This window comes from Epinephelus lanceolatus, chromosome 8 (assembly GCF_041903045.1).
Source record: "Epinephelus lanceolatus isolate andai-2023 chromosome 8, ASM4190304v1, whole genome shotgun sequence".
Classification (NCBI taxonomy): Eukaryota; Metazoa; Chordata; class Actinopteri; order Perciformes; family Serranidae; genus Epinephelus; species Epinephelus lanceolatus.
Window position 1 is genome coordinate 16,203,884 of NC_135741.1, and position 72,089 is coordinate 16,275,972.

Sequence of the window (72,089 nt, forward strand, 5' to 3'; positions counted from 1 at the left end):
GTTAACAATGGTTATTTGTGCTCCAGAGCCATTCATGCAAATTTATTAAATCCACAAGTCCAAATGATTTCATTTCATGTCTCAGGCTGGACTACACTGCCTTCAGTTCTTTTATGCTTGCATCTAACCAGGTTATGTGAAATGTTTTGAAGTTGCACAAGCACACACATTATGCTCGTGAATCCTGCTTAACATAATAATAGTTATCTGACTGACTTGTTATTTGAAAATCTCCATCATCAACCAAAATCTTGTGCAGAAAACATTATAGATTCCAAGTGCTCTCTAAGTCAAAATGCCCCAGGCAGAACATCTCATGCCGGCAGTACTGAATCAGCTGGACTACATTTGTGAAGATCTACTACTATACACAGCATACATCATGTAAATTTAAATACTCGTGTGATATAATGATTGGGTTGACGTGCAGCTGAGCTTGAAGCATAGGTCCTACGCTCTCTCCTCCTCCTCCCCTCTGTGTCCTCACCTCCTTGATTGCCGAGGGGAGGAGGGGAGCCGAGCCTGTCAGCCTTTCTTTCCTTCTATTCTTTCCTCCCTTCCTCTCTCTATCCATTTCCCTCTCTCTGCCTCCTTTCATTGATGACCAACCTGTCAGCAGCTCCTGTTGTGGCAGGCTATGAATGCTCTGCATGTGACTGAATGATACACAGTGTTTTGCACCATGAAAGCATCTCTGCCCGTCCACTGAGTGCTTTATCAGGGAAGTCCAATCTCTGATCAGTGACAACGTCTAACCCAAATTGAGGGATTTATCTTTAGAGATGAGGTAGAGGGTAGTCTTTACTTTGCTTCACTGCATTCAGTGGTTTCTTTTCTCAAACTCTTTGCACTGAGGCACTTGGAGTTACGCAGTGTTCCTTACATCAGAGCTCTAATGAGCCAGTGGCCACATTAGCTCCAGCGCCGATAGAGCCACGCACTAACTCTCTGCCAGGGGGCAGCGTTTTCCAGTCCACTGGACCACCAAGTCGCCTACCACCCTTTCTACCCGAACCCACCTCCCCCCACTTCCCCCCGCCCCTCCAACCTCCATAATAGTGTATGAGACACCCAGAAAAGATTTCCTCTAAGATGTATGGCAGGAGAAGTTCCCTTCAAGCAAGAGATCAAATGTGTTTCTTCTATGTGGCAACAAAAAGAGCAGTCGAGACTCTGTCCTGAGATTTATCAAATCTCAGGACAGAGATTTTTCTCTAAAGTTTTTCTCTATTTTAGTTCAGTTACGAAAACGATTGTTACTGCTAATGTTTAATGTAGACATGTCTACCATTATTTTTTATATTAAATATCATCACTGTGTACACTAGAGGTCACATTTTCTGTGCCAAAACCTGAATGTGCATGTAAGTCTCTCTGCATATTAACAGGGGTAATATGTGTAACCAAGTCAAACATTTGTAATATTAAGTATTCCAATTACGCAAAATTTGTTTCAGTTGTTGTTACCTGACACACTTAGGCCTCCATAGCTAATATGTGGAACGTTTGATACTCAGTTTCTGTACCCTTACGTTCACCTGGGGGTACCCTACTTATAAAGGGGCGTCTCCCGCCTTACCTCTCCCCTTCTGCTGGTGTACTCCATGGAAGAGGTAAGAGACATTGCTCTCGTAGTAATTTCCATGTTTATAAGTTAGTTTTTCAGCTTAAACTCATTGTATAACATGCTAACATACTGCTGTGTCACTTAATTTGTGTAGGGGCACGAGTTATACGGACATTATTGACGGAGGATTTTGTTTTTACCTCTTGCTGTCAGAGTTGTCAGGAATAAACGGAGATGGCATCCACGGTCTGGGCCTCTTAATATCAACACAACACAGACAACACTAGAGTCCACCGGTTACATATATACATATAGTTACATCATCCTGGGGGATATAAGCATATTTGAATATACTTAAAATGTCCTAACCAAGATATTGATTAAAATATATATATATATATATATATATATATATATATATACATATATATTTTTTCTTTTTTTTTTTTTTTAAAAAATGCTATGATACAACAGGCAACAATGCAGCACCATCTAAATTAATCACTAGCAAATCATCATCAATCATAAATAAACTTGCAAATTGTTATTATTATTATTACTACCACTTCTAGTATTATGATATACTGCAGTCATTATATATTATAAATATGAAGAAGTTTTCAAATTTTGAAAACATATTCCTATTTATAATGTTGACTCCGGCTACGGCCTTGTGCTGCACCTTTCAGTTTGTAAATTACTTTTTGGCCCACAAAATAGATGCACACCCTAAAAAAGAATCCACTGGTTCAACTTAAAAAGTTAAGGTAACAATGTGCAGGTAGTAGTTCTAACTCTGGCATTATTGAGTCAGTCTTGTAAGTTCTTCCACAGTCAGTCAGTACAACCAACATGATTTGCTTTGACCTTGAAAAGCTTAATTAAGTTGAACCAACTTAATATTAATCTAAAAGTTATGGTGATATTTGGTGGTCAAATTATTATTATTATTATTATTATTATTATTATTATTATTATTATTATTATTATTATCATAATAGAGAGAGGGAGTGACATGCAGCAAAGGGCCACAGGCTGGACTCAAACCCGGGCCACTGCGGCAACAGCCTTGTATATGGGGCGCCTGCTCTATCCACTAAGGCACTGACACCCTGTCAGATTATTATTTTTTTATAATATTCTACCTTTATATTTTAATTCAGTCCTTATCCTAAACGTAATTTTTTCTGCCGAAAAAACGTCTTTATTTGAATCATTATCCACTGACCCCATCAATTATTTTTTAGAGTGTATATTTGTTGATGAATAGTCTATCGATATAACATATAAAATATTAAATATTTCCTTATTTGGTGTACTAACGATGCTTTATGTTCATTCTGCATTATGTCACCTACATCAAATTTACAAGCCCAGTTCCCAAAACAGGAGAGTTGGCACTTTAGTTGGGCACTTCTACATATTGAGCTTTAAGGAGATTAGAAGAAAGAAAATGTATATATACGTATTTGATGGGAAAAATTGATTTAAAAAAAAATATTTTTACACACATACGGCAGTGGCATCTGAGGCCAAGAGGCAAGGCCAACATCAACAAAGGGACTGAATACAATAACTTAGATCTTTAGGCTCTGATAAATGAGCATGTAACAAGAGTTGCCTGTCTTGGTGAAAAAAATTCTGCTGCACACATACACACACACACACACACACACACACACACACACACACACACACACACACACACATTTTGGATTTGTCAGTGTCTCTGCCTTCTCCTCTTCCCTTCAAATAGCAGCTCTCTGAAATGGAATCTGCAGGCCCTCAGGGTTTCTGACAATGTTTCAGACATTCCTAAGTAAAACGAACAGCGGTATAACTTCAGCATTACTACATCTTAAAAGTTAGCTCTGTTGAGTGAGTGTATTGGAAGAAAGCGGGTCACAATTTTCACTCTTCCAACTATTGTCACCCAACTTTCAGATTGCTGGCTGCCTTTCTGTGCAAAATCAAAGCAGAGGTACCACAATCCTGCGCTGAGATTCTGGAGCATGGTGATGATGAAAAACCATGTGAGAACATGTGAAAATACTCATTCTAACATATGAAAATCATAATCATCCACAGGTATGAAGGTGCCTGTTGGAAAATGCATGGCAGTAGACCCCTTACAAAGTAACTACTTTGCTTTTGTAATCTCAAAAAGTGTGATGCGTGTTAGCAAAGTTTATGATGGATTTTTACCCCCAACACCAAACTATGGTGCTTATCTGACTTTGTCTCTGGTACCACAATGAGGCCAACATTTTAGACTTTTAGACATCTGGACAATCATTGGATGGATTGCGATGAAATGTGGCACACATATTCATGTCTTCCTATTGAGATCGAGGACTCCATGACTTTTCCTCTGGTGTCACCAGCAGGTCAAAGTTTCCATGGAGAGCATGTTCGCACGTTGTCTCTAGCATTTAGCTCAAAGCATCGCTGTGCCTAAGTGCAGCCTCACAGGGCAGAAAGCGTGACTGTAGCCTCATGAAAGGGGGAAGGTAACTGTATTTCTGTCCTGGTACAGTATTTGCTATTGGCTGGTGCTGATCTGTGTTCTGTGTGTTGTGTCCAAGAGAAAATGGTTTGAAATGGCTCTGTAACTGGGAAACGTTCTGAGCCCTGAACAGACTGTCAGGTAAAAAAAAACTCAATGACACAATACACCACCAGCCTGCACCGTGAATTCAATGCAAAAGAGGAAAGTGTGTCATCCCAATCAAATTATGAATTATTCCTTAGTTTCTGCTTTTTGTTCAGAAAAGGAAATTTGCTGGAAAAGGAAATCATAATAAAGCTACTCTGTTTATTCTTCTCAATACTGCCAGTTAGGGTGACCAACCTGCAATCACAGGGCTGACACATACAGACAGACAACCATTCACACTCACATTCACACCTACGGGCAATTTAGAGTCACCAATTAACCTGCATGTCTTTGGATTGTGGGAGGAAGCTGGAGTACCTGGAGAAAACCCACGCTGACACAGGGAGAACATGGGAAATTCGCAAAGAAGGTCTAGAGTTAGCATTGTCGCCTCAGCATTGTTCAGCCTTGGTAGCAGGTAGAGTCAAACTGTGATATCTGCTACAACAGAGGATCTAAACATCTGTCTATACAAAGACTTACAGTGATGAAGAGTAGTGGACTCCAGCAGAGCCTTTATACGTATGTGTCTAATTTTATTGGGACTCCCTACAACTTGGTATTTCACCTGGGCGCCGTGTCTTACGTCCTGCGTGACACAGTGTTGTGTGCCTGATGCATGTTCTCGTCAGCTTGCTTTGGGTTGTCTCCATACTTTTTGAATAAAGTAGCAAAACTGTAACCTTAAAAGTTGTTTCTTTGCCTTAATCCAAAGACTAAACCTACAGGAGACCTCAAGCCTAACCATTACTTCAAACAGAGACGAATATACACTTGGATTTATACTGCTGGCACTGCTGGCATTGATGCAACCATGACTACACTTCCCTGCAGATTTCTTCAAATGGCTTTTACCTGGCTGCTCATAAATTCTCAAACTGACCACTACTGAAAAATATGCACAACCAAACAGTGCTAAAATACATTGACAATTAGATGGAGTACCTGATGTCCAGCAACAGAAATCTACTCTAATATCAATAGAGGCCCAAACAGGTTTACAAGGCAGACTAACAGAATCCATGTACACACATGTGAGACCATACTAGACATGCAACAAATAAACTGATCTCATATTGTATGCATGTATAATTCAGTCCAGTTTGCCTAATTTTACAAGCTTAAGAAATAAAGCTAGCCCAGATTTTGCCAAACCAAAAATAATTCAGCATTTTTGTTCTGGTGCATGCAGGTTATGATATAAAATATGAACGTGCAGTCGAAGCTGTCGGGCAGAGACGGTCATGGAGCTCACCAAATTGTGTTCTGCTGCATTCCACAAGGCAGCACACATCCCGGTAAAAAAAACAAGTTTTTTGGGAATCCCAATTTTATCATTGCATGCAATGCGTGTTAAATCTCACGAGTCAAACAGCTGGAGAAAAAAATACCCTCTGAAGGGTCTTTGGACGATTCCATCTTTGCCCTCTGTGCCATGTGGGTCCAGAAGTACAGTTTTATTTGTTATACAATTCATGGAACTGTCTGGGGATGAATGCCCTCCAGAGGCTCATTCATAAGATAAATTGGCCTGAAATTCATTGGTCCTGCAGACAGTCTGTGTCTCCCTTTGTATGTCTCACTCTCTCCGCTGCTTTTATGTTCAAACACACTCACACAAACTGACACAAACACACATCAACATACACGCACGTCCCCTAATGCCCTCGTGTTCTTCTGTGTTATTCGGGGTTGCAGTACGTTTGGGCTAAAACAGGGGAGGAAAAAAAAAACACCTTTGCATCTGTCTGCGTAGCTGAAGTCCAGCCTAGGGCCTACTAGGCTTCAGTGAAGTGTGCTGTGATTTGACAAGGCCAGTGACAGGAGGCACTGTAAATATCCGGCTGTCATGTGACTCACTTATTGGCCTCAAGAAACCAACGAAAGGTCAATGTTTCCTGATGCCATTGCCAACAACTAAATTAAGTGACTTCATCTCTTGCTCATGCATCTGTCCCATTTTAGGAGATGGATACATTAGAGGTGTTGCATCACACTGCTCATGCACGGCAACGATCATTTACGTTTCTACACACACACACACACACACACACACACACACATATATATACATTGGGGATGTTATACAAGCTCATCTGCCAACCCTAGATGTGGATATACATACACCAACACACACACCATCAGGCATGTGGCACGCAATCACAACCTCTGGGTTTGTCTTCATGCATGTCATGTCCGACAGTGACAGCAGTGTATTAACACGTCTCCTCGGCTTCTCTCATAAAGCAAATTGCAATGCATGTTCTTTATCCCGACACAGTGCAAAAGGTTAAATAGCATCATTTCGCTCTGTCACTAGTTCCATACAAGACAGAAAATATACTTGAAATCAAAAGGTCAGTTTTTGGTGCAAATGCAGCTCCAGCGTGAATGTGTGTGTCAGTCCTAAAATGGCTCAGGGGTCTTGCATTTATCCTGCATACTTAATTTTTTCCACCTCTCAGTGCTAATGCATTTGTACTTATGTGCCTAGGCACCAAACCTTTTCTGCTCTAATGGAAACCGGAAAAATGTTATGCACAAGGAGATGGAAAGAGAGCTAACAATCCTGTTAAACAAAATGTGTTGCTATTTACGTGTAAAGACGCACACAACCTGAAGGGTGTTCAAAAATAGAGTGAAATATAAGGTAAGCTGTTGGAAGAAAAAGCAAAACTGGGGAAGGGAGCTATAAGCAGTGGGCGTTTTAAAGCAAGGAGAAAATAGATTCTGACAAAGGTCCAAAAACCCTGGAACTCTGTGATGCCCCCAGTGGAAAAGCCCCTACTGGAATATCTGCCCATGTGCTAAAACACTCATCACACTGATTAATTGGGCAACTTTAAATCAATTTTCCAGCCTGCCACTGGTCTATACCCATGGTAAATCCAGTGCTCTCTAAATAAAATGCGGTTTACTTTGTAGAGTTTACTGTGCCATGGGGAGTCATGGGAGATCATGGAGGAAGTGAGACAGGAACTTGCAGCCAAAGCACATAAACAAAACTGGTAAGTCATGGGTTTCTCCTAATGGAGGCTGACGGGCGATTAATCTAACAAGTTCAGGATTTTTATTCAAAGCTTTCAGCACTATATAATATTGAATTGATAAATAAGCAGCCAGTGTCTGTGGTGAGGGACAGGCAGTGCACCAGTGTGGGCCAGAAGTGCAATAATGCACCATATAACAGAGTGAAAGCAAAAGAAACAGGATAGCTTTCTTTATATTATGTAATCAATTCGCTTGCAGGCAATCTAGAAGGGCTGACCCCTGATAGTTGACCAAACTTTAGTCGACCAGGGAGGTCATTAGTTGGCAAGATTTCATTGGTTGCTTAATCAGAAAAGAAACAAAAAGCAAAATGTAAAACTCTGTTAGGAGCTGTGCATTGTCAAAATAACTCAAAACCTGTATGACTGGACCATGTGGGAATTTAATTTGAAAGGACACACACAGGAAGAGGCCACTCAGCAGTCAGACAGGAGTCAGGTTACAAACCAATCACAGCCGACAGATATCTTTCCCTTCTTCTGTAAATATTCAGTCTGATAAATATGGAAAAGTTGATCATGTTAGTGCAGGGCTACCCAGAGCTTTACATCTGTCCCGTGGACAATAGGCCTACACACTTAAAAACAGCTCCTGGAAGAGGATCCGCTCCGCACTCAGGATTTCAGGTAAATAGGCTATACAGTGATTGTTAAGGTTGCTTAGCAACCTCAGGCGCAAATTGCCACCACACTCTTGAAAGCTGGAACAAAAAAGACACAAGAGTAACACTCATCGCCCGATCTCAGGTTTTAAGGCTGTTAAAGACCCAGCATGTGTACGGCCCCTAATTTCCATGGCTGGTACCTGCGGTTATTCCACAGGCTAGTTAATAACATGTTGAGCAGGAAATCCAAAGTGTGGGATCATTTTGAGAAGGTGAAGGATGAACCCAAGGTGATATGTAAACTCATCTTTATTGGTCGACTACAAACATGACGTATCATCTGAAACATGGAAGTAGCTACATGCCCATTAGCCACTTAGCACAATCATTACTGCTTTGCCAACAGCGTCATTAACAGGTGGCTCGCTCAGTGTGTGACGTGCACTTGTAGATAAAATATAGGCCTATATTAATGAAGGTTCATTAGTACGGTTTTGTATTTCTCTGTAATGTAGCACAGTGTTAACAATGTTACTGATACTATTCTTTCTCACACCTTCAACTCAAACCATTGTGTTGCCCCGCCCAAAATATATCATTTAATAATTAAATTAATATCGTAAACATGCGGGCGACTAGTCGACTAATGGCCCTAAATGACGACTATTGGTCAACACACCCCTTATATATTCAGTTACCACCAACTCTCTGAAGATGCTAATAATTTCACTGTAATTGTGTGTGACTATTAGCACCAATCTTTGTGAACTGGACTATTTTTGCACCTTTCATTTCCATAGAAAGGGGCCATTATGCAGCAAATACCTCATTTATATACATGTAAATAGCACAGGAGCTGCTATTTGCTTGGCAGCGCAGTTAGGGTTGCATTTCACTCTTTGAGAGTACTTTTGTCTTGTTTGTGCAGGTTTAGTGTCAGCAGAAGCTGTACAATTCTTTTGTGAATTTGCCCCTTTGTGTAGTTTCTGAACTACTCAGCTGTTTCAAACTTTTCAGTCATCTGTCTCCCATATCCTGCTGATTGTTGCTGCAGTGTCGTGTCAACCACATCATATATTTAACATGACTTGCAGTGTGACAATAACAATTCTTTTCTAATTTTATCTGAGTGTAAATCCAAACACAGGAGGTTTTAATAGCCATAAATGAACTTATTCCCTGCGAAAGACCACCCACTGCCCTCACTGTCTCACTGCAAAAAAAAGCTAATTTGCTCACAAGCACTGAAAATGTCTTCAGATTTTTATCAGTTTGTTTTGCTCAGATTTTACTCTATCAGCTTCAAACTGCACCAACAAACAACCCACTGTGTAATGAGTCAACTTGATTCTCCATTTTATTTATGGTGTGATTACAGCAGCCTCATGGTCATGCATGGGTACTGAACAGGCCTCTTGAACACAGACACAGGGCTCAAGGGGTCAGGCGGCCCCTGAGGCAGAGCCACATATACTGTATGAACTGACTGTTATTAACAGTCAAAGAACTCATTGAAAACCAGGGATGTGGGATTGCTTCATACTCCTAGACTGACTGGAAAATCAATTTGGCCTTGCCATTGTGTGGTTAAAGTCTTACTGAAAGAGCACAGTGTGCTTCCTAGAGTAATACCAGATCTGCACTTTCTAATGTGAGACAAGGAGTACCTCAGGGCTCTTGTCCTTTCCCTCTTTATGTTTCAGCTGTTAGCCAAATTGTAAACAATCCTGGAATTACTTTCCACCACTACGCTGATGATACTCAGCTGTATGTGTGTATGTTTTGTACTGCATCACAGGTTTCCTTTGAGTGTTTCCTTTATTCTGTTTTTTTTTTATATTCTATAATGTGTCATGTAATTAGTAGAATATATGTGGAGAAGAATGTCATAGTGGGCCTGCTGTGACAAAAAGTTTTGCATATTATTTCAACAGGCTCTTTGCATCTCTACAACATGTAAACAGATATACTGAATTTCAGTATTCAGGAATATGAATTCAGTCAGTCCACCACTTTGGTCCAAAATTGAAAACTCTCAACTAGCTTCCCAATCTGCAGCACCCACAAACAAGCTATGGAAAGACTATCATCAGGCAGGCCAGGCGCCAGAAGAAAATGCTGGCATTGCATGCTTCTGCAAACCACAAATATGTTACATTTATATGTTTCATGTGTACTGTATAAATGTTTCTAAAGTGATGTTGTATGAGCTGACTTTGTCATCTGGATGTGGAGGAGATGGTGGATGGTGTGACATCTAGGTAAGTTGCCTGCCAAGCTGCCGGCCACTGTTCGAGACCAACGCACGACAAAACTGATTGTGATTCAGTGAGTCATCACTGTGTCTTCCTGTGGCTTTTTAGGCACTAACAGCAATTGTTTTGTGCCACGACATCGCCATTTTTCCTGATAGGACTGTGCCCCTCAAACCAACCCGCCCTCACTACAAAGTCATTGAAATCCGGCACTTGGATAGTGATGTCCGGCTTCAGACAGTGACGAAAAAAGGCATCCTTTAACATCTCCATGATACGTGGCCAGTCGATGTTATATATATATATATATATATATGTATTTAATGGCGCTTGGCAGAGTCAGGGGAAATGCTGCGGGACAAGAACAAAAGTTAAGGCGGCAAAAGTTTGAGTACAGCGGGTGGGACGGGTGGTGGATGGGTCCAACAAACACCAACTTTCAAGTGGTGTTAATGTCCCGTAAGATTATAAAGCCAAACCCTGTTCTTTTTTCCTAAACCTAACCACATGCGTTGTTGGAGGAAAAAAAACATCAATTTGCGGAGTTGTACTGACATAGTGCTTTTATTTTGACTTTCACTTTCGACTTTCAGCTGGGGTAGCGGTGTTCATGTCTCTAAAATTATAAAGTCAAACCCTGTTCTTTCTTCCTAAACCTAACCACCTGCTTTTGTTGCCTAAACACAACTACGTGCGTTAGTTGTTGGAGGAAAAAAAAAACAAAACAATTTCAGCTGCTTTGTTGTACTGACATAGTGCTGTTTCCTGTGAAAACAGAAGTGTATTTTGAAAGAAGACAATGCATGTAACAGACAGAATGGCGTCCCAGAACATCAACAACCAACACACCCAGGGTACCTTTCACGTTGTATCTGGACATGGAAAGTCCATGACCAAACGTCGATATGTGACGAGGTCAAAGTGAGAATGTGTTGCCCAAACAAGGTATTTTAAGCACAAACACGATCTGTTCCTAACCATATCCAAGTGGTTTTGTCATCTAAACCTACAGAAAGTTTAGACCTGATGCAGCCTTATTGCCATATTGTGGTTACTGTAGGTTTAGATGACAAAACCACGATCTGTTCCTAACCATATCCAAGTGGTTTTGTCATCTAAACCAACAGTAACCACAATATGGCAATAAGGCTGCATCAGGTCGAAACTTTCTGTTCATGCTCATGGTTGATATCTTTTACTTAGTATTCAGGGTTTTTTAAAGGAGCGCCGCATGTTTGATTCTGTATCCTGATTATATATTCTCCTGTGAAGTTTTAGTGTAGAGGACTCAATGCTAGATCAAATGTCATTAAATATTGATACAGTCTTTAATTGTTCTCACAGTGAGCAGCCACCTTGGCCTCATGGCAAATGACACACACACTGAGTACTGTTCCGAATACTACAGAATCTAGCATCAGTGATCATTGTATTAATTAATTCATGTGTCCATCACAAACAGTTACCTTTGGAATTACCTTAAACTTAACAGGATATATTTTTACACTGTAGACATAATGCAGGATTGGTTTTCATAAATGTGTGTGGAACCTCATCCTTCCTAACATTATTAAAAGCTGAATAAATAAAATAAAAAATGCACATTACATTGTGGGTTTCTGTCAGGGGAGACTTTGTCCTTGCATTTAAGTTTTCTTGCAGCTGCATAAAAAATACAGGTGCACAAAATCTGTATTTTTGAAAAATGTTTCCATCGGCCCAACAGGTTAGTCCAGATGTGCTTTTTTTTCTGTCTCCGCTGAGACATAATCAACACGTCCCAACAACAAATGAGTTTGTCCTGAGACACCCTCATAAATGTTAAAACAGTGCTGACTGTTGCACTGCTAGATGTGAATTTGTAAGAACAAATGGCTTATGAATCATTAATGAATGGCATAATTTATTTATTTCATAGTTCACTATTTGCTGATGTGTTACACAAATGACTATTAATTCTCAGGAAGTGATACACAGACAAAATATCACTTTGTTATTTAATCTCTCAACCAACCCTTCTCATACTCTTATGATTACTTTCTCTTGATAAGAGATGCGTGGATGAGTCCGAGGAAAAACACCCTTGACAGTGTTTGGAAACATGTCTACCAAGTTCAGTAATGCCAATGACGAGTTAATACAATTATTTAAAATTCTTCTGAGTGTATTGTTTGCTCTGAAATTATATTATTATCATAGATACAAGATTAAAACATACAGTAATCAGTTATCCCATAAAAATCCCAAACACATGGGAGAAGCTGCACTCCAATACAAGGATGTCCTCCTTTTCTCTGTTTCACATCAACGTCAATGAAATCCCTGACAAAATAAGCCGCTTGAAGACTCCACTTGAGGCTGCAGCAACTTGTAATAACTAGGTTTCTACTAAGGTATTTATAACTGTGACTATTTAAGCGCAGAGGAACATGTAATTAAACACATGATGGCAGAAACATGCAACATGCAGCGCTGAGCAGTGCCATCAAGCTGTGGGACAAAAACTCACCCAGGCAGGTAATTCAAGTCCCACGCATGCTTTTGATATTTTTATGAACAGATGTAAGATGACAGCAACAAGCTAAATAAATGCGAGTGTGATTAGGTTGCTCTCCTGGTTTATTTCCAAAGGCTTGAAGTATCTCAAGATGCATGCATGGGCTTCATTTTCACCTGCCTGTGTTTAGATTGTGTTCACCTGTGGGCTCTGTTCTCCAGCTGATTCCAGCTTATCTCAGGCTAACAGTGTTAGCGCTGACCACGCTGATGGTGTGAGTGATTACAACCATTTTTTTTCCCTCCTGCAATTAGCAATTACTGGAGCTCTCCTCCAAGATGTTGAGGGGGTTGAAGAAGTGGTTTGGGATGGATTAAAGCTGACGTCAATGGCAAATGCAAATTTGCTTCTCCAAGCTTTATGTTAAAGCTCTGAATTGGGAGCTTAGCTGGGGAATTTTGTCCACATGCTCTAACCCATTCTTGTCAGTGCTGGAAGGATTGCGTGGTCTCACTGATGGGTTGGACGACCAGCTCCCTCAGCTTTGAAGCTGATAAACCTTTTAAAACCATGACAAATATTCTCCTGCAATTTTGCCAGAGGAAAGGCAAAGAAATGAAATAGGTAGCAGGCGCAGGAATATGAAAATTTGCTCCATGCACCTCAAACTCCTCGCCACACAGCTAAGTTTTTCTTTAAAAGGCTGAGGCGCTTACCCGTGCACAGCTTTGAGCTTATTGTCTCTCCTGGAGCCGTCTCCCAGATTTTAAAGCGCATTAACCTAACGGTCTTGCATCAATATGGCAGCCGCTAATAGCCAATAATGTCACAGCACGGAGACATGTGGCATGTTGTGGAACGGTGATCAGGCGGCATTTAACTGCACAACCTCCATGTCAATGGCGGACATGGCTGCATGGCACAAGTTAGGCGGCAAGGGTGACACATCCAGTCAGTTTCCATAGTGATGTGGTTGAATGGAGAGGATTAGCAGGGGCAGTGTGGTGAGAAAGGATTGCAGGCTTCTGTCAAAGCTTGCATTTAAAGAGCTCCATGTCTTGGCTCCCTCCTATTTGGTGATGCTGATGATGGACCCTCCGTCTCCCTTCACTCCCCACACTTTTCCCTGACGCAGACATGTTTTATGTGCACTGAAACGGCTGCTTCCTTTTCAGTGGTAGTTTCTCAGGTGTGCAGTATTTGATGAGCCAGTTGTTCGGGGTAACATGTGACTTCAGAGCAAACCTGGCTACCGAATCTAAAGCAGAAACCTTCTGAATTAACACATTGGTTCTGATTTATAGTCAAATAAAGTGTGAAATATATTCCATAGAAGTGTTGCATGATACACAACTTTCCTGCAGTCCAACTTTCCACCATAACACACAGTTTTCTCAGTGCACACTTAAAGCATCTACATTTATCGCATGGATCAGTTTACTTTTAAAGCTGCAGAATGTGAAGTGGAACATGAAATTATTGCCGGTTCATAGACAGTAATTTAAAAAAATGTAATCCTCATCACTGTGGCTGCCCATTAACACATGTAATATTATAATAAATCAAGTAGCAAAGTTGCAAAGAGGACAAGTTTTTACCAAGCAGAGAATTATGGGAGCTGAAAATGCAATTCTTAATTACAGAAAGAGCAGTATAACAAGAAGGCAATTAAATTCTGGAGTGTACTTCTAGTTATTATCCATCGCTGTACCTTTGATACACCTTTGCTAAAGCATTTTATTAGCACACACTGAGGTGGAGATTCAAAAATGATGCAGCTCATCTCAAATATCTGTGATCTCAAGTAGACAGACATATGGAACAATTTATTTTTTGTCATTTGAGAGACGCCAGTCAGTATTCCTTTGGAAATACCAGACACCAGCAACCAATCACATCTAAGGACAAGCTCTGAATCCACACTTATCTAGTGTCATCACTCAAAGCACCTCAGCTGGGTTTTTTAATATGATTTCTATAAAAAATAAAAAAGTAATTTATTCTAGATAAGAAAATATAAAAAGAAAGTACACCAGACAAAAGGGTTGCAGTAGCAGTGCTCAGGTTCAGTGTCAGTGCCGAGGTTGACCGCGGTGAAAATGGGCTTTCTGCGTAGGAATTCAAAGGCTTTCAACATACGATTGAAGTGATGTTCAGTTTATTGAAAAGTATAAAAATGTTGTCCATTTTTCTTTATCATTGGACTCATAGTTATCTACTTGTGTCCAAACCCAACTGAACATATCATAGTGCCACCAGACTGTGTGTCGTTACTTCTTTTACACCGAGTGATTTGGGGAGGGAAGGCATCTGGCTGGATGTATACAGTAAATATGCAGTATACATGTGGATACAGCATAAAAACTGATGTGAGATAAAACTCTAGAAAGATCTATGTACTGCTTGGACTTTACTGTTTGAGGTAAATTTGTAAAAATGGGAGAATCTAAACAAATCTCAAGCAACAACAAAATCATAAATTTGTATCCAAGTATGACCTCAGCTGAGAGGTTAGGCAACAAGATAAATAGCCACTTATTTCCAAAAGTGATGGCATACTTTTTAAAATTTAAATGGCAGACACAATAAGATTCACCTCACTGTACATGACATGAATTTCTAACAAATCAACCATTTCAAATGTGTATTAAATGGTCACTGGCAAAACGTGACGTTAATTTACATTTCAGCAATTCTGTTATTAATGTATGGTTATGTTTAGTCACAAAAAACACTTATGGCTATGGTTTAGGAAAGGATAATGTTTTGGCCTAAAACACCTATATTTGGTGGCACAATATCAGCTGGAAACACAGTGATTGGTACTAAAAAACACTTGCGTTTTGGGGGCACAGACACCATTACACCACTTAGATATAATGCTAAAAACACCCATGTCTGGTTGCACAAGTGCCACTGGAAACTAAGAAACAACTTGCTAAAAAAGCACCCACGTCTGGGGGCAGAAATACCGCTGGAAACACCTCTAAGTGTCATTAAAAAAACATGCATGTTTGGCCGCACAAATGCTGCTGGAAACACCTCTATTTGTCGCCAAAAGCACCCATGTTTGGGAGCCCAACTGCCATTGGAAATGCATTGACAACTTTTGGAGGCACAAACGCTGCTGGAAACGCTTTGATGTCACCAAAAATCACCCACGCTTGGGGCCACAAATGCCACTGAAAATGCAACAATGACTTACTAAAACACAACCACATTCGGATGCAGCAAAGATGCTGGAAATGGCTCAATGTGTTGCCAAAAAACACCAATTTTTGGGGGCACAAACGTCACTAGAAACACCTTAATGTGTCACAAAAAACACGTTTGGATGTGTTGCATTTTATGTGTTGCTAAAAATATACCCACATTTGGGGGCACACATGCTGCTGAAAATACATTAAGGACTTAGGAAAAAACACCCATGGTGGGGGAACAAATGCTGCTGGAAACACCTCCATGTGTTGCTAAAAAATACACCCAGATTTAGGAGCACAAATGCTGCTGGAAACACCTAAATGTGTCACCTAAAAGCACCCACATTTGGAGGCAGCATTGCCGCTGGAAACGCCTCAATGTGTTGCTAAAAATACACCCATATTTCCCACATTTTGGGGGCACAAACACTGCTGGGTGTGTCGCCAAAAAAAAAAAAAGAAAAAAAAATTCTGTGTTGCAATTGCTATATATTGATTATTGATGTTGTCTTAAATTAACAATTATTTTAATCAAATAGTTATTATGAACATATTATGAGATATATTATATGGGTGAATTTACCTGTAAATGATGAAAACTTTGGTGCACTTTTCCATATTCTATACATTTTGTGTGGTACCATATCTACTACGTCTCTATACATACTGCATTCATTTCTAATATATATGATTTCTTTTTATTTGAAGGTTGTTTTAGACAGTAAATACTGAATAAAAGGTCTGTATCAGTCATATTTCAACTTAATATCTGTGTTCAGTAAAAAAAAAAAAAAGACATTTTTGTGTGTGTGTTGTGTTTGCACACATACAAACATAATAAATCTAGAGTATTAGTGTGTGACAATGCTGAGTCTGAACACACATTATTTTCTAACAGGACAGCGTTGCAGAATGTAATTGTATTAAATTGTTTGCTCATTTTGAGAATCAATCACAGCAGATTATCTCAGTAAATGAGTTTGTCGGCGATGGAGCCAGTGTGTCCAATCTGCCACTTAAACTTTTTTTTTATATTGATAATATTGTTTATAACAGTCGTTTCAGCTGCTGTTGCTCGAATACAAGCAGATGCATGGTTCCAGGATAATTCATTTCAAAGGCTCTCCTAATCTCTGACTTGGGTTTGTATGTCGGCATGTATTTCTGTGCCTGTGCCTAGATGTGCTTTTTAACCCTCAGAAGCCTAATCTGCACCATTAATGGACTTTTTGTAGAAGTTAATTAACCATTTTCAATGATAGCAGCACAGCAGTCCCAGTAGAGAGCCATATAAGGAGGGAGAGACGGAGACCGATTATGCTGTTGCCTAGCAACACATGTACAAAATTTGAAGCGATTTAGTGCCCCCATACTGGTTATCATGGAGGTCATATGTTTACTAAATCCACACCGTGTGCTGGCTGTCACACAGGGCTGTCAACAGATCGGCACAAGTACCTGTCCCCGTCCTGACGTGTCGACGCCAAACATGTAAAACCTGCAACTAGGCTGAATGTCTCTTGAATCATGGCTGTCTAATGCCATGGATTTGTGGAAACGGCATTTTCTTTTGAATGACTGGCAAATGCTACATCAGAATCCCAACGGAGGAGAAAAAAAGGAAAAACAGCTAGTCTTTTGCAGCCGTGGGATTTAACTTCTTTGCATAGTTGATCCCTTCAGGAAGGTAAAATCAGAAAGAAAGAAAGACAGAAAGAAAGAAAGAAAGAAAGAAAGAAAGAAAGAAAGAATGGAAAAAACCCCAAGGAGAGAGACAGAGCATGCTCCACAAATTTGGTAGATGATTCACTCACTATTCCTGAAATATCATTGGCCAGCCCACCTCACTGATTCCTGCATCCCACAATACTTCACTACGCATGTAAATAATATCTGGCAAAAGCTGTTTGTTATCAAAAAAAAAAAAAGAAAAAAAAAAGAAAGAAAACTGTCCTCTCAGCTTGTTTTGCTTGTTTGTAAATTGTGTGTGTGTGTGTGTGTGTGTGTGTGTGTGTGTGTATGTGAGGGAGAGAGAGTGAAAGAGAAAAGGAGGCATACAAAGAGACAGAGAGAGAGACGTAGGGAGGGAGGAAGAGAGAGGCGAGACAGAGCTGCTGAGGCACTCACTTCACAGCAATTTAGGTCATGCTAAACAAATACTATACTAAAGAAGCCCAGACAAATAGGAGCCGCTAGCCTTGAAGTGATTCCAGAATCTATGGAGGCTATCAAAAGAAGCTGTACACATGCAGGGACCATCTCAGGTGTCTCTGCACAGCACGTGCAGGTGTGAGGTAAATTTCATCAATCATCCCCGGGAGGGCAGGCCAAATTACATTTAGAAATACTGAGTGAGCGGTTATTCAGTTATGCATTACTTCCCCTGGTGAAAAAAGGCAATACATGTATGCCAATCCCTCTATCATCAACACACAAGTGGTACAGCACAGCGGTATTGTACTCCACACTCACAAATCAGGGAAAATGTACAGCAGCAATCACGGTTAGAGGCTGATGAAAACAAAGAGCAGACAGCAACAGAGGAGAGGCTGCACATCCAGGCTCCTGACAGTGTAACTCTTTGTGGGATTACCTAATAAAACATATTTATATTTTAAATACCCTGTTGAAGGCTGCCTCGCTGTCAAAACAAGAGGTCTGTAAATATTTAGTGTTGATTCTTTGTGAATTTTATTGTGCAGTTTTTATGTTGCAGCTTTTCAGCAAAAGGAGAAGAGGCAATATTTACCTCTGCTATCACACATGTATTATATAATTTACCTTATCTGTATGCTCTGTATGCACAAATGGTGACTGTATGGCGAGATGTAAGAATCATCATCCTCACTGTAGATTGTCAGCACTCACTCATCAGATTGCATGTTTACAATAAAAAAAATAAAATGGGATGTGTACACAAATCCAGCAGAAGGAGAAAAACAAGTCTGCGACAATATGAATAAAATATGTGAATTGCTTATGATTAGCATACTAATGACTAATCATCATGCTAATCAGTTCATTTTGTGGCCTCAAATTGCAGACTGGTGGTGTTGAGAAATATGAGTCCATGAAAATGCATTCTGGAAAGTGAAGTGGGAGATGCTCAGAGGATCACACAGAGATTATACCGGGCAGTTAAAGTGACAATTTCAAGGTGGGTTATTAAAAGAAAAGAAAAAAAAGTGGAGACATCATGGGAGAAAATGGAGGGCAGATTCGTGGAGTGGCCTGTCACACTGCTGGAGGAGGGCTTTTTTAAATTTTTTATTTGACATAAAATTACTATCCTTGTGTGTTTCTGATTTTTTTCTTGAGCTTATATCTAAAACCAAATTAAAAAACACTTAACTGGAGTCATATAATATTTTTCATAATATTTTTATCTTTGATTTAATTTTATTTTGATGATTTTTATTAAATGAACCAATGAACTGGGCATTAAATTCTATATTTAGGTCAGTTATTTTTGATTTAATTTAATTTCTCAATTGATAATAATACATTATTTGAATACATAGGTGCACATTGGGGGGGGGGGGATGCAGGGGACATGGCCCTTTTAATATTTAGAACATGTGCATTTGCCCCCCCCCCAAAAAAAAAATACATAAAGGTAGCAACTTTGATTTTGACAGAATTAAAGACATCTGCACCATAAATTGGTGCAGAAAAGGCACAAATTGGTGCATAAAAATTGCTGGAATACAGGAAAGTAAGTGCTTAATTTTAATTTATTTTCCTTTGTTTAACCTTCATTTAACCAGGTAGCCCCATTGAGATTGAATTTCTCTTTTACAAGAGAGACTTGGCCAAGGTAGCAGCCATTTAAAGCACATTAAAATGCAACAAATGCAACATATAATACAAAAATCCACAATAAAACAACACCTAAGAAACACAAGCGCATGTCTCTGTCACCAAATTCTCTATGATGCCCTTAAATTCATCAATGGATGTGATTGTTTCTAATTTTAGATGCTCAAAATTCCCCCTTGATTTCATGTGTGTCCTCCCCAATGTTGAAAAGACAACTACGCCCCTGCTTGAAGAAAAATTTGGTGTATATAGTCACATTTTTAATACAATGATGGCAACAATTGTGCATAAAAGCCTAAATAAATGACAAAAGACCAGCATGGATTTTACAGTGTTAAGTGCTGCACCTTGGCTGCCTCCTTCTGCAAAACCTTCCCCAACATTAAGATAATTTTACAGCCAATGGGCCAGTAAAGAGTGGCAGCACCACGACTCAATCTCAGTCACATACTCTAAAAGCCATTACAAGAAAGGACAAGTAATCCCAGCCTAATGGAGCACATACAGCAGCATTCACAAGGAGCCAAATACAAGCTTCCGACTGAAATTAAAAGGGAGGGGGGGGGGGGGGGGGGGGGGGTGCTGCTGCTGCTGCTGGTGAAAAGGGCAGTGAGCTGCATCAAACCAAAGCTGCGGGGTTAGGAGGTCAGTTGGCTGCGGCGCACATGTCACCAGCCTATTTGGACATGCCTGCGTGCTCCATCAGCAGGTGTATAAATATGTGTCATGTTTCACACCCCGTGTCCGCAGGGACGGCAAACCCAGATGGGATTTTAAATGCTGCATTTCATGTGGTATCGTTTAGTAGGTTAGTTCACCCCTCATTGGTTTGCCATCTGGTGCCCTCTCAGCCTGTGATGGGAACATTCGCACTGGAGTCTGAATGCTCCTGATCTCGCTGCCAGAGCGTTTCCAGAAGTTTGCACCACAGTCAGTGTGCACTCCCTCGACCTCGGCTCAGTCTGGGACTTCAATTAAAAAAAAAAAAAAGAAGAAGCTGTGCGTGTACGTGTTGAGATTTTAAGCAGGAGACTAAGTGACGGCGCACGTGGAGTTTGAAAACAAAAGCCTTCAAATGTAGAAAAGCAGTGACATCACAGCTCACGCGAGAAAAACAGCTGATCTGATGGAAAAAAACTTAAAAGCAAATCAAACAAGTGGGCCTATCTATGTGTGCATGCTGTGGATGACTTACCGGTGCGCGTCAAATCCACGAACTGCTCCTTAAAGACATGTTTACTTCTTGTATTTCACTTTCCGGATGGTTTCTGTAGACAAAAAAAGAAGAGGGGAATAAAAATCCGCGGCTGGATCCACTCCTCTGTGGCCATTTCCCTCCTTTCTTTAACCATTTCTTTCTTTACCTTTGTTCATTTGTCTTTGTTTTAAATAATGATCTCACAGTCCTCATATCATCCCCTCATTTGTGGCAGACGTCGGGCTTTGGACGATTACAGGCTGAGTTAGACAACCAGCCAATGTTCCCTCCCTTTATTGACGGGCTCCCTTTATCACAATTTGCCAGATTTGCAGACAGCCGCTGACTGGCCTCACCTTCCACACAGACGCGGTTGGGACCTGATCATGCTGCTTATATTACCCTCCATATGTTTCCATTTTGCACCTCGACCATACATTTCATTACTGGAGGGGAGGGGGTGCTCTTTTTGGTTGGAGGGGGGGCATGGGTGTAGAGATAATTGCATTTTAAACAGCTGAATCCTAAAAGTGTTTAGGGAGAAACCACCTGGGATAAAGTGTTTGTAAAAAGCCCCAAAAGTGGCCAATATTTATTTGAAATTATCTTTATTGTCAGCCAATTTGTATGCTCTGCAAAACTTGCCAATTTATAGAAGATAATAAGAATAAAAAATAAGAATATTTCATTGTTTGTGTTTATTAAAATGAGAGGAAAGAGTGGACGGATTTGATATATATGTATATAAAAATAAACACGCTGCAAGTGCGCTGTCAGTGCAGCCTATAGATGAGGATGAGGAGGAGGAGGAAGGAGGGGGGGCGACTTTGAGATGACATTGAGGCTGTGTAGATGGGAGTTGAGTCTCTGGTTGTTGATGTTAGACAGTCGCACAAGGCGAAGCGGCTGCTGCCCGTGTTGATTCAGCCTCCTCCTCCACCACCACCACCACCACCACCTCCTCCTCCTCCTCCTCCTCTTCCTCCTCCTGGTCTTCAGCACTGCTCCCCGCTGGACAGCTCCTGCTTGGACACCTCTAACGCTGCATGGTCCCTTTAAGTCTTTTAATGGAAGTAAAATCTATTTATGTTGCAAGAAATATTGGGAGTTTACAACTTCACCCACAGGAGGAATCTACGGATACCTCGTTTCGAGATCTGTGGCAGCAGGCAGCGTATCTTCGGCGGCACAGAGCACAGATTCATTGTGAGTAAACTGGCTGCTGAATTCTCGCGTCTGTCTGCGTGTGTTTGAGCCCCCGTGCAAACTGGTTAGTGCATGATTCTTTGTTTTTCTTTGCCTTTGCAGCGATAGTGAGTGCGATTAAATTGTGAATGAGACTGTCAGTGTGTGTTGCTGGGGTCAATGTAACGACTGCATGAGGAGCTCTGCACCTACACGCCACAGCCAATTAAATGCAGAATTGATTGCTGTTTGCTCGTCTATTGGATGGTGCAGAAATGTGGAGACGCATTCTCGTGCGTTTAATAACATGTTTGGTTCTCAATTAATCGGGTAGAATGGGGTGGCTATTCGTGCAGCCGGATGCGTAAAGCTTTTACGCATTGGACATCCCTTTGTCTCCACTATGCGTTTTGTGTTCCAGTTTGTTTGAGACCTCTCTGTATCCCCGCTGCTTGCAAATCCGTATGTGGAGAACTGTTTGGAGAATCTGCAGGTGGTAATTGGTGGACTCCACTTCATTATGCTTAATTATCATAGGCTATTTGCTATTGCCACGGTGCGTCTTGCCGCTTCGAGTGCATGTTTTGGATCTTGTAATTTGTCTTAAAGTTTTCTGTTTTTCCACCCGTTGATGTCAGTGATGGCAATTTCCGTTTTCTTTTTTTGGCTGATTTAATTGCAGACTTTGTTTAGGCTATCATGTGTGTGCTGATCTGGTTTTGGCTGCTGGTAATTTACGCGCAATCTGTCGTCTGTGTTTTTAGTTATGGGAGCAAGTCCAGCATGACTTTGCCATCGATGGGTTTTTTTTTTTTTTTTTTGGTGTTTGCTGAGTCTGATATGAATGAAATTTTTGTCAGGGAGCCAAATGTTCACGAGATGCTTTAGAGTGCGTTTTTAGCTGCATTAAGAGTGTATATTTAGATTGTATTCATGTTGTTGTATTGTGCCGAGGAGTAAATGTGTGCAAAAAAAAAAGATGTGTTTGCTTTACAAGGAATCAGCGCCTCCTGAAAAACCGACCAAAATCCTCTATTCACGATTCCAGGTTAACGGCGACTGACGAGCCGTGTGTGCACAGGCTTCATCTCCAGACATTTGGTCCAAAGGTTAGGTCTAAAAACCGCGAAGCTGCTGTCTACGTGGACTGGTGCTGAAGCCTCCCGTCCGACTGCCAGGACCTCTGCCAAATCCAGAGACATGGCGACGAACGGCACCAAAACGGATGGACAAGTCACAGAACTGAACGAGGTGGCCACTAATAATGACAAGCCCAAGTCACTGGACGTGAAACCCGAAAAGCAGAAAAAGGAATTGCCTGATAGAGAGACATGGGGGGGCAAATTTGATTTTCTTCTGTCGTGTGTGGGTTATGCAATTGGACTGGGAAACGTATGGAGATTTCCCTATCTCTGTGGGAAAAACGGTGGAGGTAAACATGATTTTTTTTCCTCTCAGCTAATTTTAAGCAAACTGCACGGCCCCATTCAGCTCCATGATGCACACATAGTCGAGCCTACCTAATTGGCCGTGTCGATTACATGCAAAAAATGAATATCATAAACACTTACAACCCTAATTAAATCACATTTGTGCTGTGGTGGTTTAACTAATGCGTCAGTGCTGTGCTTTTTTTGTTAAATGCATAACTTAATCTACTTTTGTTTATCCAGGAGCCTTCTTGATTCCCTATTTTTTGACCCTCATATTTGCTGGGGTCCCCTTGTTTCTACTGGAATGCTCCCTTGGTCAATACACCTCAATTGGAGGGCTTGGTGTGTGGAAACTGGCTCCTATGTTTAAAGGTATACTTCACTCAAACTAAATATATCTGGACGTTATTTTCTTGGTACCAGGCCTGTTAAATACAAAAAAATATATGATATTTGGTGCTTTATACTGAGGATTTATGGAGGCCACATGCACATACCCAATGATAGTTTTACTACACTGCTTAATTCATTTCTTTATGATAGGTGTGGGCCTTGCAGCAGCTGTCCTGTCCTTCTGGCTTAACATTTACTACATTGTAATAATTTCTTGGGCCATTTACTACCTGTACAACTCCTTCACCACTGTAAGTATCACGCAGCGTGCTCATGTGATTCATAAAAAGCCAACGTAGGGTCAAGGTTGTTGTATTAGGAGCTGTGATGCCTGCAAGAAATTTTCAAATCCATAAATGTGTCAAAGCAGCTGGGAAAAAAATTGTAATTTTTGTTTTACAGGAACTTCCATGGAGCTCATGTAACAATCCATGGAACACAGACAAATGTTATACAAACCACTCCATTCTGGATACCACTAATCTCACCAGTGCAGTGGTGGAGTTTTGGGAGTAAGATATTGACTGCTTTTCTCTTGCTTTTCTCAACAGCAGAGCTTTATCCTGCATGCATCCCCGAGATACATAAAAGACAGCCTCCTCTGCTGCATGCTTATTTCACTGTGTGTATAATAGTCTCATTGTTGCTCGCTCTGACTTATAGGCGCAACATGCATGAAATGACCGATGGCTTGGAAAAACCAGGCCAGCTTCGAGTGCCACTGGCAATAACACTGGCCATCGCCTGGGTCCTTGTGTACTTCTGTATCTGGAAAGGGGTTAGCTGGACAGGGAAGGTAAGACCAGATTTGGGTGTCCCAAGACCCTCTTGTGCTCTGCTGGTTCCCAATAAGCAGTATGTGACAGCCATGCAATATTAATCAGTCTAATATCACCTTATCAATCATTTAGGCTGCAGTCAGCATTGTCCAGATTGATTTTAAAGTAAGAGACATCAAACAGTCATGTTCACTAATCCTGCTCTGCCTCATCATGGCTCCTCTAAGTCCAATTCTCCTGACACGGTGTCTATACTGAGTGTGGATTCATGATAGGAGGAGCAACAAACAGCCATTCGCTACAATCTGGTTTTGTCCTCTCCCTTCACTTGGAGCAGTTTCCCTCCCTTGTGGTGCCACATTTCGAAAGTCTAGTGCATCACGTGACCATGGCAAATAAAATTTGTTTTGGTCACAAAATACCCCCATCCCCCTGCACACTTTGCTCACAAATTGCTTGCACAGTAGTGTCATAAAATGCACAAGTGAAAGGTGCAGTGTGTTTTCTTTGCTGAATATTTGGTCTCTTTATGTTTTGCTTCTTTGTGTGGAAGAGAGAGACAGAAGGAAATAAATCTAGAAAATCTTAACAGCTTTCCATGAAAATATCTGAATAGTGGGGTGAATTTAAATTTTACAATCTCTGTACGCATCATAAATTTGCTAAAGACTCAATGCTGATCCTGCTCTCTCTCACATTCATAGGTGGTTTACTTCTCAGCTACATATCCCTACTTCATGCTGTTTATTCTCTTCATCCGTGGGGTGACTCTACCTGGAGCTAGCGATGGAATTATGTTCTATGTCACCCCTAACTTTGAAAAGCTCAAAGAATCAGAGGTAACGACACATCAGCGTATGATTCATACCTATGTACTGCACGCCTGAGTGAGCACAGCTCGGCGTCACGTAGCTAAATGCTTGTGTTCCTTTGTCAGGTATGGCTGGATGCAGCTACCCAGATCTTTTTTTCCTACGGATTGGGATTGGGGTCACTTATAGCTCTGGGCAGCTATAACCCTTTCAATAACAATGTTTACAGGTAAGACTTGTGATGCTTCATGAGAAGAGATAATCTGTGAGAAAGAGACAGAGATTGCTGCTGGATTTTAAGTATCAGAGCAAATTGCACTGGCTGAAGATGGCAGTAATTAAATTGCTGCTATTTTGCTATATTAGACGCCCCTAATAAAGACCTTATTCAAGGATACTTGGTAAGAGCCCTTAAAGGGTCTTATTAATGCGAGTTGCTGGCATGAATGTAATAACAATCCAAGGAGAAGGCTGTTTCTTGCTGTTGGTGTGCGTGCAAGAGGGAAAAAAAACAAGTATGATTGCAAAGCCTGAGTGTTTTCTCCAGCAGCCCCATGGTTCTGGGTCACATAAACAATCAGTTACGTAAAAATAGTTGCATTCATTTTGTGTCCTTGTTTCAAATGGATCCATCTCTCCGCATCTAGAAACATTAGAATTTTTATTATTTGTCCTGAGCTCTTCAATGAAATCTGTTTATGTCTGCGGTAAACAATAAAAATGGTGATTTTTTGCCAAACATCTGTATGATCAAAAGGAATTAATAGCAGCAATGCATTCTCACAGCTACTGTTTCTGATCTCGGGGAAAGCTTGATACAGAAAAACAAAAACAAGTGAACTTAAATCTTTGACAACAGGCCTATTTTATATTTCCTCTCCCCAGAGACTCTATCATTGTGTGCTGCATCAACTCATGTACCAGCATGTTTGCTGGCTTTGTAATCTTCTCTATTGTTGGCTTCATGGCACATGTGACAAAGAGACCCATTGCCGACGTAGCAGCTTCAGGTAACTACAGATTGTGTACATGTCTTCCTCTGTCTCTGCACAAAACAAAAGTGCACTGTCATTGATACTGATCGCAAAACGCCGCATTTGTCATCACTTTGTCGTGAATATGTGTGTTTGTGGTCATAACAGAGTCTGATGAGAGTAACCCTGATGAAATATGATTTTCCTTTTCACTATCCAGGTCCTGGCTTAGCTTTTCTGGCCTACCCGGAGGCTGTAACCCAGTTGCCAGTGTCTCCTCTTTGGGCCATTCTGTTCTTCTCCATGCTGCTCATGCTGGGGATAGACAGCCAGGTAAGGGGCTTGGAGATGATCTGCTCATGGGCTGACCTAAATATTTAAATGCAGGTACATATCATGCAGCTCACCCCTGCTCTCTGCATGATAAGCATGCAATTTGCCTCTCGTGGACAGATATAGCTGAGCTTTGACATCGGCTGTCAAGTCTTTTTAATGCAACTTTATCACCTCCATGTGCCCGCAGGTTTCCCTGTCTGTGTTTCTTCCTTTTGTGTATGATATTTGGGTTCGAATGAGGCCACGGAGACGAGAAAAAAAAATGTATGCATGCAGTTGGGTTTGACCACCAGTGCTTCAAAAGTAAAAGACATAAATTAAATTAAATAGTCTTTGCATAACAGAGCTATTACCAAAATGGCCTCCAAGAAGTGGATGCTTGGTCATTCAGAAGATTGCGTTAGTGTTGCTGTCCCATGGTTTGGTGCACACTGCAACTCTTTGTCATTTGTCATCATCAGTCAGCCTAAGCACTAAAATAAAACTTGCTCGGTGAAGAATGCATTTTGCAAAATATTCTCAGACCTCTACGTGCTACAGAAACATAAATATACTGTATATATTTAAGAAAAACAACAGAGCATAAAAGCAGCAGCACATTCACACTCACTGCTGTTTCTCTGTCCTTCAGTTCTGCACTGTTGAAGGCTTCATCACCGCTCTGGTGGACGAGTTTCCCCGAGTGCTTAGGGGTAGACGAGAGATCTTCATCGCGGTTGTCTGTCTGGTGTCTTATGTGATCGGACTTTCAAACATCACACAGGTACAGCAGGGACAGCTCTCTTGTGCACTATTAATGGCATGGGATTCAATAAGTGAGTAACAGAATTGAAAGATGTAATTAAAAGATACAAGTGAAATCTACAGTCTGTGGTGGGCAGGAGGCAATTTAAATGTTGACTTGTTCTCTTAATGGCATCAAATACAGTACCAGAGTGTGTTATGCTGTTTTATAACACTATAACACATCCCATTTTTCTGCAACCAGGGTGGAATCTATGTGTTCAAACTGTTTGACTACTACTCTGCCAGTGGAATGTGTCTGCTGTTCTTGGTCTTCTTTGAATGCATCTCCATATCCTGGTGCTACGGTGTGTATCATCAGTGTTTCATGCAATATGGGAATAAAATTAACTTTCAAATTTGCATATTTCTTTTACAATTTAACAAATCAAGTTAGTGAAATATCACATGTATGAAAAGTCGTGGTGAACATGAAGGTTAAAAAGCGTCACACCTATCCAGAGATTATTTGCGCATCTTCAAACGCTGTTCAGCCTCAAGGTCATGAGCACTCATGTGTTCCACCTCACCGTCCTCATCATCATGCATGGCGGACCGGCTGCAAATTGAAATAAATTGGATATGAATATTTTGATCATAGATTCATTTGTCTCGCAGGTGTGAACAAGTTCTATGACAACATCCAGGAGATGATTGGCTACAAGCCCTGTGTGTGGTGGAAGCTGTGCTGGGTCGTGTTCACCCCTCTCATCGTCGGTGTGAGTACTCTGAACTAATACAACCGTACATCTAAAGTCATGACATGAAAAATGAAACAATAAATAAAGTCAATATTACCTGCCTGCAGCCATGTCAGGCCGAGACAGCGCTGCCTGCAGTCAGCGGTGTCAGGATGCATAAAGCGTCTCCTGTCTCCCACAGGGGGTGTTCTTGTTCAGCGCCATACAAATGGTTCCTCTCACAATGGGAGACTATGTGTTCCCAGGCTGGGGTCAGGGAGTGGGCTGGCTCATGGCGCTGTCCTCCATGGTTCTCATACCAGGGTACATGATCTATATGTATCTCGGACTCAAGGGCACTTACAAAGAGGTAAGCAGTGAACTGTCTGTTGGGTTTGTGAGGACGTGACAGGTCTTGCTAGTTTGTGTTGCCAGATTTCTAGCTTATGATCTATTTTGTCTCTGCAAGCTAACAAACTAGTGTTGTTATGATACTGGAATTTCTAACTTTGATACAATACCTTTAAAAATATAAATATTTGATGCTATTTTTTGACACTATGAGGAAAAACGAACACTAAAGGTAGGGCTTTGTATTGGCAATAAATTGGCGATATGATACGTATCATGATACAGGGGTAACAGTATATTGCGATATATCATGATGCTGTAAGTAAGGTGATGTATTGTGATAGTATAGTATAAATCCTGGGCGATCAACAGGAGGTCTGTGCAAAGTTTTAATTTAAGTTTTTTTCTTCTTTCAAAAAGTAAAATCTGTCTGAAAAGAAACATTAATATGAATCCAACATATTATTAGCAAAGATAAATCATCCAATTCCTTAAAAAAATTAACTTTATATGATGATAGGATACAATCATGTGAGCTAGCTAAAGCTAAATCACTGTGCGGCACTTAAAAATGACATTGACTTGAAGTAGTTAGCTAACATTCACGCACTACTGAAACAAATCAGCCAATTAGCTGTATTATTAATCCAAATGTAAGGACATTTTTGTGAGCTACAAAGGATTGTTTTGTAACTTTTTGGGTAAGAGACACTGTCATACCATCTACCTCAGAAACCACCAGCTAAAGTGCAGATGGGAAAGCTAATGCACTTAGCGATGCTACAAGTGCTGCTGACTTTGCAACTATGGGAAAGCGCAATTGAGAGAAGACCCAAAAATATTCAGAGTGTTACTTTAAGTGCGACTCAGTTTTATACAGTATACACAATAGGGGTCCCTGCTCCATCTCTCTTTGTGCTAATGAGTCCTTGGCCTGAAAAACATTGAAGACCACTGATATAAAGAAGACGCCGCCACATGCATTAAGTAAAAAAGTTGAATTAGCATTTGTATTTTATTACAGTCACTAACACACTAGCAATGTGTTGTTACGTTGGAGTGGAAGAGTCAAATGGCTGAAGGCAGATTACATCAGGATACTCAAGAGTATCTATATTTTCTTACACTCCGAACTGAAAGTATAAGATTTTTATTAAAAGATAAATATGAAAAGACGATAACATTATGATGACAACTTTTCTTGGTTATTAGCAACAGAATGACTGTAGTAAGCGTAAACAATAAGAGAGAGTGACAAAGTGCAGCTGGTTCCGGTGTATTGATAGTGTGGAAAATTATTAGTATTGAAACTGGGCATGGGATCACCAGATGCTCTTTGATATGATAATATCACGATACTTAAATCACGATACAAGAGTATTGCGATTCTAAATGTTTTGAGATATGTTGAATATAACAATAACATAGATTTTTTTTATTACCTTTTTTACGGCCTTCTTTTATTACCTTTTTTTCCCCCAAATTATGTCCCTAAAGGAAACCTTGGTCAACATCTGTTTTATCTATAACGTTTTGTGTCTGTTCATCTCACTTTAATAATTTTGTTGCAGCAAGATGTATCTAGTGGATTGAAAAAGCAATTCCTTTTTTATTCTAGTAGGTTACCACAAGTTAATTTTGTGTTTGCAATATCATTTATTTGATAATTAAAATCAATACTTGGCCTCCATGTATCGATACAATATTGCCATGTAAAATATCGCGATACTTTGCTGTATCAATTTTTCACCCACACCTAATTGAAAATGTTTCAAATGTTCAGAGTTAGTATGTATCTATAAATCAATACTTTTACAACATTATAACATACCCCTTTTCTTATGTAATTAATTTGTGTTGTGTTCCTCTTCCAGCGACTTCGGATAATGCTTCAGCCTCCTGCTGTTGTCAGGCGACCTCAGGAGAATGGACCTGAGCAGCAGGCGGAGACCAACACCGCCAACCTGTCCAGCCCTGCCAATCCATCCAACACCGCTAGCCCTGCCAACCCAGCCCCAGCGAAACCTGCCAGCCCCACCAATCCAGCTCCTGTCAACTCAACCAGCCCCGTGACCCCCGCCAACCCTGCTCCTCCACCAGCAAATCCAGCCACTGCCACTAGCCCGGTGAACCCGGCGACTAGTCCCACTACCACCATCACTACCACCACCACCACAGCCAGTCCGGCTAACCCCACCACTATAACTGTTAGCCCGACCAGCCCGCCGTCCAACCCAGCGAGCCCGACGGAGCCAGTTAACCCCCCAAACCCAACAAGCCCGACCTCTAACCTGACCAATGCAGAGGCCAACGTGTAGACAACAAAGAAACCCTCATGGAGCATGTAGACAAAAGAGAACATTACAAAGGACTTCCAAGATTTTAATTGATTCACCTACCTCCAGGGGCAATATGTGATCAAAACAGATTTTCAAACCATGTTTAATTTTTCTGCATTTGTAAAATCAAGCCAATGATGTCTTATTGTTGGTTTGCATTCTGAAAACAATATCAAAGACTGTTAGTGTTCACAAATACAACCATAAATCCGAGTTTAAAAAAATGTAAACATACTGTGTAATACTGTGAGAAAAGAAAAAAACATAGAGATATAGATTAGAGATTTGTTGAATATCTTCATGACTCAAGTAAATACCGTGTGAATATAGTAGATGAAGTAGTGAACAAAATTGACATCATTGAAGAGTGCAAAGGATGGCGTCAATTTTTATTGTGGATGTTTACTAAACCTCACACAGTTGTCTCTTTTCCAAACGTTGCACTCTGTGAGGTAAACTACCGGCCTCAACGCGAGCGGGGAGCTCTGAGTAAGCACAATGCCAATAAGAAGTTCATGTTTAGGAGCTCTGGAGCAATCCAGTATGTGTCGCAAAAGATTTTGTGTGTGAGAGAGACTGTTATTTTTTCCTTCCTTTTTTTTCGGTAAAAATGAAAAACAAACACAAAAAAAAGGGAAAACTTTTATGTGATCGAAACATTTTTAGAATTATTTTTAGGATGTTTTATACTATATGTGTTGTGATGGAGGACCAAAATCAATAGGCAGACAAAAGCAAAAACTATGCCATTTAGTGTTCGGTGGGCAAAGCACAGGGTACAAAGAAGTACAATAAAGAGAAAAAAAAAAAGCACAGGGTTAGAAAAGTGATTTTACAAACATCGACTATCCCTTAATGCTGACAGTCAATCCTGTTTACGTTTTGCATGCTTTCCTCAGGAACATCAGTGAATAATTTCTGAAATGTCTCCTGACAAACAAACAAACAAACAAAAAAAGAAAAAAAAAAAAAGAAGATGAACAGAGACGGCCTTAAGCCAGAACACCAATTTCAACTAAGCCATAGTCTGTTTACATGACTGGGCAGAACTACAAAATACAACTTTATATGCTAGCACAAAAACCTGGACCAACTCTGTGTTTAAGTACAGTCATTATTTTTTCTTTATGTGTAACGATCAATCATAGTTTGATCAATATGTATTCAGCAATACATATGTAGATGTATAAGTGCAGGCCAGTAAGCAAGTGGTCTGTTTCTCATTTTGTTTATGTTGTCTTTGCTTTACTAATGAAAAGCACAAAGCTTTAATTTCCCCAGACTTTTGCCATGGCGTGTTAGGACAATGTTAGTTTGCTTCTATGGCAGCTACTGTGAAAGGCACCTGGTTGAACAGAACATGTTTACTTTGAAAAGCAAAACAACTGAGCGAAAATGTGAAATGGCTACAGTTCATGTCCTGTGAATTTTGTATAAAGTTAACTCTACCACAGTTTTCTCTGGAACTTTGTTGTAAAACTGTACCGTGTAAAACATGTAACTGTGAATGTCTGTAATACATTGGAAGTTATTGTCTAAATGTTGAAAAAATGGAGTTGCTGTTTTCTGCAATAATATTTTGATCACAGAAGCTAAAGCACATATCTTACAGAAATATACGAGATGATGATGACAATGAAGATACTGACGACTATATTAAAAATAGAAACTATGTCTAGTAAAACAATATTGTTTTGTATATTTTTAACTGTCTCACTGCCTAATGTAAAACATAATATAAACATGATATGTATCTAAATGGTGTCACATGATAAAGCACGATTGTTATGTTATACAAACAGAAAAAGACTGAAAAAATAAAGAGTTATAGAAAATATAAATACAATACATGCCTGGCAATATGTCCCTCGTAGCATGTGTGTTTAAAGTAGCGGCCCCCGTGCTTTTTGACGCTGTTATCGGGAAATTAGGTCAACCCAACTATCCTATCAAAAGACGTATGCTGCGCTGAATCCTCCTGCAGTAATTGGCTATTGTTCTCGCTCTTGTAGATAAACCCTGTTGTTGTCCGTAGAGTATTTCTAGTCAAGAGACACAGGAAAATGTGCAACCAATAAAATAACAGGCAGGGATTAGGTGGAAAAAAGTGTTGTATAGCTGGATTCATTTTTTGCTTAGTGAAAATGAGGCCAGGTGTTTCTTCTTTGGTTGTTTCGGGTGAGTATGACCCAGCTTAGCTGTATCACAGGGGTGAAAAGGAACTGAACATTACAGTAAAAGAGAGTGAATGAGAGAAAAGCATCCGAGGCCCTTCCTTTTGGTTTATGGAGTGTCAGAAACACAAGCTGATAGAGAGGCCTCGGCAAGAAAAACATCACCACAGAACAGCTCTTGCCCCGGGGCCTGGCGTGCCCACCCGCCCCATCTCCCCAACCTCTTATGGCTCTGTGTGTATTTATGTGTGTGTGTGTGTGTGTGTGTGTGTGTGTGTGTGTTTGTGCCTGCATCTTCTCCCCCACCTCCTGCAGTTGCTGCTTCCATTAGCTTCCAGTGTGATAAAAGAGACGGCACCAGCTGACACCACCACAATGACTCGCCGTGGATAAAAGAATGAGATGTCCCCTTTGGTAGCTCGTGGCAAACTGTGTGTGTCTGTGTGGAGATGTGTGTGTGTGTGTGTGTGTGTGTGTGTGAGAGACGGGGGGGGGGTTATAGGGACAGAAAGCTATGTGTTTGAGTGGACTGGGGTTTGAATAATGCCTCTCGTGGCAGCTCATATAAACTAGCCCCTGATGGATGACTTACTAGCCTCCTTTATTCCCAGTTGTGTAATTTAGCATCATTACCTGTGAAAACCAGTCACCACCGAGACAACCCAAACCGATGTCGCACGTCCACAAGAGCCATTGATCATCATTTTCAGCAGGGGAGGACAGGAAGGAGGAAGCTCTTGATTAGTTGGGAGCAATCTAGCAGAACACAATTAGTCTTAGGTTATAGGGCCGGGAATTTTCAGCAGCTTCTGCAGTGATGGACTGAACTTTTTATTACCAAAATCTTTATGCACAGAAAAACTTTTTTTTTTTTCTTCGGGGCTTTCTTTGGGTGTAAAGCATGTGCTTTTCGTTCCTCTACCAGAGAGGATGTGCAAATAGTTGACCTATTTCTGAGCGTCCCCCTAGATTTCTACAACGACAAATATTTGCTCACATCACAGTGTTACGCTGACATCTCTGACCCATCGACTGTGTGGCCTAATCGGGAAATTTGGCAACATCGCCACTTATCACAGTGACTTAATGTGTTGTGTCACCAAAAATGGTGCCTTCATTGTATTTAAATACCTAGATACTACTGCAATGACACAGAGCCCATAATACCCCATAATATGCAGACTGAGTCACAAACTTTGTTAGCTGTGATAGAGGAGACTATTGACCATGTGTGGATAGGTCTGTCCATGGAGCCCTGTCAATATCTGGCAGTACATCAGTCCTTCTACAAGAACTGACCCTCTACTGTTACGGAATCTGATGAGTCACAAATTTCGACACTGTCCTCAAATATATGACCACACAGGTCGTTTGTACAAGCAGTAATTACAACCCATATTTGGGTTCATCCTTAGACAGCAACCTCGAGTGGTAGTAGTTCTCGTAATGGGAGCAAAGAAGGAAGTCAGGCAACCTAGTTGAAGGCCCGGACATCAAAGAACTAGTGACGACAAATGCCAATTGTGTTGCTGAACAGCCATCAGCCAACTAGCACACACATTCTGCACCTATGTAACAGGAAATAACTCTCCACACCAGCAGGTGGCCGTAGTCTAAATTTGTTATTCCAAAAGGAAAACCAAAAAACCGACACTTCGGATTAAAGACGCTAGTTAGCCAGTTAGTACATTAACAACACAACCCCATGTAGAAAGAACAAATTATATTTACCATGCGGCAGCAAATATAACACAAACAATTATGAGCTGTTTCTGCTAAAGAGCTCAATGGCTAACACAAGTTATGTTACCAATTATAACAAGTTTGTTTTGATCTCTTGACTTTAGCTGTTTGCTTTTCTCACTTCCGTTTCTCTTCTCATGCGCTGAGCTGAACTGCCAATCAGAGCGATGTCATTCTCAGACAGGCTCCGCTGTCTCCGATGCCAATTCAACATGGTGAATACCCCGAAAAAAAAGCCAACTGGTGCCAAATTCACTGCAAAAAATAGGGCGACAGACGCTCACCAACAGCCTGACATTGACCAACGGCTCACTCTCAGCTTGGTGTGTTGGGGTCATAACATTTCATCTGTCAATATTTGGTCAGTCCATCAGTTTTTGTCTCAAGCTGACCCTCTAACATCACAGAATCTGACGGGTCACAAATTCTGAGACTGTCCTCCAAAATACGACCACATAGCTTGTTTGTAGCCTCAAGCGGCAACTGTGACACATGTTGTATTTTTAGGTGGCGACCTCTAGTGGCCACAGTAACTATGACAGGAGCAAAGTCAGGCGACCTCATATAAAAAGCCACTATGTCCGTTTAGAGTGGGAGATAGATGAGGTGCACAAACTTTCATCCAGGAGTCCGGTGTTCATGCCTGTTTGAAACCAAATGTCAACATTGAGTTATTTTAACAAGGTAGCATAATGTATGATACAATACGGTATACTTTCTCATCCCCACAGGGTAATTTGTCTTGGACTCAGGAGTATTGCTGCCTTACAATAACGGTTCAGAAGAAATAAAGCATATAACATAAAAACATAAAAACACATACTACACAATATGTCGTAGTATGTCACATTAGATTTTATTATATAATGGCAAACGCACTTATTTTACCCAACCATGATCTATTTTCTAAATCCAACCACGTACTTTTGGTACAACGATGACCATTTCACAACGTTAACCACATGTTTAAAACTGTGACCATTCACAGTCAAATACAAGCTATTCTGTCGTCCACCAGTATGGGCTCTAATTATGTAATGCTCCAGTGGGCTGTAATAGACGGTTGAAAAAAAAAAAAGACCTATGCAGTCGTATGGGTTGGAGGACTTGTACTGAATTTCAGGGTAACACCTGTTCATATAACGACCCTGTAATGAAAATGGCGGCCAAGTTGGTGCTGAGGTCCGAACAACCTTCATTTTTACTCAATCAGTCTTACTGCTTTTGATTATTCTGTTTTCATTTTGTCAGCCCATGTTCATCAGACAGTTTTTCGCCTTAATGAACAAATAAAATGGACTCCCTCCCAAAGTCTGAGGGTGTCACTTTCATTTCCTGTCTCATAATGTGGATGACATGAAGCTCATTGATTATTCTGTAACTATGATTAAGGGGTATATACATAAACTTGACCATAAACTGACACTGTGCATTAGATGAATATATGTATCAGCACTGTGCACATTAATTGATATAAATTAGCATTAATTAATGTGACACTATTTTTTTTCATGCACAGTCTCTGGGCTTATCAGCTCCATTTTGTGACCAGATCTGAGCAAGGGGACATTGTTTGGTGTTTAGCATTTCTTGGCACTCTCTGTCGCGAGCCTATTTTTAAAGTTAAAAAGTGCTCGCAGTGTGGCCGCAAGAGAGGACACTGAAGAAGCAAACCGGTGATCCATGATGCTTTTATGAAAGGATGACAGAACGCTACAGCTTATAAACTCACACAGGCTGCAATGATTAATCCTCATAGCCCACTTAGAGCAAAAAAACTAATTCTGCTGTGAAGATGAAAAGGCTGATAATTATGTTTATACTTTCTCTGTTTTTAACCCCAGTGCCAAAGGATTTTCTTAATCGTAACGCCCTTTTGGGTTTATGTTGTTGCGGGTCACCGAACCTGCATATTTTTGATGTGGATTTTGTGTGATCATTTGTGACATTTTTCCTCTGATGCATTTGGTTTGCCCCAGACTCTCTGTCTGAGGTACACTCACCCGAGAATTCAAAGCAAATACATTAATGAATAACTAATCTTTGCAGATGCATGAATCTACATATCAATGTAATCAGAGGATGTTGTGTGCATGGCTATTTCCAGCAGAGGGGCTGAGAGGATGTCAAGCATGCAAAGCCTCTCTTCATATATGCTAATTGGGCTCCATTTTCCAATCTGAATATGAACCTTGCTGAAATGAACTTGTTTACCACCTCACTTTTAAGGTGTCACAAACTGCACTGCTGCTGCTTTACATTTTTTCGCCGTGCAGCTGGGTGGGATCTGAGATTACCAGGTGCACTCTGGGACATGTGAAACTGTGGATTCCCGATGATTTTGCTGTGTGATAGTGTGCTCTCGTGACACAGCAAATATTGCGGTTATTTCAGGCAGCCGAGCTCGGAGGCAAGCGGAGCATACGATTTCTGTGCAGATGCAAATGTCAGATTCTGAAGCCTATGCCAAAGAGGTTACCCTGTCACAAATCATAAGGGTTTATCACATTCGCTTTAAGGAAATCTATGGGTTTGAATTAACAAAGCCCCCTCTTCTGGAAATTATACAGACCCTTCAATTTACATTACATTGCCCTTCCCCCATCTTGCCTCTTTTGGCAGCTCATAAACCTACAATACCATGTGAGAACCCTGTACCTGTCTAACCTGGTGTCTAATAAATATTTTACTGTTTGAATTTCTCCTTACAGACAACGCTACAGTTTTCCTACGTAATCCAAAAAAGACATCGCAATTTCAATCAAGGAATATTGCAAAAAAGCAGTTGTGATTCAAATGAATCTCTGTGAGAGCGAATTTAAAGTCATAATAAAGAGGACAATTTTAGCTAATCAGGAGACCGTCCCCTGCTACTTTCAGTTTGCTGTAGCTCTTCTTGTCTTTTGTCACAGCTTATAACGTCTCCCCAGTGTGCCAGAGGCTTATGGGGGAGTCATTGTAGATTACTGCCTGGGTCAAACACTGAATGCAAATCAGGCCGAGGAACAGGCGAAGTGAAACACACACACACACACACACACACACACACACACACACACACAAAAACAAGTCAGGGTGCAGGAAATATCTAGAAAAGAAACAGCAATCGTTTTCCTATTCTATAATTTCAAGTGTGTCTTTGCATGTGTGGCATTTATTTTAATATTAAAAAGAAAACAAAGAGCCAGTGTTTTCTAATATTAATCGACTATTTTCAGAGATGGCTAATTCACAGGACTGAACAGTTCATGCCAAATGTAAGCCATGAGGAGAAATTCCACATGGTGAGCAAGACATGTTATTCTGCCTGGATGTCACGCACAGTGGGTGCTCTGGATGATCTTGTGCCCTGATGTGAGGCTAGTGGGAGGAAGGGCTAGCTCTCCAGTGAAGCTCCTCTAATGGCTTCCTCCTGGATTCCCTGCTCAAAGGGTTTCAGGCCCTGTGCTCTACCCTGGGCCTCTTTAGGCTGTGGGACTTTGATAATAGCTGACAAATGAAAAACTCTGCCGACATCAAATGGAGTTATTTGTTTCCCCGCTCTTACACAGAAATGACAACAGAGGAAACGTACTCAGTGTTCCACTGAATTTCATTATTCTGCAGCTAATCTCCTGGAACTTAACCCACACTGACTGCCAATGCTGCACCTGTTTGTGTGTGTGTGTGTGTGTGTGTGTGTGTGTGTACAGTATGTGCAAATGCTGGCTTTTTGCACATGCATGTGATGTGTTTGTGCACACAGTTTGCATGAATGGATGCATGCACACGTGTGTTCGTGTTTGTGTTCATGTGCACGTGGATTTATTGTATGTGAATGTGTACAAATACTCTGGTTGAGTGTAAAGACAAAACCAGGCAGCTGCTCCAGGCGCAGCTTTAGTAAAGACCTGCATTCTAAATAAGTTCTGTCAGATTACGCCAGCACACACTTAACACTTCACTCCTCAGGATGCTGGCTGAGTCTCCTCTGTTTATTATAGCTGGGAACTGAGAGTGAGGTGGAAGGTGAAGAGCAGGTGAAAGTTCGTGACCCTAGACTACTGTCAGTTTATTTAAAGGTTCAGTGTGTATGATTTAGGGGGATATATGGGCAGAAATTGAATATAATATAATAAGTATGTTTTATTTGGTGTATAATCACCTGAAAATTCGAATTTTTGTGTTTTCATTACCTTAGAATGAGTCATTTCTATTTACATATGGAGCAGGTCATCGTCCATGGAGTCCGCCATGTTGCACCGCCATGTTTCTACAGTAGCCCAGAACAGACAAACCAAACACTGGCTCTAAATGGGGTCTTTCATGTTCTCACGTTTACCACCGTAGTTAGCAACTAATGCGCGACAAGCAGTGTCATAAAAACACTTATTTGTAATGTGAAATGGCTTTATTCAGTGTTTTTACATGTTTAAATCACCTGGTCTGTTTGTTTAAGACAGGAGGAGACCTTAGCGGACAATTCAGCGCCTGCTAAAAACCTCCTGAACATCTGGATCAGAAAAAAGGTGAGCAAATATTAGCAGGTGCTGAGCTAGCAGCACGTCACAGCGTAGGAGAAACATTGATTTGTAACATGAAACTACTTTATTCAGTGTTTTTGCATGTTTTAATCACCTGGGGTCAGATGCATAAAACTCTGCTTAGATTCATGACTAAAACTGTGTGTACATACAAAAGCAGAAATATGCATTCACATTCTTTTCATCAGATTTATAAAGCTGTGCCTGATTCTGTTTTATAAATTTCAGTCACTGTGGCACTGGGGACACCTGCACGAGCCTCATTTCCACACCCACAGTTTGCCATAAATGGATTTAAAAACACCCTTAAACATACGTCTGCATTTCAATAGTTGTGTCCCTCCACCACTCATTAGACCTGTCCATGAGAAATATGGTAAAGAAAGTGAAGTTTCACTGACTGGGCTGTATGTGTTAGTACTCCAACAGTGCCGGTGCAGCTGTCATTATGCAAGGTTGTGGCAATCTATAGCGTCCACAAAGCTAATTCATCACAGTTATGCAAACCGTCGTAGATGATGACTTAGCTTTATGGACAATATAAATCGCCACAACCCTGAGTAATGACAGTTGCCCTGGCACCATTGGACAACCTCGCCGGTTAGGGATGCACCGATCCGATATCTGGATCGAATATCGGCCCCGTACTCGTACTCATACTCGTCGTCCTCCGCTCATCCGGGTCCGGGTCGCGGGGGCAGCAGCCTCAGCAAAGAAGCCCAGACAGTCCTCTCCCCAGCCACTTTCGTCAGCTCTTCCGAGGGAACCCCGAGGCGTTCCCAGGCCAGCCAGGCGATGTAATCCCTCCAGCGTGTCCTGGGGCGGCCCCGAGGTCTCCTCCCGGTTGGACATGCCCGAAATACCTCCCAAGGGAGGCGTCCGGGAGGCATCCTTACCAGATGCCCGAACCACCTCAACTGGATCCTCTTGATGTGGAGGAGCAGCGGTTCTACTCCGAGGCCCTCCAGGATGTCCGAGCTCCTCACCCTCTAAGGCTGAGCCCAGCCACCCTGCAGAGGAAACTCATTTCGGCCACTTGTACTCGCGATCTCATTCTTTCGGTCACTACACAGAGCTCGTGACCATAGGTGAGGGTTGGAACGTAGATCGACCGGTAAATCGAGAGCTTCGCTTTCTGGCTAAGCTCCCTCTTCACCACAATGGACCAGTTAAGAGCCTGCATCACTGCTGACGCCGCCCCAATCCGCCTGTCAATCTCCCGCTCCATCCTACCCTCACTTGTGAACAAGATCCCGAGATACTTAAACTCCTCCAGCTGAGGCAGGACCTCCCCCCAACCTGGAGTGGGCAATCCACCCTTTTCCAGCTGGGGACCATGGCCTCAGACTTGGAGGTGCTGATTCTCATCCCAGCCGCTTCACACTCGGCTGCGAACCGTCCCAGCAAGAGCTGGAGGTCACTGTTCGATCGAGCTAGGAGGACCACGTCATCCGCAAAAGGCAGGGACGAGATCCTCCCGTCACCGAACCTGACACCCTCCACCACTCAGCTGCGCCTAGAAATTCTGTCCATGAAAGTTATGAACAGAACCGGTGACAAAGGGCAGCCCTGGCGGAGTCCAACCCTCACCGGGAACAGGTCCGACTTACTGCCAGCCACGCGAACCAGACTCGTGCTCCTTCGGTACAGGGACTGGATGGCCCTTAACAGAGGGCCACCAACCCCATACTCCCGAAGCACCCCCCACAGGATGCCCCTGGGGACACGGTCGTAAGCCTTCTCCAAATCCACAAAACACATGTGGACTGGTTGGGCGAACTCCCATGCCCCCTCCAGCACCCTGGCGAGGGTAAAGAGCTGGTCCACGGTTCCGCGTCCGGGACGAAAACCACATTGCTCCTCCTCAATCTGAGGTTCAACCATCGACCGGAACCTCTTCTCCAGCACCCTGGAGTAGACCTTACCGGGTAGGCTGAGGAGTGTGATCCCCCTGTAGTTGGAACACACCCTCTGGTCCCCTTTCTTGAAGATGGGGACCACCACCCCCGTTCTGCCACGCCAGAGGCACTGCCCCCAAATATCGGCCCCAATATCATCAAAATAGATGGATCAGGTATCGGAAAATGCAACTATACCTGAGGCGATCCTTTCCCTTTATTGCGACATGAGCTACGCCATATGTCATGGAGCGAAGGAGAGAATCTGCTGTGTGGAGGTATTTCACACTATTTCAACTGCTGTTACACAATTGTTTATTATTGTTAAAAATAAATAGTTCATCATTGCATTAATCTGTTTCATCTTGTTTCATTTTATCTTAGGAAAGAACTGTGTAGTCATCAATGCCTGATGCTTCTGGTTTTTTCTGTTCTACATGTAAAGGTATATAGCTTTTTAGATCAACCATGGTATCGGATCAGTATCGGGTATTGGCTGATACTCAAAGCCATAGCATCGGGATCGGTATTGAAACTGAGAAAGCTGGATCGGTGCATCTCTATCGCCAATATGAGTCAGTCAGTGAAACTGCACTTTCTTTACCATATTCCTCACGGCCAGGTCCAATGAGTTTTAAATTTTTAGTAAAGTTCTAAAGTCTCGATCATTATAATTATTAAACATCAGAAAGACGGTTAATGACTCATTCATGGCACTCATGTTCAAACAGAGTTTACAAAGTGCTTCACAGGATAACATTAAACAATCACTAACAGGGAGGTGAGTGTATATAAAGATAATGATGAAATGTACATTTGATTGATATTTTAGAGAACGCTGTGCAGCCTACAAAAATAAAAACACAATTAGTGAAACTGGCAAACAAACTAAAAACAACGTTAACCATCTCTTGACTTATGTTTTATTTTGTCCTTACCATCACCTACAGCTATCTCAGCTAAAACTGTGTGTACGCCTGGTTTGTGTGTGCACATCGTTTATGCATCTGACCCCTGCAGATAATTTGGCCCTCACTTAAAACCTCCTGAACACTGAAATGTGAAGGAAAGTTAAGTGAGAGAAGTTTCAGTTGGTTGCAATCTGCAATTCTCACTGCTATTTTCCCTGAAATCTTTCACGCTGGACCTTTAAAATAAAATGTTAAGTTAATAAGAGCCAAGGAAACACTCTTGTGTCACTGTTTGTTTGTTTTTTATTCTAACAAAAGGCATTTGGTTTGTATATATCGTAGGGAAGAGTCACAGGTTCGTTGGATGTGTCTGTGTGCAAACAAAAGCTGATTTGATTATTTTTGGCACTTTGTGATATGCAAATGTGGCTAAGTGACCTCCACACGTGCTCTGCATGCATTATTCCTTCTGTTTCATGACATTTTCACTCATGTAGTTTTGCCCTTGACTGCACATTATGACTGCGCAGAACAAGCCACAGACATTCAAGCCGACCCACATGCATAAGTTCCCCCCTCCCCTCAAAAACGGACAGAAAACTGAGACAAAAACATGAGACACGTACAGTGCTGCGCTCTGGGAGACATTTTGAAGGTCTGTTAAGATGCAGTTTACTCTTTCTGACACGTACAAAACACACAGGCAACTTTTATAGAAGCACTGTCATATGCAAACAAGCTCATTCATTCCCTGTTTGTCTCACTCTCTTCCTTAAACAACATACACACACAGGCACACACGATGATTAAGAGGTCTGAGGGCCTTCAGGGCAGGCTTGGACTTGGGGCTGCAGTGAATCATAGCTATGATGTGGTGCATGCTTTCTATTCTGATCTGTCAGAGAGGTTTGGGAACTGTGCTCACTGATGAGTGAGCCGAACCAGGCAGGGCCACAGCGGCCTGCCCGGTCTGTCTTTCCTCCTCCTCCTCAGGCACCTCAGCTCTGCTCTCTCCCTCTTCTGACCTAAACAGTGACAGGTAAGACGCCCTGAGAGCAGCCTGCGCACACTGCAGGGCTGAGTGACACAGCAGGGGTCAATGAGGTCAAGAAAGAGCCAAACAGTGGAGCAAACAGAGTGCAATCACTGGTGTTAACTCACTGAGACACACAAGAACGTCAGAAATAACTTCTATTCAGCAGCACACAAGACATACTGTGGACGCCAAATAAATATAAAGCATGTTTGGATATCTTATATTAAATGAATCCAGATTAAGTGCACATAATATTTACTTATTCAGTGCTTATGTTTTTAATTTTGAAATATATCCCATCCTACCTCTTCTGGTGCACTTACAGAAGGTTTAGAAAATGCATCATATATTTAAAGAAATTAAAATCAATGAAAATGAATCATTTATAAAGTGATTGACTAATGTGAATTATTCTTTAACTTCCTCTTACTTTAGTGGAGGATAATGAATGCCTTAAACCTCAATTTTGAGTGAGTTATTAGTTCATAATAAATGCTTATAATGTCAAATGGCACAATGGTGAATTTCTAAACTTCAACTCTACATTTTGAAAGAGTTCTTTAGGACAAGTTTGATTTATGTTGTAAGAATTTAATCCAGTCTTTGTCAAGTGTGAAAGAAAGTATATTTGCTCAGGACACACAAGCCCACAATGTACGATTATGCAAAGTCAAATAAATCCTCTACTGCCACTTTCAGGTCAGGGTTGAAGACACTTTTTGGCTCTATGAATTGTCATCATTTATTTTTATTTTTTTAGTCATTATTCAACTTTTATTTTATGAGGAATTTCGAGATTAAGATTCAAAATCTCCTTTACAAAGAGGACTGGGTGAGACGGAAGAATAAAAAGATCCACATAAAAGAACAAAAAACAGACTGAAAACACAGAGAAAAATAACAAAATAAAAACTTGTAAAGAAGAAAAATAGAGAGTGCTGCTCTGGGAGAAGGCTCTGTGTAGTTAGTTGTAAAAAATCAGGTGCTCTTCAAGGGGCAAAGAGACACATAAAGATAAAAAACAACACCTGGCCAGCTCACTCAGTATAAAAGTCCATAGTACAGGCAGGCAGTCCAAAAATGCATCCGTGGCACTCTGACTGTAGTAAAAAATCCTTTATTAATACATGGATAACCCACGCGTTTTGACTAGAGAGTATTCATCAGGGTGTAAAATATAAAATACGTAGTAAAATTAGTGTAAAAACTTTAATTCCTCAACAAGCATAATTGTCACTATAGCAGACGAGAAGCGGAGGATCATTTAAAAGCATTTAGACCATTCAGTCACAACTTGGTTAAATTGACTTCAGTTGGACGATGCGGTTTCAGTCAAACATTGGCTTGTGGTTTAATAGATTTCCACAACAATTTTTGGAACATGATTTGCATTTGTGTTAATCAAATTAATCCTTGAGATAAATTGGACATACAATAGAGCATCGAAAGCTCGTCACTCGGAGCTTATTTTTAGGTGCAGAAACTTATGTGTTGACATAATAGATGTTAATATAAAAACTTTTACTGAAAACAGCTAGTAATAAGCTTTATTTATTGAACGTGCTCCATAAATCCTTCCTCCAATGTGTGATTTTAAGTCGTGCTCTGAGATGAGCATGTCTGTTTTAATGATCGTCTGTGTAACATTCCTGTAGTTTGTTTGTTTATTTGGATCTCTTTTAGCCCACTTGGGCTATTCTTCCAAGTTCCAAGTTCAGTTATTTATGTACTGAAAACATTTCTTTTCATTGTGTCAAAGATGGACACAGAGAGAAAGTTATATCTCTATTATTCAGTCTCAAATGGTGATAAACCCTCATTGCACCTGTGCACACTGTGCTACCTGTGTGGCCCCCAGAATTACTACTTATGTTTTAAGCACAGGAATTTAAACTGAAGTTAAGATCTTAAAATTGTTACTTACTAATCGTGCATTAGGAATAATAGTGTTAATGAATTACCACAGATGTCTGTGGCCTGGAAAAATCTTCATTAGTGTCCTCTACTAAAACACCTTAAAATAACTCCCAAGTGAGTCAATGGCTGCCCCCTGTCACTCTACGATTTCCCCATACTCCCATATATTCTGGCTAAATCAAGGGTAAAATCCAAGTCGATATTCTATAAATAAGACCCCAGATGTGAGCTTGGAAGTATCAAATAGGTCTGACAATATGAAGGGAGGCAAAGCGTTGTGCTGGAGTGAAGTTCCTGTGGTCTGTCAAACACATCCCCTGGCAGGGCCTAATGTGGCGTGTGACACGTCACACCCTATCACTCTGCCTTACAGATGACCAGCCGCTTACGTATGCCGCGTGCACCACTGGATCCCAAACCAGACACTGTCAGGTGTGATAACAGTTTGAGCGCCAAACCCACTCTGAAGCCTTGCCCTCTCCCATTCCCCCACAATTCATTTGATGCTGCAGCCACACAGCTCACGGTCTGCTATGCACCACTGCGAGCATGTGCCGTGCCCTAAAGATGCTTTTTTTCCTGGTTCACCTGCACATTCCCCCCCGGGCTGAGGGCCAGAGATAACCCCAGCCGCTCTGCTTCCTCAGACCAGCGCACCACTCTCCATCACTTGGGGGGCTTTAGAGAGATAAGGACTGCTGCTGATCCAGGCTCTTTGGAGGGAATCAAATACTCGGGCATCAGCCGAGGTTCACTTTTGGGATACTTTGGGACAATGGTGCATGCTAGACATATAACCCACATGCACCAAATACAGCTTATGTCACCCTATTAGATTATTGTACACCACTGTACAACAGCTAAACTAGTTTTCCTCTCTGTCAGAGGAACTGTTCTCTCTAAATCGCACACTAAAGGCTCATCTTTTTTTTCTCTGTTCTTTATCTTGTCATTTGTGCCCTTTGGTCCCAAAATGTGCTGCCTGCATTTGGCATTGGAGGTAAATGTTCCCCCAGCACACACTCATTATTTCAATCCGCACAACGCTGTGGACAGGCCCGGCCTCTCTGACAGCGTTTGATGCTCTCTTGCTCTTTTCCTCTCTGTGTCACCATTTCTTCCACTTGATGGAGAGAGGGGTTTTTATTCTATTAATTAAATTTTATCAAGGCTACCTGGCTTTGTGGGGGCACGTGTGGTGGAACATTTAGTCGCATTAAGGCTCTTCATAACAGCGACAAACATTCAGCTTGTTGACACAGAAGTAAAAAGAGAATTCTGTAAAATGTCGAGTAGGAATAATAGTTTCATCATAATTGCATCACTTGTTTTAGGGATGTTTTTCCTATTGTAAAAGAGGCCAGCCCCTGTGGATAAATGCCAAAGCTACAACGACTTTCTGTGAAGTGACTCCATTTTCTTTTATTAAAATCAATCTCTGCCCGTCACCTCCTTGATTTTTTTTTTTTCCTGACTGGGTTAAAGTTGCATACGCTGGTAACGAAGCACGTAAATGAAGGAGAGCACATCAAATAAAAGTGAGGTGTGAAGATTTCTACGCCTGAAGCATCTTTGTCACGTCTTGCCTATCTGGTCTAACCTGGATGGCTTTTTCTGATCATTCCCCATTTGCTCTGTTTGGTTTTCAACATGAAGGGGAATCCTGGAGCAGATAATAATGCCGTCTACTGTACGGTCTCTGGGTACTGAAGTCTGATAAAACAATGTGATGGTGGAAGAGAAGAAAAATCAGCAAGGAGCAATTTTTCTGTGCTGGATTGTTCTCTTTGATCTGGAGTGCAGTGAAAGGAGGGCATTATGTAACATCTTCAGCACACACATGGCCGACTGTGTGACTGCCAAACACACGGGGGGAGTGGTAGTTGTGGTGGTGGTGGGGCGCTGTGGCAAAGGGGTGGAGGGGAAGTGGAGGGGGGCAGACAGACAAGAGGGAAAGAGATACGGCCATGGAAGACAGTAGTAGATAGACTTGTGAGGACGAACATTGCTGCTCATATTGGTGTTGGGTCACTTTCCTTATTAAGGCTGCTCAGTCAAGCAGCTGTAATGTGGGCCCTAACAAGCCTCATAATGAGACATGAGAATGCCCCTTAGTGATGGTTCAAACATTTATCTGCTGCTCACTGCCCAAAACCCACTGTCTCAATACACATCCTTGTCCGCCCGTTGTTAAGAGAGGGAATTTGAGTAATTACATGGGGTCCTGATCTTGGAGGAAAAAATATGGTCTGTCGCTAACAAGAAATATTAGCCCATCATTTGTGTGCCCTAATTGGAAGCAATTCATTATCTGGAAGGAACAACAAAATGGCAGCACAGTCATGGTATTGAGCAGCAGATGGCCCTTTAAATCAATCATTTGCAAATCAATCAATAATACATACAAGTAATAAATGTAAGCCAAGTGTATCAGTAGGAAATCACTGGCTGTGTCAAGCACCATACGGCCATTCGGCAGGCCAAAAGTGCGCAACAAAACAGGTCAAAGATGGAGCTGAGGCTGGTGCAGCATAGAGGGACGCAAAGGAGAAATGTATTAATAGGAGCCTGCCAAATCAATGCAACATGCATGCCACACAAGAGGGCCTTATCAAGAAGGAGCTGTCTTAATTGATGGAAGGAGGAAGTGAGGGAAAAGGCAAAGAGCGATTGGTAGAGTGTGTTGGTGGTGGTGTGCAGCTGAAAGCTGATGCTGAGATGGCCTGACAGGGTCTGTTTCTGTTCATTGCAAGACTGTTATCCAGAGTGACCGTGTTGTCTTCCCTTCCCTCTACAAAGGTTATGCCATTGCCAGCAGTCCACATGACACAATGAATGAGCCACAATTGCCGGAGCTGGAGACGCTCCTCAGGTCAGTCTTAAAGTACGCACCGACCCTGCGCTCAATCCATAACACATTCAGGAGTCATGTATGGGTAAATCAGCGCCAGATCTCAATATTTCCCCCCTTGTTTGCGACCTATAGTGAGGCTACGGCTGCATTTTAGAAATGACGTGCTTGGTAATCGGGTGTGTTGGGCTGTCAGCACAGGGTGCATGATCTTGCCAGCATGACTCAAGTCTGCCCGTGAGCTGCTTCCTGTGCCTGTGCATCTACTCCAGTTGCTTGTATGATCTATTTTAGATTCTTTTGCCCAAGGATGTGTGTGCATCCTCACAGAAGAGAGCCACAGAAATAAGGAAAAAAGAGGAGGGGGAATAGATAATGTTCAAATAATCTACAGGCAATCATGCAAATTCCCCAGACGTTGTGCACTCGGGGATGCTGTGGATACGGGTGCAGCCTCACATTCTATTCAGGCACAACAAATTTGGAATTATGCAAACGAAAGAATGAGATCTCTATCAGAAATTTGTAGGGGCTAACATGTTGGCAATATGTGGGCCAACATGTGTGACACTGCAAGGGCCACTTTTTTCCATAAAATCCATAATAAAATCATGTATTTATCCAACTGGATTAATTAAAACTCCACACCGTGTCCAGAGCTCACTGTTAAAGCATTGGTACGGTCCTTTTACGTAACCGAGAGCAAAATGGAGAGGACAGTGTTCAACATATGTGTGTCTTGACCGTGTCTGAAAGTAGCAGAGTCCATCCTGTTACAGCAATAACAGGAGGCAGTGACTGAGAGACCAGTGCTCCATCGCAAGCACAGATGTCATGCTCCTTGTGGCCTTCACACACTGAAGGGGCCAAGTCGAATTTGGCGTGACCCTGATGTGTCATCTTGATTTAGACACTGATTTCACGTCAGCCACCGATGCGGCCTGATATCTGCGTGCGTGCATTCGTGTGTCTGTGCGTGGATCCGGTTTTGCGCAAGCAGGAATCAAAAAAAAAAAAAAGTGGATCTCCTCTCCATAATCCCACAAGAGCAGGCTTCCTTGGAAGGCATGGTGCAGCAGAAGCAGGGGCATTGTGGTTGGTGAATGGCTGGGTCTAATCTCGTGGAGGCAGTGGTCTGTTGGAGGGGCTTTTGAGCAGATTTGAGCCTGAGGGGTGAGAGCAACAACAACCAAATAGAAAAAAAAGATCTTTCTTCTCTAGTTTGAAGATTTGCGTTATGAATGGTGCTCAGCATATTCAAATTAGCTAAAGTGGAGGTATACTCATTTACATTTTCATTCAGCCTTTAAGGATTCTATTTATAGCTTAGAATTTAACTATGGATATGCTAATCCAACACAATGTTTCCAATACATAAATACATCTACAACGAAATTAAAAATAAAATCCTTTAAGGCAAGAGTCTGGGATCTGGAGCCATGTTGGGTAACATCTACAATGATTTCTGCTCTCAGCACGAAAGCTACGCCTTGGTACCTTTAGACCCTTTTTACATGCAAACTACATTTTCACATTACTAACAGACACATTTATAAAATGCTGCATCCATATCAATCTTCCCAGAGTGATGACGCTCATGGCTTTGTTTGATCTCCAGGGACTAGGAGAATTTGGGGGCGCCAGTAGAGTGGTTAAACACCGCCATCTGCTGGCTGGGAGGAGAAGTTGTCCACTTTTGGATCCAACTACAGCCTGGTCTCACTAGAAATATCAGTCATATTATGCCATTTCCATTATAATATAATAACGTGCAGGCTAAATGCTTTCTAGGTCACTGCTTGAAGTCTGAATCAAACAGTCATTGTCGCTGACAATCTACTCTTTCCTCCCTTTAAAAGTAATGGATTTTTCCAGCAGCAATTATCCAGTCTTTTGTTACCATGACACCAAATCAACCAAACAACATCTATGGCCAACTGAGTCCAAAGCGGCTTCAACGGTCTGGGGAAAGATGTCAGCTGTTTGTCGAGAACACGATGACTCGGCCATAGAATTTATCACACATTCGCGCGCGCGCGCACACACACACACACACACACACACACACACACACACACACACACACACACAGCCATTAAGTAGAAATAGAAAGATATTAAATATACAGCTGTTTTGAGACTACCGTGTCAACAGGAGCTGGAAGCATAAATGTGTGAATCACAAGGACAGAATAACTGCATGTGCGAGAACTAATGATAGAAACACTGGGACAGAGGAGGGGGATTGATTACACCAATAGTGCAAATAGTTGAGTGTTTAACTCTGAAAAAACAGTTCCTGCTGTATGACATTCACTGAACATGTGTTGTTTTCCAACATCTTCTTCATGTTTATCCGACTGAAACCAGCATTACTGCCTCATAGTTGTGTGTTTCTACCAACCGGTCAAGATGCAGTTTACATGTCTGTCCTGACTCACATAATATGAAGAAGACTTTGATGGAATGTAATACAAGATATTAGGTGGGGTTTTATAGAGGGCACCCAGAATTAGTGTAACCAATTCAACATGCCACCTAAATGTTCCTGAGTTACGGCCAAAAACATGTTTTGTGAGGTCACAGTGAGCTTGACCTTTGACCACTGAACTCAAATCAATTCATCCTTGAGTCCAGGTGGATGTTTGTGCCAAATGTGAGGAGCCATTCCGATAATATCCATTTATGAGAATAGGACGAACGGAGAGACAACCTGAAAACATAATGCCTCTTGGCCAAGACACTAAGGGTGTTTTCAGCCCTCTTAACGGACTCGGAGCTGTGACTCAGCATTGTTTGTGCATATGTGAACACCCCAAAAGCCCCCTGAAGCAAACCGCTTCAAGTTTGTAGTGCAGTTCACTTAACCTGCGAATTGTGAACACAAAGTGCTCCAGGTTCAATTTGCTCTTTGCCATTGTATTTAGCCCTCTGGATCACATGCTATTGCACTGGGACGCTTGCAAAAACAGACAAAACCATGTCGGCTTATAATGCTTGCAAGGACGCAGGACAAGGAGTAGTTTGGTCCATGGAAGATACTGCATGTCTCCAGATGTGGAATGTAGAATCCATCAAATGGCAACAGTCTACAGCACACAGAAACAGAAACACTGAGGTTTTCCCTCCAATTTTAAGTTCATGTGAAAGTGAGGGGCTTCATAACCGCACTGCAGTGCCACGTCCAAGTAAGAAAAATTAAACTATGTCAATATATATCATGTATAGGCTATAGTGTGAACAGAGAGAGGACTGAGGACCCATCAGAACTGAAGCTGACAACATAGAGAACTGGGTCCTATTTCAAATGGACAATGTCAACACAAAAAGAACAGAGTACCTTTTCTGTTGGTCCACTTTTTGGTGCACTAAAAGGGACTATATGTGAAAACACCCTAAAACACAACCACCTAATGCTGCTCCTGGAACAAATGGAAACATCATGCACTGTGCTACGTGCATTCATGGATACAGTATAACCACACTAAACATCTGAGGTCTACTATAAAAGGACATGTGTCTAACGCTGGCCCCTCTGAGCCAAAGAGATCTGGCTAATATGTTGATAAATCATTTGATTTCGTAGCTGTGTTGGTGCTTGTCCACTAAAAATAGACGATGAGCTCCTGATTGGTTCTAAAAGGAGAGTTGTAATCAGTGTAACCACCCCGCTGAGTCAAGTGTCTGCAACACTGAAGTCACAACAAAGATGTCTGGGGTATTTTACAAATTGCCAATATAGCAGTACCATTTAACGACATAAGAAAAATGAAAACAGTTCCCCAACACTGCTATCCATCTATCGATCTTGTCTTGGGTCATTGTCTGCAAAAACAGTTGGATTAAATATTAGCTGTCTGCCATTATTCCCACTGATCACAGTTTTAGGTTATACCAACCATGACTTTGTTGCCTGAACTTTTGATGTTGCCTTAAAACAGGAAAATGTAAAAATGTCAAAAACAAAACAAAAACAGAAACCTTGTGCAGGGTGTTTACAGGTATCAGACACTTAAAATGAATTCTTAATGCCTTATAAGATCATTTTAACCAAATATTTTTCTTATTCATGCATTGCAGGTAGTATATATATCTGTGGTCCCATGCAGTGGTGGGTATTATACAGTATTATTGTTATTAGAGTTAGTTAGGTTAACCTACAATTTGCCAAAAGCTATGTGCGAGTATAAAGTAAAAAGACAATAACAGGTTCAGTGGTATAATGGTGGTATGTTTTATAAAAATCAGAAATGTTAACGTTCACACAGGAGAGCTCAAATCATTTTGACAAAAAGAAAGTAAAAGATGGATTCATGAAGTTATATCAAATGTTTGTGACAGTTAGGACCCCACACTGTCTAATTTCAGATGATCTAATTACTTCCAGGCCTACTTATGTAAAATTGAATTCAAGACATCTTGAGACTTTTTAAGGACCCCGTTTTGTTACTGCAACCTAGACATGCAAATAATACTATAGTATCTTATTTGCCGTTACGACTGCACTATGTCACATTTTATTTGATAGAAATGATTTAACAAAGAATATGCAAAGGTAGGCATTTGTATGTTTATTTGGAAGAAATTAAGTACAAAACAGTGGCATGTTCTTCCAGAGAAATAAAGACAAAGTGAACAAATGTTACTTTCTTTCTATGTGGATGACACCTGGAGCAGGTCCTTTCTGCAAACAGTCTTTTGGGATACAGGTAGTCTAAATAGAGCAATTAAATAACAATGGACTAATACCCCAAACATATTACTGAAAAATCAACTTGTGTCAAACAAGCAGATTCCATTATAATCCCTAAAATCCACTATGGTACACACAGAAAGCTTAACAAACTCTTTAAACGGTTAGCACAGACGTCATTCTGACACTGCACCAAGAAAGTCTTTGATCAAAAGACTGTTGTGTTCCTGCACTTATTCATCATCTGGCAATCGTGGGAAAATAAACCAACTTTTAGAAAGGTTAAAAAAAATGCATGGTTAAAAGATAATGCGCATCCATGCTACAAATGAGTACACTACTCTGACTAGAAACAAAATATCTATGATCATCCCGCGCGGCGCAATGATAGTCTTGTATGAGTAAAATAAAATATAGAGACAGGATAGTGTATGTAACAATTTAAAACTGTAGAATATTAATACAAATGTATGTTTTCACAGACAGTTAATCGACATACAAAAAAATCTGAATTTACAATACCATATCTTAATCAGTGTTGACAAATAGGTTACACTACCGTAAGTAGAGAATTTCAGAAGGGTGAGAAATTAATTTAAACAAAACTCAACTGCATAAAAAACCTTTGTAACTCACTTACACATTTTCTCCTTAATAAAGGAAGATTTTTGCAGCTCATGAAACCACTTTGATTAATAAAGACAAACATACATGTTGTGACTGATAAATGTCAGGCTGTCACGGTGGAATATTGATGCCTACTTGTGAATTGCATGTGCATTAAAATCTTCAGGCCCTATCTTACACCTGGCGCAAAGCAGCACACAGTCATGCTAGTTTCAGACTGATGCGGTTTTTCTTTTCACGGCCAGCGCCCATGATGTATAAGTAGCAAATGTACTTGTGTCCATCTTTGCACCCATGGGTGTCTCGGTCTTAAAATGAAGTGTGGTCGGGCACATTGTTGGCATATTGCTATTTTGAGTCAGCACAAAGCAATTGCGCCATTGTCCAACAAAAACCTGGTCTTAGGTCAATGGCAGAATATTTTCCTGCTATTTAAAGGGGGCATTACTCAGACAGTGAGATGTGCCTACATGGGCAGGTGCACTCAGCTTGTGGTGGGTGAAATAATACATCATTAATGGAAAAAATATTTATTACACTGTCTAAAATGCGAACACAGCAGAGAGCAGAGCAGCTGTCCGACTCCCCCTTTGTTATTTCAGAAGCTAAAAGTATAGCTCCGTTTCCTCTGTCAAGTTTATGATTACTGTTTCTAATTTTGCTGCTTATTTGTCCCACGATATTTGCTGCAGCGATATAACTGCACTTACTACTCTCAGCAGAAAGCCACCGGCTTCTCCAATTTGCCGAATGTGCCACATGAATAGCAGAGCGCCAGGTGCACCTTGCTTCTAAATGGAATGGGAGTGGACACTGATTGGTTGCATTCATCATGCGCATGTATGATTAATTATGAACTAAATACAACCTCTTTGCCCCTTGCGCCTTACTTTGCGCCCAGATTACACGCTATTTGAAAGGTCTAGTGTGTAGGATTTAGTGGCATCTAGAGGTGACGTTGCAGAACTGAAACTCTTCCTATGTGCCAGGCCTGTAAGAGACGGTGGCTGATGCATGAATGAGCAAATGGCCCAATCCAGGTTTGTCTGTTAAGGGCTACTGAGGAACATGTGTCAGACTTGGATCTAAGGTAACAAAAACCCAGCTTTTCTTCATTTCAGGTGATTATAAACTAATGAAAACACAAATATTAAATACCATTAATGCAAATAGATGCCCCTAAATTCTACACACTGGACCTTTAACTCGTGAAAGTGGAGTTGGACACACACTAGATGCACTTGCACCACGTTCTTTAGACCATGTGCTGTGGTTCGTTTAAATAGGGCACTTAGTTTTGTCATAAATCATCTGCTTTGTCATTGGTGTAGTGGAGACTTCTGTTGTTGTCATTAGAGAGAAACAAATCAAAGTTAGAGTTCTGTTGTCACCATGTTTTGCCAAAACGTCACAACATGTTCAGAATAAATAAAGCCACTGCTCATAGACTGCTACTGAAGGTCAGATTTAGATGTATTCAGTCATGTATAAAGCTGTAGCACCCAGGTCCACAGAATAACAAAGCAACATAGCCTTTTTAAACTGCATTCAGACAACCTTGCCAGAGGCTGTGACTTGTAGATGGATGCTACGATATACACCTACATATAGTAATGAAAACCAGATACAAAAAATATATTGAGTACAACTGTACCAGCAGTGAGTATTTCTAAAATGTTACAGATAAAAAATAAATTCTGAGTAAATATATAGTATAGAATAAGGTTTGTAATAGAAACCAGCTATTTGAAACATGCTTTCTAGTTAGAACATCTACAATGATTGATATTAGTTTACTAAGTAATCAGCCACAGTGAGTGTATAGACGGGAAACTAAAATAATTCAGTTAACAGTGGACACGTCCAGTTCAGGATCATAAAGATGACACATTAGTGTCTTCAAAAAGCGGTGGGGGAGGACCAGAGCCTTAATTTCAAAACACGAGACTCATTCTTGAACACATTAGTTCCAACTAAAACAGGTAACCTGCTACCTAAACTATCAGGAACGTACAAGAGCAAATGAAACCTGGCTTTTTTTTTTTTTTTCAAGTAGTATAGATTAAAATGCAGTGTGGTTTTAGAATGAAAAACAATTAAGTCCAGATCTATGGCTTATATGTTGATGGGAAAGGCAGGGAATTTCTTTGGCTATCAAGGCAGGTATTTTGTGAATCTCATTATCTATGCAAAATAATAATCTGATTGTAAAGTTTCCACGACTAACATTGTCAACCCAGCTACGCAAATACCTAATATATTTTCTCCTTTTCAATAGAGAGAGACACTGTCAATTTTAAGAGTACAAATCTGAGTGTTCTAATAAAAGGTCGACCTCGAGGTCCACGAGGGAACAGCCAATGTGAGCACCATATGTCCTACATTGTTCTTGGCTACGGGAAGTTGATGCTTGGCAAGAAATGACAGTGGGTGATCTCCACTCACATACGCAAACACTAAGGAAGTGATTGTAATGTTTACCCCCGTCTGCTTCATGGATCTGCCTCGGGGGTTTGATGACCCCCATCCTTGGCTTTGATTTGGAGCCAGGCATCTCCCAGCGCCTTGGCAAAGTGGTCATCCACTGAACCTGTGATGGACACTGAGTTGGACACAGGCTCCGCTTCTTTGTAGTTTTTTCCAAGGCTGCGACGGAAGTGCTCCTCAATCACAGGATCGCATACTGTGTTAGCTAAAATAGTATTATGAGTAGAGGAAAAGACCAAAACCTGGTTATTACCAAGCACAGAATATATAAAAATATTACACCACTGTTGACTGATCTGCCACAACATCAAAACCCCTGACAGATGAAGTGAATAACATTAATCAGCTTGTTACAATGCAATGTTCTGCTGGGAAACATTGGGTGCTGGCATTCATGATAATGCCACTTGACACACACCACCCACCCAAACCACAGATACAAAACAAGCACACCTACTCATGGCAATGGCACTCCCTGATGGCAGCGACCCCTGCAGCAGGACAATGTGCCATCACCTTTTTTTTATATATAGCACTTTTCAAAACACAGTTACAAAGTGCTGTACAATAAAACTAGATACAAGGAGAATGAAACAAACTAAAATGTATTTAATGTCAAAGCAAAAGATAAAATAAAGACAGCCAGAACTAAAATCTAGATGATAAATGGGATAGGACAGCAATATAATAGACCAACAATTCAAATGAACTCAGGATATGCTTTCTGATAGAAGTATGTTTTTAGGAGAGACTTAAACAAGCACAGTGTCTCAGACAGTCTTATATCCTCAGGCACTTTGTTCCAGAGCCTTGGGGCCCTGGTTACAAAAGCTCTGTCCCCATTTAGTCTTCAGCCTGGACCCTGGAACAAGCAGACCTCTGCCTGAGGATCTCCAACTACACATAGGTTCATAAGGGACTCAAAGGTCTGACATGTACTCTGGAGTCAGGCCATGAAGAGCCTTAAAAGTAATCACTAAGATTTTAAAGTCAATCCTAAAAAGAACAAGGAGCCAATGCAGGGAGGCTAAAACTGGAATGATGTGATTACACTTCTTGGTTTTGAGTTCAGTACAATGTGCAGTTGCTGCAAGAATTTTCGATTAAGATGTGAATAAAGGCTGTTGCAATAATCAAGGTGCAAAGATATAAAAGCATGTACAACACTTTCTGTGTCTCTAAAAGTTAAAATAGATCTCACTTTAGTAATGTTTCTAAGGTGATAAAAACATTCTCAGACATTGCCTGAGGGAGGTGACAAAGAGCTTGAGGGGTCGACCTGCTCTCCATATTCCCCAGAAACCAATCCAATCAAAAAGAGTGGAACATGTTGGCACCCCACCTCGCAACCCAAAGGACTCAAAGGATCCGCCCCCAACGTCCCAGTGTCAGACACCACAGGACACCCCCTTTCTTGATGCCTTGACAGTTTAGAGCCAATTTCAAACCATGACAGCCCCACTATAGAGTGGTGCAGTTTTTGCAGTGTGACATGGTGCATTCTCCTGCTGAGGGGCCTCTGCCATAAGGGGGTGTACTTGGTCTGCCCAGCAGAACAATGCATTGTAATTCACTTCCCCTGTCGAGGGGTTTTAATGTTGTGGCTAATTAGTGTATATAGGCATTAGATTACACACTGTGTAGTGTAATCACCGTGGCTTACCATTGGTCTTCGTCTGATCAGCAGGTGGGCTGGGTGAACAGCCATTCATGTGGCAGTGTGAGAGGTTACAATTGCGGTTGCTCGCGGGGGCACAGGTAATAACAGAGGGACGATTCTATAGGTGGAAACAAATACAATCAGTTAACACAGACACAGAACTGTGCAGGGGTTGTAACACCCCTTATAGATTGTCTACACAGAGACTTCACATGTGAAAACACTGCACTGATTTATATATTGTTAAATATTTGTTCAGAAATGTTTAACTACAGAAAATACTCTTCTAATGTTTCACTTTAAACGAGAATTCTACAATCTCTGAATATCTAAATACAGAGATTAATGTCTCAAACAAAATGCAGGAAAACTTTGTCCTTTAGCAAATAAATGTGAAGACAGTCTTCTACCTTACTATGAATGGTAAAAGTCGAACATCCAAGGAAAAAACCTTAACACATCTTCCTAACTAGTAATGTGAACGAGCAAACATCAGACTGTTTTGGTTGTTCCTAATGATGATGTCCTTACCTGCTCAATGTGTCGGCGAACAAGCTTAGCCATGTGTTGCTTGTTTGACAATTTGCTCGCCTTGGCTTTATTTTTGCAAAGCTTCAAGTACCTCCAAGCTATTTCAGAGCAACAAGAAGCCATTGCTTAGGCTTGATAGGCTCCCTGAATGTTGCTGTTGCTCATAGGATATCTGGTGGTCTGTGTTCTCAGACGCTTTCCACACATGCATGCTATCAAAGCAGAGGCTAGCCTCAAGACAGCCTGATCATATCTGGCTGAACAACAAGACATAAGTCAAAAAGAAAAATATGAGACCACTGAACTAAGTAAAATCAAAGATGGGAAATATAGTACACTGGTGCAACAGATGAAAAGCAAGGTGAAGCATCATGCTTTTCTAGTGTATGAGCAGTGGGCACGCTTGTAATTCATGCAGTGATGATGTAATTTACGCCACGCAGATCCCTTGTGACCATGTGGCTACGTCAAGCATTAATTGCACTTCAGTTTATCCAAATAATTTTACAGAAAAATCATATATTTGTTTAATCATCAATACCCTATTTAAGGTTTACTGCTCTCATTCTTGTCACTGTGAACATCAGATGTACCCTCTGTAAGTGTTAAACACAGACGTACCTGCTGACGCTCTACAGTCCCACCCACCACGGACCTCTCTCTGGCCCCGACTCCGATGTCATGGCTGCTTTTGGTCAGAGCCAGAGGCTGATCTACAGCATAGCTAGAAATGGAAGCATACAGGTGATTCCCATGGAGACCGTTGGAGGAGGACGTAACGTGCTCCACAGGAGTGTGCCCGAGGCTCCAGTGCTCATTACGATTGTCTCCAGCAGAGGGACGGGCCCTTGATAAAGACAGTGCAAATTAAAAATTAAGTGCCAACAGTTTCACCTTTTCATAGACAATTCATACACCAGCTGTTGCATCTTGTGTTTGTAAAAAGATGTCACAGCGTAGACTGGGTTGGATACAGCCCTTTCATCATTAGGCATATTTTAAAATTACTTAAAGATCATAAGCATTGCAGATTTTTTGTGCTGGTAATCAAAGCGATCTCTTAAAAATGGGATAGTTCACAGCCTGGAGGTGGTCTTTAAATTCCTCCAGAGTTAATGCTGTAAGGTCATGCTCAGACTTTTATTTCCTAATTTTAAACTGGGCTAATTCAGGCTGAATGGTTTGATCATAAACTTTGTTGAGGATGCCCCCCCGCACCGGTATATGTGTATATATAAATACGGTTCTGGCGCTGTTGATCTAAATCTAAATTGTACTTAATTAAACCTGAGGACTGAAACATCCCTAACAAATTAACAGCAATTAAACAACTGTGTGACTCAGAGTTCTTATCTTATCCACCTGCCAATATGGCTTTCAGGTGTGCAAGAATTTTGTCATGACTGTTTTATGACAAAGTTGGGGCTCAAACAAATAATTAACTTCTCTTCTGCATGTGTAATATACACTGCAATGTGTGTGTGGGAAGGCAATCAATGAATACAAATGTTTGGCTTTGGGGAAATAAAAAAAACATAGCAGTTCTCTCAAATAATAAAACACATTGTTATTTTTTTAAATTTGTTAAATTACCTTGAGCTATCATAAGTATGTCGATACGTTTGAGATTTAAAGCTCCCACACAGTAAAACATAAATACATAAATCTGAGTTCTGGTGTGTTTTTGACATTGTGATACAGTTTGCTACAGGAACACCAGATACATGGCTTGTCTTTGAACTACCGCAGAAAGGGTGGCTCACTTTGGTTAACTACATAAATGCAAAATGAAAAACAATTCAGATGATGTGCTGTAAGAAAACATGTATAGACAACAGTTCAAGCTTCATTATATTTTGTCTATTTGGGGGTATGATGATGAGAAAAGTATCTGTTGAGCTCTATGTAACAAAATTCAATGGTCAATTCAATGATTAACACAGGATAATGATTTATGTTTCTTTTTTGAAAGGTACTTACAGCTGAGTGGCAAACAATCTGCTCATTTTGGTCATGTGGTCATCATCACAGTTGATCCGGTCGTCCATTTGTTCTTCCCCATACTTCCGTTTGCTTGGGCAGTGTGAAGGAGGCCCGGTCATGCTGGACATGGCAGTGGGCAGGGAGGGTGTCCTGGACTCATCTGTGGAAAAGGAATCAGCAGTACAAACAATCAAATTAAATTTGAGTTCCAGCAACGAGTACATGACTCCACACTGAACATAAACAGTTTGATGTAACTTGGCCAGGGTATGCTTTCAAGAAATTACTGGTTAACCAGATCTATAGTATCAGTTAAGCATTGTGTTCAGTTAGGCATATTTTACTTAAATGCCACCCTAAAAATTAGGAGATGACTACTAAACTGTGATCCTGATTATCACACTTGGATCACAAATTTGGAAAGAGGAGGACTTTTAGTCTTCAAAGATGGAATTGATTTCTGAAAGCAACTCTGAATCAAAAAGGTCAATTATGCAATGAACAAGGGACTCATTTACTTCTGGAATAAAAATCACATCCTAAAAACTAGTGCACACACTGTTATGGCCAAGACATTTCCCTGAGGAGACTGTGTTTACTTCATTGTAAAGATCTCTAGGGTCCTCTTTGTACGCACAAAAAGTGTAAACAGTGTAACGTCTGACCTTGATGCATCAAATTAGGTAACATCTGTAGTGTTTGCTGTTATTTTTCTGGGCCTTGTACAAAATCTGTGGGTGCATCTTATGGCTATGTGCAGATTTTACCATGCGATATGGGTGAGTTTGGAGGACAGTACAGTTAATGTCATTTTTGACAGTATTTCCGGTATTAAAAGTGCAACGTTACAGAGAGTCTAGTCTCATTATCTCTACTCAAGTAAACACACAAACCAGTGTTCACTTTATCCGAAGTTGACTTCGCCGAGATTTTTGCACCAAAATTGCCGTACACTTAAGTGCTTGGCACCAACCATAAGGTCGATAAAAGTAGACGTCACTCAGCAAACCAAAACATATTGAGCAATTCGTGTTGGTAACTTAATTAAGGAAACCACACAATGTTCGTTCAACAATTAAGGTAAATGTACGACATAAAGACACATTAAAAGGCACAAAGCATATAACTAACCTTCATAGTGCAGTCTCCCGATGTTATTGTTCATCTTGTCCAGGAACTGAGAGTTCAACAGGTCCATTCTAGTGAATAGCATTTACACGGGCAGGCTAGTTGCTAACATCGATGTTAGCAAGACACACCAGCGAAGGCAACAAAAGTTAAATCCTGAAAAAGAGAACATTTAAAAAAATCAGATTGTAAACTGCAATGTAAATTGACTTACATTTATGGCACTTTAATTGAGATAGCAAGTGTTGCCTTGACGTTAGCAGTTAGCTGGCTAACGATAAGTACCCTGACGTTGACGTAAACGACTCCAAGGCTAGCCATTAGCTACAAACGTTCATCTAACTTCAACAGTGTTAGCCTAGCTTTAGTTGGGCTAGCATTTACGGCTACACAAATTGGTTAGATAAGTCAGTTACGATAGCAAATTATGATAGTTAATAATATAATAGTTGTAAACATATTGTTACAGTACTTAGCTAACTGTTATCGTAGTTGCGAGTGCTAACACACTAGCCAGCTAACTTCGGCTACTAACGTTAGCCATTAACAGCTAAGCTAGTACTCAAACTTTGTAGTTAGTTAGCAACTAGCAAAACCGAATAAACGTTTAACTAACGTTACACCGAGCCCGTCAGTTACAACTTACTTTACGTTACGTTCAGCCGGGTTATTTCCAAGATTAAAATTCCAAACTTATGTTAACATGACGTTAAAAGTTAGTTACTTACTTCATCAACAAAACTAGCTTCACAGCCAAAACACCACCATGGCTAGCCCAGCTCGCCTTTCTACTGCCTTCACGCAGTTTCCCACCGCACCAGTCTGCAAACAAAAGAGTGGTGAGCGGCCCTAGCGGAGAAGAGGCGAATGAGGGTGAAGTTACCATGTTTGTGGATCTGCACGACACCAAAACTTGGGATGATATTCAGCTCAAAGGTGCATTATTCTGTTTAAATATTGTGTTTGCTGTGAATCACTGCATGGACTGCCTATCATCAATGCAACAAGTAATACTTGCATTAGCTACACAGCTCTGCAAAAGTCGACAGGTGCTTTAGCTCACACAAAAGTAAAATAAAGTGAAATATTTAACTTTATCATAACAAAACTTTGCCTCTAACTCCAGAGCCACACACAAAGCATGTTTTTTTTTATTTTAAAATGACATTAATTGCAAATAGAAACCTTTATCTGAGCACCTGTAAATAACACAAATGTCTATTGATAATCTGCAAACACCTCAGCACCATCACTGCTGGATCATCTCATCTATAGACATTTACCTTGCTCTACTATTCAGGCAGAGTGGTTTGGTTTTGATGTTCACTACACCACCTCTACCAGCTGATGTCACCCTAGTATCTGTGCATAAGACTCAGTGCACGGTGCAGCTTTTCACTAGCCAATATCCAAGTATAATTTTAGCCTGTCCTGATCACTGTCTCTCATGACCAGTATTCAAAAAGGAAATGAGACACCAGGTCCTGTTTCCATGGATATTCAGTCAAAAAGGCTTGCACTTTATCTTCACCAGGCTGTTCTTCACATTGCACTGTACATTATAAAGAGTACAACACACATTGTGCAAATTTGCCTTAAATTGCTTTATAATCTGTGCAACATACAGCACCTACTGTCATTAGATTATAATATTTCAATTATAAAAAACACACCCTTTAACAGGAATACATACAATAGTTATGCAACAGATTTTGGATATAAAGAGCAACTAGAGTGGCAGTAAAATTACAATATGGAGGAACAGAATGACAATAATAATGTACAAACATACAAGCTATAATTAGAGCTGGAGTTTGTCACTGTCATGGATTCAACAGAACTCCACTATTCATGTGAAGCTCAACTTTTTTTAAGGATTATTTTTGTGTTTGATAGCCAATCCTCCTTCTGCTCAATTTGCTGGAAACAGGGGAGTTTGCTCCATCCCCAAATCTGTGATGTTACACAAATATACATACAGACAAACAGGTGTAAAATAAATAGCAGGAGAGCTTATTTGGACATTTGGATGAAACATTAATTTAGACCCTAGTTGCTTCAAATTTAAAATGATGAAACAAATTTAAGGATGTATTTTGTTGCCAATTTATGCATCCTAGCTATGGAACAAAAACAGTTTGGTTAACAATTTAAGGTATCAACCAGTTCATGCAAAATTTATTCTATTGTATAATGTTACACGGCTTGTGTTCTTTTATGTAAATAGCCTGAAGCTATATTTACCATATTCTATCTAATCAGCTATTATCCAAGTGCAGCACTAGACGGTGACCTGCCTGCACCTGTCAGTGCATTTTAAATTTGACGGCCGAGGGAGTGTGCTCAAAGATCAGTGACCGAGTAAGACGTCAATATCATGATGGCACCAGTCAACTAGTATTTTTAGTTTTATCTTTTTATGATAGAAAAATATCAACGCGAGGATTTGCTTTAGCAATAATATGTATAAATCCTTAGATTGTTTTTTATTTAACAGTCTATGTTTGTGTGTTTCAGATTGAATTGTGCAACCAGTTAACCAGATGTGTGGTGAGTGAGTTATTGGTGACTTATTGATTTATTGATCTGTTTTATATTCACTTTATTATATTGGAGACATGGTGGTTTGCAGTCATACAGCTTAAATTCCTTCTGTATTCCTTGTAAAATATGTTAGAGCTGGCTATGTGTCATAGGAGGAATGTGAGGGGCAGTTATTTCTTTTGTCATACTATTTTTTTTTTTTGCAAAATTAGTTATTAAGTTTGCAAAAGTATCTGCACATATATCAGTAAAGAAAAATATTGTAAGCTGTGTTTTTATGCTGTCATTAGTATTTAGATTTTATGTGTGCATAAGTGTGCATATGAAAATGTAATTGCTCATAATGATAAACTGTGCCATAGCGGACAAGTGCTGTAAGTTTTATGTCAAATAAAACAGTGAGGTAAAACATTTTTTTTATGACACTGTAATAAGGAAAAGCCGAAGGTGTATAAGGATTGATGAATCAATTAGCAGAGAGGGTTTATTGCATGCATTTGTGTCTCAGGGGACTGCTGCTGACGCTTCTCCTCTCATTTAACATTGCCCACTAGTCCAAACAGCCATTTTAGATTTCATGGCTGCTTTTCACACACACAGAAATGCCGTGCATGGACAGGGGGCAAAAAAACCCACAAGGAAACGAGGGAGCCAGAGGAAGATGATTATGATGCAGTGTACCCTCCTGCACTTACACTGGAAACCCCTCTATTTTAAATGCTGTGGTTCAAAGAAGCATGACGCCTGTGAGGCAGTAGGAAAATGGGGGAGGGGTAGGGAAGGCAGGCACGCCGGGGAGAGTGGAGAGAGGAGAGAGGAGAGGACGAGAGGAGGAGAGGAGGAAGGAGAGGCACAGACGGAGCATCATTTGCAATGGTTGAGGAAAGCACAGAGTAATGGGATTGGTTGAGGGAGGGTGTAGCGTCACCGCCAGTGAGGGGGAGTTCTGAGGATGCTCCGCTGAACTGGGAGGGAATACATTCGCTGTGAGTTTGCACTGAGAGCTCAGCCATTATCAGCTGTGCACAGAGAACAGGGGCTCCTCTGCAGAATCATTCTCCACACCCGGTGCTTGTTGACTCTTCTTTTCTCTCAGCTGCAGCCATGAATTATTTGCGCCGGCGCCTCTCGGACAGCACGTTCATCTCCAACCTGCCCAATGGCTACATGACAGACCTCCAGAGGCCTGACAATGCTCAGCCTCCTCCACCTGCCTCCACCACCCCTGCCAAGTCTCCTACAACCGGGCCTACACCTCCAGCCACTTCCCCTGCTCCAGAGAGGAAACCCCAGCCATCTCAGTCCTCCGGAGCGGGCTTCTTCAGCTCCATCACCAACGTTGTTAAGCAGACAGCTGCCTCAGCAGGGCTAGTGGAGCAGACCCAAGTCACGACACCCAAGAAGTTCAAGATTCTCCTTGTGATTGATGAACCACAGCAGGAGTGGTAAGACAATGCTCTACACAGTCATATCATTCATTTTAAAATCATTTATGGGCTGTGATTTGTTTGTTTGCTCAACATTAATGCCCATTCTCTCCACATGACTCCTTTCCATGTAGTAGTCAGGTAAGGGTTAAAAACCACTGAAACAACATATGCATCATGCACCCTGCAGATGTGAATGGGCACTGCTGCTGTGGATTGATGGTACAGCATGCCAGTGTTACGATAACACAAAGAGGCAGCCGATAGTTAAGCAAATACGGTCCATTGATTCTCAGCAGTAGTGACATTACACCAAGATAGATGCTTTTTATTGTCCTCTGTTTTATCTCTGTTGTGAGATGTGTTTTTTTCTGTTGCATTTGGTTTTATGAAACAATAGCATGTCAGTTTTATTACAGCTGCCTGCCAAAACAAAAAGGTCCATTATCTAAAATCACTGATAGTAGTGCCTTATAATGTGACATTTGTTAAAAACAGATGTTCCACAGGTTGTGCAGAATTTGGGAAATGCAAGTAGTCTTATTACTGCAGTGCTTTCCCTCCATCAATGGGGTTTCCCCCTGCCCACTGATAGGAGATCACATGACATGCCCTGCACTGACATGGGGAACGATTCATGTACCTAACTGCAGCGCGTGGTGCATTGGCTTCCTTTGGTTAATCATACAAGTGGCTTGCAGTGGAAAGGTAAGCAAGAAAAATTAAATAACATCACCCTCATGGCTATATTTCTCCGTCTGCTGGGAGAAAGGACCATTGTGTCATTAATGTTAAGAGCGGGCTTACGTTAAGGCACTTAAGCCGCTGCACTGACAGTCAGCGTCCTCAGGGATGTTACTCAGAGGTAGCTTAAAACAAGCATCCGTGTCAGTCATCTGTGGTACGGATTCAAACTGCTCTAAACGAGTGTGCACATGGATTTAGGGGAAACTTATTTTGCGTAGACACCAATATCTCGTCGACAACTGTAGAATATGGTAATTCTGTCATCACATAATGAACATTTGTTTACACAGCTAACATATTTTCCACAGCAGTGTGTGTGCCAGAGCTGTGCAGCTGGATACTATAGTGGATGCCCCATGTATTTGCACCAGGGCTGCACAATGTGCGAAAAGTCATATTGTGATTAATTGGACAGTTACTGAGTCAAGATTTTAATGGAAATGGTAATTTTTGCATTTAATTTTCACTAAAAAAAGATGATGATGTCATTTTTTCTGGGGTCTGTACCTAACAAGCATGTTTCCTCACATCTGGGATATGATTTGTAGGCTGAATCATCTCTGTAGCACCACAATGCTTCATTTATGACATGTTGTGATGCATTTTAACTTTGTCAAAAATGGCAGCTTCTGCAATTTGGATATTGCATTTGACTTCATTGGATTTCGATAATATTTTGCTCAAATGTGCACAATTCTATCTAAGTGATATCTTAATATACAGTGCAAAGAGGCTGCTTTCACACTGGAAGGTATGCTGACTCTCTGTGGACTTCTTGGGCTTTCCTGAGGCATGGAAATAAAATCAGAATTAAATCTACGTCCCCCTTCTTCTTTTGAGAATCCCAGTATTTGTTGGATCTGATTTTCACTCAGTAAAAATATCTAATTAATTTCTGTGAACAGTAGAGCCATGAGACTAGACTAGATTGCCATCGCATTTGAGATCCATCTATACAGGGTTTCATGTTGTATATATGAGTGTCGCGTAAAGGTTAATATGTCGTCTGTATCTGATGGCCACGGTTGCCTGATTTCATTTCACGCTGATGAAGATACACTCACCTCTGCATTTAATCAAATCTCCAGAGGAAGTTACCCTTCAAACAAACCGAATCACACAAATATTAGGATATCGGCTTGGCTAATTCAGGAGGCCTTGCAGTAACCAATCATCCTGTTTGTGTGTGCAGGACTAGCCATTTATATAACAGAAGCGTTGATCAATTTTAATAAGATCAGACCGCTGTCTGCGGGATGGATGCCAGCCGTATGCATTCACTTGTTCCACATTTCTTATGAGGAGAAAGGAGGCTGCTTGTTCAAGAATAAGATTCTAGTCGGATGTGCCAATACACTGACACTGCTCTGCAGTTTTGGCAGACGAACACAGTCTAATACATTAAACTAAAACCATGCCGTTCATCAAAGGTCGTTGTAATTGAGAATATTGAGTAGGTTGGGCTGAGATAATGTTTCACACTCCATCACTCTCGCTGTCGCTTTTTAACAATATCCGATATGAAGAAGTTCCTTCCCTATGTGAAACAAACGTTTAGTGATTTCCTGCTCTGACATTGTTTCTGTTGCCATATGCAGTTTACTCATTATAATGTTAGTCCACTGTGTTGATGAGCTCAGCAGATTAGTATCGCTCTTAATGGTTTCTTGCTTCATATATCTGGCACACGTCCACCAGGGAGAATCAGCTAAAATACTTCATTCAGAAGGCTTCCACTGTCTGAGTGCTGCATCTATTTTTCATGGCTGCTCAATATCACTGAGAGGGGAGCTCTACATGTTTTTTTTCACTAGGTTTGGTGTGTTGTGGTTGCTTTCATGCGACCTTTCACCCAGTGGTTGTAAGTCATGGCGGTACACATCAATCTTGGTTTACTCAGTGTCATAGAGGTCTGCTTCATCCGGTGTTCTGTGTCCTGTAGCTGTGTATATAGTGCTGATACTGTAGTAATGGTACTCTGTTCGGACTATTACCTATAACATAAAGAAACAAATATCCCAAATGACTACGAGGAGAAAGCTACAGAAAAGTCCTGACGTGTGAAAATCACTGCATGCTTTGTATTCAGCTCTCACAGCGGCTGGATGAAAACCATAAAAAATATGGCTGTTGGCAAGCTATGAGAAGATGAAATGTCTCATGCAGGTTTTGCTGATACCTGATATTCTCCGAAATGTTGGCACACCTTGTGTCTGACGGCTTGTTTATGTGCCGTATCTCATTGTGTGATGGGCTGTTTTTAAGAATTTCTTCTGCCTGCTGCCGCAAACGAAAGCCAGAGTGATGAGTAGCGGTGGCCCCAAGACACGCCGAATGAAATCAGGAAAGAGTCCTTCAGACTAATTGCATCTGGCAGAAGGCTCAGCCATCAACATCTATTTTTCAGATCAAACGAGTCAAATCCCAGATGATCTATATATATACCGTGCGCTCACACACACAGACGCACACACAGGGAAATTACAATGACTTCTGGGTGTTGTAGGAAAATTGCTGACCATTACCTGGATTCTGTAGTCATAAAAATATTTTTTCTCATTCAAAGTGTTTGCAAATGGGCTCATATCCAGCAGCAAATGAGGAATATTATAGTGTTTGGGATGTTTTTGTTGTGTTGAAAAGTGGAGAGAACATAAGGGTCAGATGAAAAATATTCTTTTAAACTGTCTTCAACATATGCAATTTAATGCCATGTAATGGAGAGACAGTATGAGGTCAGAGTGGATAATTATGATGGGTTGGGGGAAAACAGTGCATTAAAAGAGCATAGTTTAGGCTACTACCATGGGCGTAGTTTTCATTTCAACATTGGTGGGGACCATAGACTGTATATAAAGATGGACGACGAGTCCTCACTTCCCCCCACTGTGCAGAAGTGAAGCCAAAATATCACAGATACGGCTGCTGCCATCTTGCACTAGTGAAACATTTGGAGCTAGAGTCTGTGCAGTATGAAGTTTCCTGCCCATACACCTGTCAGACCAATTGTGAGCAGCTCACCTGAATGAGAGCCCACCAATTGGCTCACACAGTTGTCAGTCATGTTGTCAAATTCCCAGTTTAATAGCATTAAATAACTAATTAAATCCAAACTTATCAGAAAAACGAACACTTGAACATACAGCAGAGAACTACCTTAAATGACAGAATTCCACTAACATGGAGAGGACAGGTTTTATGACCTGTACTGCAGCCAGCCACCAGGGGGTGATTGAGATGTTTGAGCTTCACTTTTGGGGAGCTGTCCTGTTGTCCATCTTTCTATACAGTCTATGGTGCGGAGACATATGAATGAGTTTTATGCAGGAACGTCAAATGCCTAATTTCTTGCATTCTGGTGAATTTTCATGCAACAACTTATGGTGGAAACGTCTTTATTTATGTAAAGGAAAACATAAAATACAGGCAGTAGGCAAGCAGCGACCTCAGAGCAGAAAAATGAAGCTGACATTAAAGTGCCAAAAAAACAGCTATTTGAGGCTGGCTCCAAAAGTGAGTCAATCCTTGCAGACACCAATTTTAAATTGTTAAAATGCCCAAATTTAAAGCAGAAATAAACATGTTTACACCTTGGTACATCTATAGTTAATTTCCCCGTTGTGCAGGAGGTGAATTTTCATATAACTCAACCGTTTAAATTTTGATAAGACATAACATAATGTGTAATTAAAGGCGGGCCACTTTGCCTGAATGACTCTTCACGAGGCGTCACCACAGTCTATAGGTCAGATCCACTCCTTGCTCCTCCATAGTCCTCCCTCATGTCCAAATTTGGTCACTTCTGTCTCCAAAAAATCAAGATGGCGGTGTCCGAAATGCCAAATTCAAAGCTTCATAACGGGAATCCACAAACCAATGGCTGACATCACAGTAGCTACGTTTATTATTTTGTACAGTCTATAGCAGCAGGTTACAATTCAAAATATCAAAATATAATGGAATGTAATGCAGTAAGGCTCTTAAATAACGTTAAATATGTTTAAGGCATTCTTATTTGTTAGCTAAAATTTCTTGGTGAAAGCTATTTTTCAAAATATTTTTAAGAAATTCTGCTTTTAAAAAGTGTTGGGGGCAAAATCAGCCATTTCCAAAAGTGATCTGGGGACATGTCCCTAGCGTCCTCACTATAAATCACAGCTATGGATGTGTGTTTGAACAAGGGCTCTGTTGTGTAACAGTTTGTGTTAAGCAGAATAATTGACTGTAGGATAAAACATGCGCTGATAAAATCATGCTGATTGTCAGGGTCACAGCACATACAGAGACAGAAGCCCTTCGTCATTCCGCCTGCATTTTTTCTTGGTAGATGCCCGTCACTCAGAGAGGTTTGTTTTGTGCCAGGAATACTGTGCTATAAATTACTCTTGTGACAGGAGGAGCAGATGTTCCACTGTCTTACTTATCAGACTAATGGCCGACTTGCACTGCCTCCTTCTTCTCGTCTATATCTGAGGATGCTTAGATTCTTTTACTTTAGTCACTTAGTGTGCAAAATTAGAAAGACACATAAGGGACTGTATTTAACTGGACTCAGGGACAGGGATGCTTTGTACTTTGAGCTTGACCTTATTCAAACATTACCCACATGTGAGAGTGAATGTTAAGCAGGCTAAGTGATGAGACATTAAAATTCAGCACGGACTCCTGCTAACCGAGCTCTCGGGTGAATCATCTGAATGAAGAATTATTTCAAGGCAATATGTAATTTGGCAATCTGACAACCTGCAGCCATTAATGAAGTGGCTTAATTTTTCAGTGTCTATGTTGACTTACTATTGAAATCACAGAAGAGGAAGATCATTTTTTTGTCTTATTTGGTTTCTCCTCTCATCTTTTATTCCAGTCAAGAGCGCCCATATTGATTCTTACAAATAAATGTTCCAAGTGAACATCTCAGTGAGCAGTTAGGCACAGTGCCCAGAGACTAACTCCACTTATAAGGCCAGTACGTTAGTCAAGGGCAAAGCAGGAGTCTTTTTTGTGTGTCACATAAATGTCCTTTGTCTCTGGATGAGAGCTAACACAAAGAGAACAGGTAACACAGATAGAGCCTAGAATTTAACCAGAGGAGCTGAATATTAATGCATATTAATGCCCGGTGCTGAGAGATCATGATAAACATACTATAGGGTGGCGTCTGCTTTGAGCGTGTTGCTTCAATGCTCAGTATGCAGAGCTGGGCTCCTATCTGCAATGTCATATAGCGTAGATCAAACGTAACGCTACGCTCCCTCCTCACATCTCTTCCCATGCTGACAGAGATAAAAAATTGAATGGCAAAATTGAATCAGAGGCGTGTTTGTGTTGTTTCTAGGGGTTGTGTTTTGGAAACAGCGCCTCAGTCTACAGTACGTACTGGCAAAGCACATTGATCACAGTGCAGAGTGGGCTTTTCATTTTCCCATATATAGGAGCAGTGATTCATATTTTAATGCTTGTTTTTCTCCACAGCCAAATAGATCCCCATGCCCCAATTAGACTGAGAATGAATTATTCAGCTTTACCTCCGCGCAAAATTGGCACAGAGTGCAGGGTACGTGACAGCAGGGTGATGCAAACTAAGGGAAAGAGGGAGCACAACCACAGCGTGTCGTCAAGATATAACAACGCAGCAATACGGAAATATGGACATTGTACAAATAATATTTGGATAGGCGGTTGCATATGTTTTACACTGCAGTAGATGGTTTTTAGTTTAAAGCTGCAGGCGGTGACTTGAATAAAAATGAATTTTTGTCAGATTTGCTGAAACTGTCATTATATAATCCACACAATATTACATGAGGCAGATAATCTGTGAAGTAAATCATATTCCTCTGCCGCCTCATATCGCTTCTAATGGCATTACTAGAGGTGAACGAAAACAAACAAGCAGAGCCGAGGAGTCTCTAATGCAGCCGTCAGTCATGTCAATCACTACTCGTGAACTGCAGTCAAACTGTCAAACTTGGCAACGCTGATCAAATATGAATCGAGATTGAACTGCATTGCCTATTTCCCTCTTTAACTGTTTTCAGAAACAAATTTAAGTGTAGCTGTAAAATGAGAAAGTTTGTGATGCGGCCACCATATTGGAAACAGTAAAAATGAAGCACTGCCCTCTGGTTGTAGCGAACTTTCTTATTTTACAATTAATTAGTACATCAAAATACACAGATGGATGGATACATGGCGTTGTCAGAGGCTGCCTGGCCTTTACTTGCAAAATGCCACTCAAAATTATCTCGTACTGACCAGGAACTAACTCAAAATTAACACAGAGAAACAAAAAAAATCA

The 72,089-nt window shown here is 41.0% G+C and overlaps 3 protein-coding genes across 6 annotated transcripts in view; 2 read left to right on the forward strand and 1 right to left on the reverse strand.

The window, feature by feature from the left end:
* Nucleotides 1-21,704: 21,704 nt before the first annotated feature.
* Nucleotides 21,705-32,753, forward strand: LOC117258276 (sodium- and chloride-dependent GABA transporter 1). 4 transcript variants are annotated; one of them, XM_078169909.1, is made up of 15 exons: nucleotides 21,705-22,117; nucleotides 23,081-23,464; nucleotides 23,706-23,837; nucleotides 24,009-24,109; nucleotides 24,261-24,370; nucleotides 24,522-24,654; nucleotides 25,342-25,476; nucleotides 25,575-25,678; nucleotides 26,335-26,459; nucleotides 26,644-26,756; nucleotides 27,391-27,522; nucleotides 27,748-27,850; nucleotides 28,161-28,261; nucleotides 28,425-28,592; nucleotides 30,448-32,753. In XM_078169909.1, the coding sequence occupies exons 2-15, from the start codon at nucleotides 23,233-23,235 to the stop codon at nucleotides 30,889-30,891; spliced, it is 2,133 nt and encodes a 710-aa protein (XP_078026035.1). In that variant the 5' UTR covers nucleotides 21,705-22,117; nucleotides 23,081-23,232; the 3' UTR covers nucleotides 30,892-32,753. The 4 variants fall into 4 exon arrangements, with proteins under 4 accessions (XP_078026035.1, XP_033484903.1, XP_033484904.1 ...); XM_033629012.2 differs by having other exon boundaries at nucleotides 21,705-22,053; XM_033629013.2 differs by lacking the exon at nucleotides 21,705-22,117 and adding an exon at nucleotides 22,342-22,525.
* A 19,759-nt stretch (nucleotides 32,754-52,512) lies between these two features.
* On the reverse strand, nucleotides 52,513-61,919 carry vgll4a (vestigial-like family member 4a). The gene is made up of 6 exons (XM_033628483.2): nucleotides 61,802-61,919; nucleotides 61,077-61,229; nucleotides 59,943-60,105; nucleotides 58,584-58,809; nucleotides 57,435-57,549; nucleotides 52,513-55,976 (listed from the first exon to the last, which is right to left on the reverse strand). The coding sequence occupies exons 2-6, from the start codon at nucleotides 61,156-61,158 to the stop codon at nucleotides 55,777-55,779; spliced, it is 786 nt and encodes a 261-aa protein (XP_033484374.1). The 5' UTR covers nucleotides 61,159-61,229; nucleotides 61,802-61,919; the 3' UTR covers nucleotides 52,513-55,776.
* Nucleotides 61,920-64,588: 2,669 nt separating this feature from the next.
* Nucleotides 64,589-72,089, forward strand: part of syn2a (synapsin IIa) — a 20,946-nt gene continuing 13,445 nt past the window's right edge. The window contains exon 1 of the mRNA XM_033628481.2: nucleotides 64,589-65,062. Within this exon, the coding sequence (XP_033484372.1) occupies nucleotides 64,722-65,062 (341 nt within the window). The 5' untranslated portion in view covers nucleotides 64,589-64,721. The remainder of the gene's footprint in view (nucleotides 65,063-72,089) is intronic.

What these genes read in the sequence shown, in the direction of transcription:
- LOC117258276 (XM_078169909.1), top strand. Translation starts at nt 23,233, where the DNA reads ATGGCGACGAACGGCACCAAAACGGATGGACAAGTCACAGAACTGAAC. An exon ending in GACTTTCAAACATCACACAG is followed by an intron (nt 27,523 to 27,747) that starts GTACAGCAGGGA and finishes TTCTGCAACCAG; the next exon opens with GGTGGAATCTATGTGTTCAA. An exon ending in TCAAGGGCACTTACAAAGAG is followed by an intron (nt 28,593 to 30,447) that starts GTAAGCAGTGAA and finishes TTCCTCTTCCAG; the next exon opens with CGACTTCGGATAATGCTTCA.
- vgll4a (XM_033628483.2), bottom strand. Translation starts at nt 61,158, where the DNA reads ATGCTATTCACTAGAATGGACCTGTTGAACTCTCAGTTCCTGGACAAG. An exon ending in CGGGAGACTGCACTATGAAG is followed by an intron (nt 60,106 to 61,076) that starts GTTAGTTATATG and finishes CCTTTTCCACAG; the next exon opens with ATGAGTCCAGGACACCCTCC. An exon ending in TGATCAGACGAAGACCAATG is followed by an intron (nt 55,977 to 57,434) that starts GTAAGCCACGGT and finishes ATACTATTTTAG; the next exon opens with CTAACACAGTATGCGATCCT.